Source organism: Mytilus trossulus, chromosome 6 (assembly GCF_036588685.1).
Source record: "Mytilus trossulus isolate FHL-02 chromosome 6, PNRI_Mtr1.1.1.hap1, whole genome shotgun sequence".
In the NCBI taxonomy this organism is placed as follows: Eukaryota; Metazoa; Mollusca; class Bivalvia; order Mytilida; family Mytilidae; genus Mytilus; species Mytilus trossulus.
This window is the reverse complement of record NC_086378.1, coordinates 51838373-51901851: the sequence shown is the minus strand read 5'-3', so window position 1 is coordinate 51901851 and position 63479 is coordinate 51838373. Positions and strand designations below refer to the sequence as shown.

The 63479-nt window shown below is 31.3% G+C and overlaps 1 protein-coding gene across 2 annotated transcripts; it reads right to left on the bottom strand.

Annotated features, from left to right (window-relative positions):
* Positions 1–8564: 8564 nt before the first annotated feature.
* LOC134721501 (lysine--tRNA ligase-like) lies at positions 8565–26738 on the bottom strand. Of its 2 annotated transcripts, XM_063584563.1 has the most exons (16): positions 26627–26732; positions 25187–25320; positions 23579–23711; positions 22410–22572; positions 21549–21642; positions 20951–21033; positions 20328–20431; positions 19681–19806; positions 18991–19110; positions 18152–18314; positions 17215–17388; positions 16133–16218; positions 13941–14026; positions 12358–12484; positions 10098–10241; positions 8565–9761 (listed from the first exon to the last, which is right to left on the bottom strand). In XM_063584563.1, exons 2-16 carry the CDS (start codon positions 25309–25311, stop codon positions 9681–9683), a joined length of 1809 nt encoding a protein of 602 aa, XP_063440633.1. In that variant the 5' UTR covers positions 25312–25320; positions 26627–26732; the 3' UTR covers positions 8565–9680. The 2 variants fall into 2 exon arrangements, with proteins under 2 accessions (XP_063440633.1, XP_063440634.1); XM_063584564.1 differs by lacking the exon at positions 25187–25320 and having other exon boundaries at positions 26627–26738.
* Between the last annotated feature and the right edge of the window lie 36741 nt (positions 26739–63479).

Genomic DNA, 63479 nt, shown 5'->3' with positions numbered 1-63479 from the left:
GCAATGAAAGTTGTGCTATGCGTGTTTCAGCTGGCCCCTAGACAAAAAAGTGTACTGGTTCAGTGATTATAGACGTAATACTAAACTCCGAAATATAACAATAAACTAAAATCAAAATCATACAAGACTTAGAAGGACAGAGGCTCCTGGATTGGGACAGGCGCACAAATGCAGCGGGGTTTAATATGTTTCGTGAGATCACAACCCTCCCCCTATACCTCTAGCCAATAAAGAATGAAAAACACACAGTAATACGAACAGTAAAACGCACTTTAATGTGTCAGAATAGGAAACAAAAGAAACTAATCAATATGACAATGATAATAAACTAACAAAGGACTTCTATATATAAGTCTAGCAGTTACTGTCATACGCCAGCTCGATACCTCAATTAAACTACTAGTAGATATGTTTTAACTTCACTTTGGTCAAAAACCTCTTTAATTGTTTCGTTCTTATTTTTCTTGAATTTCAAATTTCAGTTTCAGCGTTCCGTAGGTGAATTCTTTACTTAAAATTCAGCGTTTTACATTGGACTGGTTTTTCGAGAGCAACATTGGTGTACGGCCAAAAATGGAAAAAAAATCATCATGCAGCTGACAGTGCGGCTTCTCTTTGCACACTCCATTATGACTGGGTGTACATGTGAACTTTTAGTTTGCTCAAAGTCGATTGTCGTACGATAACTTAAACATACCCAAATAACAAAATTCAAATACGGGACAACAATATCCTTTAATACAAAAAAATCTATTGCTTTTGTTTACTATTATAAAACAGTGGTTGATTTAGAACCTATAATGGAGCTACGTGTGTGATAACCAGTCCAAACGTGGTCTTTAAGGGAGCAACCATTTAAATTTAAAAGTGGGGTGAGGTTGTTTTGTCGAAGCGCTAACTTTTTTTTAAGTTTTTCATCGCTATTAATCAACTTATCTGGTTCATATCTAACATTAAAGGCATGGAGAATTTTTCTTTTGTCCTCTGCTGGCACAGAATATTATATCATCAAATTGAGGATCATAATAATTTTAATGTACCATTATCGAAGCCCCTAGTGGTAGTATCAAGTAAAAAAATAGTGACTATCTAAATATTGGTTTCCCAGAAGATTACTATTTATCGCTGATATAAACTTTTGAAAACAATTTTCAACTTTCAAAATGCCAACACCTACAACTGGATAGATGGGTGCTTAATGTAGTACAGCGGCAAATATTACATAAACATGAATGAAAGTTGGGTGCTAAATGTAGTACAGCGGTAACTATTACATAAATATAAATGCTCGTGAAAATAATGTTTATGGTATACATTTATATATGATATGAAAGGTTTCAACTTTTACAAAACCAGAGCTATACGTTGGATTTAAAAGTTTACTTTATTTGGCCTTTTCAATTTCATTTGACTTTATTTGCCTTTTTAACTTAATTTGGTTCGAGTGTCAATGATAAGTCTTTTGTAGACGAAACGCGCGTTTGGCGCAAAAAGCGGCAAACTTTATAACCTGGTATCAATCTATGATGAGTTGTTGTAGATACCTTGTAACAATATCTTGGCTCCAATTTTGTGATATTGGATCTTAGTACCGTCTTAATTTCAGCGTAAATAAGATTATATTAAAAACCTCCCACGTTGTGGACTAGCACAACCTTAATTAGGACACCGTGCATTCAGTATCATGAAGCGCTTTTCTTGACCAACCTTCTTACGGAACGCTTAAAGCTGAATATTTAGGGCAAACAACTTACAAAGAATAGATAAAAACGTTTAAGATGATCGTTCATTCTGTACATGAAATGACATATTCTTTAGCCAACATGATTGCAGAAAGTAAGAAGTCGTAAAGCAAAACAGAAGAAAAAAATGAAATCAAAAGAAGTAATACATCGTGTATTGGGCATTTTTATTGCTTAAGAGTTTAGTAGAAAATGTATATATACATGCTCAACATAACCATACTATATGAACTACTGCGAGTTGTTCAGTTTTTACTGTTACTCCTGTTTCTCCAAAAATATGGGTGCTAGAAAAACCAGCAGGTAAAATGGTCACTATCAGAGCCGTACGTCTGGTATCTTCTTTGAAGAAATATTAATTTTGTCATTATTTTTTCACCGCTTACAACTGTCCGTTTTATTTCATACATAAACTTTTAAGTATCAGTATGTTTTTAATTCATATTGTTTCTTATCGTTCCGCTTTTATTTCCTTTCGCTTTTTACAGGTATCCCTCTTATTGCCCCTTTTCTATTTTGATATTTTAAGCAAACATTTGAAAAATCAAACTTTCAAAAAGTGAAATAATTAAAATTGCGCGTTAGATTTAGTATTTTAGAAGTTTGATCAAATTTCTAAACTATCAAATTTATAAACGATATTAAGAATTTTGATATTTTAATAATTTGGTTAAAATTTCAAAATTTCAAAACTTTAACACAATTTGAAATTTTGATATTTTAAAACTTGGATCAAAATTCCAAAAATCTAAAATTTCAAAACTTTTTAAAACTTTGATTTGATAAGTGTTACACGGACCGTTATACAATTGTCACATGCAAACCAGTTTAAGAACGCAGATTTCATTGGTTAAAACAATAAGACAAACGAATGTTTATTAACGCGTATATAATGATTTCATACGCGTATATTAACACAAATAACGCGTATATTAACGCGTATATTAACGCGTATATTTATGCAAATAACGCGTATATTAACGCGTATATGATAAATAAATTGGAATAAAGTATAAACGTGTTTATTTTAACAATATACGCGTATAAAACGATAATATACGCGTTGAAAACCACAATATACGCGTTGAAAACCACAATATACGCGTTGAAAACCACAATATACGCGTATATATACGCGTTGAAAATTATATACGCGTATATAATCGCGCAAATGACATGAACGGCCACTCATACGAGAGGAACGCGTACACATACACCTATATCATATTTAATGTACATAGCAATCAAGGCAATCGATCAGTAATGAAATCAGTTGGACATATGGGAATCCAAGTAATTATTTGAAACTTACTCTTTTCAAGTTACACAATTGGGTTACAAATAATCTAAAAGTAAAAGCCAGTTGCTTTCTTTAAAAAAAGCAATACGTGAACCTAAAACCGCTGACTGGTCACCAAAAGATTGTTGCTAAATTTGTGTTTGCTTTTGAATTGAAATAAATCTAGTTGACTGCGAATAGAAGAAGATAGTGATGAACTTCCTTTATTAAAATATATATTTTTGCACAAGTCAGTTGAAAGAAATGTTGGATAATTGTGAATAGAAAAGTGTATAAACAGCTACTATTTGAATATTCATTTAAAGCTCGACTATTTCATTTATTACTTGTGATTGTACATCAGTTTTTCATAAAACTATTGCACGAACTTGCAATAGTAATAATATTTCTACAAACCGAGTGTATAATGCAAATTGCACAAATCAACTATAGCAATATAGATTTACGCACTAATAATCCGGATGCATTTATTTTATCTGTCATATTTGTATATTTTGTTTCCTACATGGATGCCTTCGTATTCTCAACTCGTTAATGAAGTTGTCTGTACTCATGGAATATGTTTTAAAGATAAATTTAAAGTTCATTTTCCACTTGTGGCAGGCATCTTAAAAGAAGGTTTCATACATTTTTCGTAAGAGTAACACACCAGCTTCATTTGAACCTCTTATATAGAGACTTTAAGTTATTTTGGTACTTAAAACATCGCATTTTAAGTACCTGATTTTACTTAAATTAATCCAAATATTCTTCAGGGAAACTTTGTTTTGTAGAACATCTTATTTTCAGAAGTTTTTATGAATACCTGAACATACTCTCAAAAGAATCAATTTATATTAAAAGACATGTAGATATAAAAAGATACCAGGATTATTAACATGTTGAGCGCCAGACGCGAGTTAAGTCTACAAAGAATCATCAGCGACGCTCGAATAAACTTGAATAGTAAAAAAGGCCAAACAAAGTACGAACTTTATTAATCTTTTCCTTGGTTAGAAAAATCCATGGCATTTCGAAATTGTCAAAGTTTATAAAAGGACAGTGACTTAAAAAAGAAAACAAAAGAGAAACAGCTAGAGGTCAGATTATCGTAAGCAATGATGAAACTCACATGCCAAGCTCTTACTGCCGTGTCCAAAATTTCGCATTCGCGATTGAAATAAATGATTATGCATGAGCGTGGTATTTTTGCGCAAGGAATATCAAGGACGTATAACTATAAGTCCTATGAAGTTGTAAATAGAACGCATAGGCACTGATACTTTGGATAAGAATACGCATTTGTGTCACCACATATACTAAGTTAATAGTTGAATTCAGATGTCAAACTAGTACCTACCTGAAGTGATTTGACCCAGGATTAACTGACAATTTTCAAAAACGGAATTTTAGTGAACACAAACCGATAGTGTGCGTGTGATTTTCGATCATATACTAGCCATGCTAGTAGACAAGTATATGAGCAATAAGCTAAAAACTCCTATAGGAATTGTCTTATTTGTAGGTCTTTCTTTGCTTAACATTTTTGCTGTTCGAAGTTTTTATATCATAGTTTCTAAACAATACTTAAAAATGTTAGAAATAATCTTTCAAGGCAATAACTCCTATAGGTTATAAAGGATCAATTTACATTTTTTGTTCGCAGTAGAAATAACTTTACTGAACATTTTTGTTGTTTAAAATTTTTCTTTACATGAAAGTGTAAAGAATAACAACCAAAACCCGGCAAATTTCTTCTAAATTATTATTTCAAGGGCAATGACTCCAAATTAGGTTGTCAAATACGTCTAAATAACATGATCATCACTTATAGATCTTGATTTGCTAATAAATATTTGCCAGCCACTTATTCTCTGGATTGCTTTTCATTTTATAGGAAACACCAAAAACTGCATTTTAATCCTATGTTATATTTTAAGCCATGTTTGTATATTGATCAAAATGAAAAAAAAGTTTATAAACTAGACTTTATTCCTTGTTGCTTAAAAAGGGTCAAGTTTCAGAAAAGATCGTTGTAAAAGTTTACGACGACGACGGTAACCAAGTAAAGGTTATAGCTAACATGGCCCTACCTTAAGTTGAACTTAATACTAGTATAATGGACAAACTTAAAGACCTGTGCAAAGACGACAGATGCCAAGTGATGAGAAAAAAAAAATACACGTGCCATTTAGGCCAGGAAGGTAAAAAGAGGCTTTCAGGATTTTCGAGAACTTTGAAATGATGTTTTATAAAATTTCTTGTTTCCTTTATGAAGGTGGGGAGACAAAAGTGCTTCGTTTTGTTTTTAAATAGTGGCCATGCCATTTTGCTTGATTTTAAGTGTTTTCTTATAAAAGGGTGTTGGATGTAAAGCTAATCTGCTCATCCTTCAAAAGCATTAAGATCACTGCGGGTTTTTGTTGGGTTCGTGTTGCTAAGTCTTTAGTTTTCTATGTTGTTTTTCTTTTGGTAGTTTTTTGTTAGCAGTCGATTTATGAGTTGAATATCCCTCGGGTATGAATTGAAACCCCTCTTCTCGATATTCTCATAACCTGATTTCTCTATGGATATTACTTGCAAAGGTGGGTTCCAAATGCTAGATTTAAACAAGAGTGCACACGCTGAAATGTCTCGCCTTCTTTACTAATCATTGATATTATGTTGATAGTCAGACCTAAATATAAAGCTTTATTACACCTGTCACATAAACTCAACATTAACCAAGAAAACAGAACATTGATCAATGAACCATGAAAATAAGGTCAAGGTCAGATGCACCATACCAGGCAGACATGTACAGCTAGCAATTCTTCAATACAACAAATATAGTTGACTTATTGCTTATAAATTAAGAAAAACACACCAGAACCCAAACACTTAAAATACTTAGCAATGGACCGTGAAAAGGAGGTCAAGGTCAAATAAAACCTGCCTAACAGACATATGGATCATCAAATATTTCCATATACCAAATATATTTGACCTAATGCATAAAGTATTAGAAAAATAGATCAAAACACAAAAACTTAACTTAGACCACTGAACCATGAAAATGAGGCCAAGGTCAGATGAAACCTGTCAGCTAGACATGTACACCTTACAGTCCTTCCATACACCAACTATACTAGACCTATTGCTTATAGTATCTGAGATATGGACTTTACCACCAAAACTTAACCTTGTTCACTGATCCATGAAATGAGGTCGAGGTCAGGTGAAAACTGTCTGATGGGCACGAGGACCTTGCAAGGTACGCACATATCAAATATAGTTATACAATTACTTATAATAAGAGAGAATTTAACATTACAAAAAATCTTAACTTTTTTTCAAGTAGTCACTGAACCATGAAAATGAGGTCAAGGACATTGGACATGTGACTGACGGAAAGTTTGTAACGTGATGCATATATATATACAAAGTATGAAGCATCTAGGTCTTCTACCTTTTAAAATATAAAGCTTTTAAGAAGTTAGCTACTGCTGCTGCCGCCAGATCACTATCCCTATGTCGAGCTTTCTGCAACAAAAGTTGCAGGCTCTACAAAAATGATAATACATTTCTACCTTAAAACTAATGATACATGTACAAATCGGTACATTAGAGTAGCAGATTGCTTATTTTCAGTTTTAAAAGGAGGTCTTTTCCATAACAAAGATAAAAAAATATGCAGTTTTAGTGCCTCATACTTTCTCTTCAAATTAAAATGTTTCCCTTATAAGTTGAACAAATATCATAAATATGTCTTTGTACTTACAGTAATCATAAATTTTGTCATTTAATAACTGCAATACTATTAAATCTTTTATCAGTTATTTGATAAAAATTTCTATAAATAACTACATCAAGAGTGGACATCGTGAAATGTCTCAAATGTAAAAAATATTCTAGGTCTTTGTGATAAGGGTACCAAGGAGTGATATCACTATTGTTATTCTTCTTTTAGCACTGGATAAGTTTGATTTTTTTAAATGCACAGAATTGATGTGTTTACATAATGCAACAACACTGGAGTATCTAGATAGCCATGGACTCTTATCAGAAAAAAACGTATGATAACAAGTTATAATGAAATGTGTATGACTTACACAAGTATTTTTTTGTGAAAAGAGCCAGTGTTGCCATTCTGAATCTAATATATAAAAAAGAAGATGTGGTATGATTGCCAATGAGACAACTATCCACAAAAGACCAAAATGACACAGACATTAACAACTATAGGTCATCATACGGCCTTCAACAATGAGCAAAGCCCATACCGCGTAGTCAGCTATAAAAGGCCCCGATAAGACAATGTAAAGTATATTTCTACAACTATGGGTAAAGATAGAATTCTAAAATCTTTTTTTTTTATGTAGTTTATCTTGACATTGTTCCTAGTAGTTTTCTGCTTTAGTTTTGGTCAATACAAAAGGTAAGAATCATAATTTAAGGGCTGTAACTCTTATTTGAGTTGAAAACTTTAGCTTTGATTCTCTGTTTATCGGTTAAGTTTCTCTCTATCTCAAATGATTTTTATCCAAAACACGCAAACAATCTTTTAAATGCACTATTCTTACAAAGAGTACACAGACAATTTCATTTAAGTTGACCTATTTGTAACATTTTTCTATGTACCGTGGGCTGGAGGCCTGTTTTTGTACAATAAACTTGATTTGATTTGATTTGATTTGATAACATTTTTCTAAACATACAGAAATGTTAAGAAAAAAATAATAACTTGGCACTTGATTCCATGTTCAGTTTTTAAGCTGATGATTGTGTCCAAAACTGATTCCAACATTGCTGCAAGTTTTGTTAATATAAAATCGATTTTACATATATCCATTTGGTTAAGGTGGTACCTAACACTACAGGGAGATAACTCTGTAATATCAGCTAAACGTTTTAATTACGTTGCGTTGTGAAGGCAATATAAAGCTTCTCAATGACCAAAATAAGTGTTCGTCAAACTGCTATATAACCAGTGTAATTTTTCTGACAAAACGCTTGGTTCAAATTTTTTGAATTTTTTATATTTTTGTAAAAGGGTCAAAGTAAATACTTTGTCAAAATTTTATGAAAATTAAACGAGCCAAATTAATTTAAGTGAAAGTGTTGGGTACCACCTTAAATCAATTTTTCAAAAATTAAGTTAAGAAGGGGGGTGGGCGAAAAAAACTAGGTGAATTCAGTATTTTATCCTACATTGAACTTTTGATGTCATCCCTAAATGCATCATGAATACAATTAAAGTCTGCTTTATTAATATTTTGATTTGAGCGTCACTGATGAGTCTTATGTAGACTTATGGGCTTTGCTCTATATGTTGAAGTCTGTAAGATGACCTATTGTTATTTTTTTGTGTCATTTGTTGTCATGTGAAGAGTTATCTCATTGGCAATCATACCACACCTTTTATATTTTCTCCTGCTCCTAAATGCTTCTTGCTTTTAATCTTAGGGTTGATCAGGCCTACGATTGATCTACCTCAATGTTGATGGGTCCATTGTTGGTTTACAGTGAAGGTGAAGAATTGCATATAACATACAAACAATACATTCATTATATAAATATGTAGCACTTTTATTTTTCTCTCAAACAACCAATGTTTATAAAACAGACACAAATTCATAAATTTCAATCTAAATATACACACTGTTGTTAACATCCTTCACAGTAAACTGAGATTGATTAAGTACTCAACATTTTCTGTCTCTATGTTGTCATTGGACAAAATACAATTAAACTGATTTGTATGGCAAGGTCTCTTAATTTTTAATCTGACAGTAAACTACTGCATAATAAAAACTTGAATAACTAAATCTAGACTTTTGTTTCAGAAAGTTTAATAAAAATTTATTTCATATTTCAGCTGTTTTCATACAAGCTTGGTATTCTAGACTTTTTTTACTAATAAAATCTTTTTCAATATAAGCTTGATGTAGGAAATTTCAAGCAAAACTCCATATTCAATATAATTCTTGAATTTCAGAATATTTGATGTCTATAAACTAATCCGTATCTCAAGAAATCATGTGTATATAACTAAAGGTACACTGATGCAAATGATTAAACAAAAGCTCCCAAAACCTGTAATTCTTCAAAACACTATGTTCAAGTAAAAGGAATTGGTTAAAGATATGTGATTCAAATGCCATTTTTGTCCTACATGCAAAATGACAGAATATTTCATTATAAAGATAAAATTTAAGTAATTCTAGAAATGTCTTATTTGACGTCTTAGCTTCATGATTCAACAAATAAAATGTTCTCTTAATTAAGAACTGTACATATATTCATATCAACACTGCAAAAAAGTGTAAAATTTTTGTTTTGTGTAGCCCTCAATTGATCTAAGGTACCTAACACAAAGCCAATTTTAATTAATGAGTGGCATATCAGTTTTGTTTTTGTATAAAAATAATATTTCTGGTCTTTTCTTCGAAATCTTTATCTCAAAATCTTATTTATGGTAAGTTAAAGGTCTTACTGAATCTTCTTTTTTCAAATGATTTACTGTTAAAGTCATTTATAAAATCCTGCATGAAATACAGATTTTCATTAACAATAGGCCTAATGAAAATATCTTACCATTATTGTAAGAAAATTCTCATGCAATTAAGATTCTTAAAAATAATAAATAAATAACAAGATGTCATGAAATGTTTTTTTCGTTAGCTTTCATTTCCTTCTTCTCCTTCTTTGACTGGGGGTTTCTGGTCATCAGGTTTCATGGCGGGGAATAATAATACTTCCTGAAAAGACAAAATATCATCGTTTTGATTTCTGCTAACATGAAAGTAATCTATGCTACTGGTGATATAATTCATTTTATGGACTTTTTAATTTATTTGATTTGAAGCGTACAATACATATGCAATAAAACACTTTCTTCAATCATAAAATATGAACCATTGAATTTGTCAGGATAAACAGAGATTTATAGTTCAATTGAAAACATAAACAATTTTCAAGTATGTCTCTCATTAAAAGTAGAGGCCTGTAGATAAATAAATGAATCAAAACAGATTTTTAAAGGCATACTTATAAGTACACAAGAAAAGTTCAATTTATAAACATTAACATTTTACCTTTATATTGTTTGAATCTGTAAGAAACATAGCTAATCTGTCAACCCCTAGACCCCATCCAGCTGTTGGGGGCAGACCATATTCTAGAGACGTACAGAAATTCTCATCTACAAACATAGCTTCATCATCTCCAGCGGCTTTATCCTGAAATATATTTATTTATATATATAAACAAGTCTAAAATGAAAATTACGTTCAAACCTATGATTGCATTGGATAAAAACTGCAATTTTTATATGTGTCCATGTAAAACAAATTTCATTGTCGAAGGGTCTAAATACAGCACAAACAACCTTTTCCAAAAGACCAAAAAAGTGAAAAAGTATATTTAAAAAAAAATATATATATATATAGATTCTTACATTGATACCAGTGGATTATCGGATTTATCCAATCGAGATAGTTAAATTATCAATTTTAAAGTCCGAGCCGCCTCGGCGAGGACTTTAAAATTTATAATTTAACTATCTATTTTTTGTTTGGCCTTACACTAATATTGAAATGAAAGAAATTATTAAGTGTAGTTTAAAAGAATTTGAAAATTTAGTATCAGAAAAATTCTGGTACTTATCTCATACTAGTTGGCATTTGTGAATTAACAATGTGCATTCTAACTGTTTACTTATGTTTGTTCTTTCAATACACAATCTCGAATACAATTTTTAACTTAAAATATGTTACTTAATATACAATCTTGATCAATATTAAATGTTACTTAACAAGTTTGTTGGTTTTATTTTTTTTAACTGAAAGTACATTTTTACATACATGCACGTTTGTGTGTTGATTGCATATGCAGCTTACATATTTCTATGGATTTATTGAAATATTTTTATTATTTTTTTTTTTTAACTGAAAGTACATTTTTACATACATGCACTCTGTGGTGATTGCATATGTACATTGTAGCTTACATATTTCTATGGATTTATGTTAATTGTTTTATTTTTCTTCAACTGAAAGTACATTTTTACATACATATACTTTTCTGTAGTGGTTGCATAAATTGCTTACATATTTCTATGGATTTACAACACGAACTGATACAAAATAATGTGCAAGTGAGATTAAGCATAGAAGTACATCTGTCTGCAGGTTTTTAAAAGTTTCATAATTTTACTTGAGAATTTACTGTAACCAAGTGAAAAATTTATAAGAAGAATGTGTCCATAGTACACAGATGGCCCACTCGCACTACCATTTTCTATGTTTAGTGGACCGTGAAATTGGGGTCAATAACTCTTATTTGGCATTAAAATTAGAAAGATCATATCATAGGGCACATGTGTACTAAGTTTTAAGTTGATTGGACTTCAACTTCATCAAAAACTACCTTGACCCAAAACTTTAACCTAAAGTGGGAAGAATAGACAGAAGTACGGACAGACCAGAAAACATTATGCCCCTCTACTATCGTAGGTGGGCATAAAAATTGCCAAAATCCATAACTATCACTATAAGATTAATAAAATTCATGGAGATAATTTATTTGCAGATGACAATTTTTTAATATTTGTAAATAATGACATTAGATGTATGTTTCATTATGTAATTCGAAAAATGTAATTATAAGTATTGAATGCTTCTTTTTGTAACTTAATAACGTTGTTAGAGTGTTGACCGTGCACACATTTTTAGAAATGAAGCGCATCCACACTTCATACAAACTGTACTTTGGTCAATGCTTTTACACCCCAATGAAGTTACAAAAAAGCATTCAATTCTTACATAAAGCTAAAACAATAGTTTCAAAAGACCAAAATTAAAAGAAATAAATATCCTCGAGCTCTCTTTTCCTGGGAAGACTTTAAAATCCTGAATTATGGCAAATTTTTTAAAATTTGAAATTTGACCTTTTGGTGACCTTTATGCAATTCAAAGGAATATAGCATAATCATTTGTACCATATTGTTTCATAGTATTGATAAAATCATACTATAATGCCTACACAATATTCAGTGGATATCAAAGGCCTATTTCATCAATCATAGCATGTTTTTAACCTTTGATGTTGATGGAAATTCCATTTTTAGTAAAAAGCCCATCATAAGGTAAATCTTTGAACTTTTTTTCTTTTCTAATATCATTACATGACTAGACCTTCCTTGTAACAGAATATAAAGATGATCTTATAACCTTGGTTCTGGATGACTTTGTATGGATTGAGACAGACACTTAATTGTAAAATGACAAGTGTTTTTGAATGAAAAAAATCAAAATAATGATGAAAACAGTGAACTTGTACAAATTTAGAACTAACTTTAGCTTGTTGTGCAAATCTCTCTCTCTGGACTACAGGATCATTTAACTCTGTGTATGCATTTATTATCTCCTTTTTACAAACAAACATTTCTAGTCTTTCTGTTAAACCTGGTGTTGTTCTATGCCTTCAAAAAAAAATCTCAATTGTGAAATATTAAAATCAGGCAAAATACATCATGTAAAGTTTTGATATGTTACTTTTCCTATGTCTCATATGAGAAGAACAAACTTTTTAGCTTGTAAAGATGTACTGTGGATTTGGTTCTTTTTTCTGTATTCAAAATTGTATTTTTGGTAGATATTTGATTTTGTTGTTATACAAAAGTATGCAAACCACTGTTGCAAATTTAAATTTGTTGTTAAATTTTGAACTTGAATCCAAACTTGGTATCCATAAAATGATACATATCAATAGTTTGATCTAATGTAGCAGATTTTAAATCTAAGCATGCCATACACATAGCAAAATATCTTTAAATGATTTTTTTAATACTTTTAAAACTTATAACAATTATGAACATTGCACTCCTTCATATATAAAAAGTTTTTTTTAGCTGAAAGTTTAAATGAGGTCATAATCCATCAATATTTATAGATTATCGTTGATTATCTCAACGAGAATGATTTTCTCGCTTGAGCTGGAACAGCGAAAGTGAGAAAAGCAATCGAGTTGAGATGACCAATGATAATCTGTTTATCGCTATTTTACCTATGACGAAGTTGTCAATTTCAATGTCAATTTCGTTAACAACGCACGTGGCGTCCTTAGTTTCTAGCGATAATTTTTCCATCTCAAGCGAGTAGCATGATATGAAAATTATCACAAAAAAAGATCAAAGGAAAAATGCACAAAATAGCGATAAACTGTGATATAGTAAATCAAACTGGGACACCCATTAATTATCAACAAAAATTCTTATTAATCTAAACACCTACTGCAGTATTAAAGTGATACAGACATAATCTGCAGAACATTTTTGAAGCTAAATAATATTCTTACTGTTATATAAACTCATCATCCTCTTTATAACCTTTTTATTGTTTAACGAAAGCAGGAAAAATAGGTTCTTTTAAATATTGTCAGCACTTCACATTTTTCCATCTATGTAATTGATAATGTACTGTTTGATTTACCAACCCAAAAATCCAGAATTGAATATTGTTCCCCTCACACCTCTGCCAAATGCTATGATTTACAAGGTACCTACCGTATAGTGGGTTATTTTGGCAGGAGTAGAATTTCACATTTTTCATTGAATAAGGTATACAAAGTATTTTGGCGATATTATTTTGGTGGATTCAAAACTTTTATAAATACTTGTGCATGAACCGGTTTAAATTGGTGGAATTTATTTTAGCAATAAATTTCTATTCGCAAAAATAAGCGATAATTTGCACCCTGCAAAAAATAACCCTTATATAAATATGGTTATATTTACACTGACAGAATTGACTGTTCTCACCATCAGACCTCTGTGAAATGCTATGATTTAAAGGGTATTATTCACACTGACAGAATTGATAATTTCAGGAAATTTTAGATATTTCTTACATAAGAGATAGTAGAAACAAAATACCTACCATTTAGCTAATGGACTCATAATATGTGGATGTTCTGTAATAAAGGCTGGACTTATACATTGCTCTTCTATATATTCACCAACTAACTGGAAAAAATAACATGGAAACATTATGAATGGTTGCTAAAAATGGCTAAAGCATAAAATTTCTTCCTTGATCTAACATAAAATAAAGTTTTGAACACCTCACAAGATATTTGTTCTGTCAAAAAAAAAATTATATCTATGTATACATGACCACAAGTTTTGACTTAATAAAGCATGAAAAGTGTAATATTCCACCAAAATAATGAATTAAAACTTAAAGCCACCAACATTCTACCAAAATAAAACATTGTTTGTTGCTTTCCCATAATTCATCACCAAGGAGACAATCACATTTGCATTTTATATATAGTATATGCATGTAAATATCAACGTCTGAGGTTGTCACGAGCAGAGACAACGAAACTACATTTTTACATTAAACAACAATAAAAATTTGTAAGGGTTCCGCGGAACCCAGTGTCTCGCCTACTATTGCTGTAAATCACAGGCTCAACAAAAATGAGGAAAACAATCAATAAAAATATTCCTCATGATACTATCTTTTGATTGTAAGAAGCTTCTGTCCAAGTTGGGTAAAAATCTAGGATAGTTAATGAATCTAATAAATGTTTTGAAAACTTTAACTGCAGACTGTATGCAATGTTAACTGGAAGAAAATGTCCATAAATAAGCTACTGTCAAAGTTTGGTACAAACCCAGGATAGTTTAAGAAAGTAAACTTTAACCACAGAGTGAATGTAATGTTTCCCCACAGAAAAACTAAGTCCATTTAAAAGTAAATATGGAAAAAATGGATTTATTTTTTCACAAAATTTACTTCTGGATACTATCTCATGATCATAAGCAAGCTTCTGTCCAAGTTTTGTACAAACCCAGGATAGTTTAAGAAAGTTATTAAAATTCTAAAAACTTTCACCACAGAGTGAATGTTATGTTTCCCTGCAGAAAAAACTAAGTCCATTTATAAGTAAAATACAGAAAAAATGGAATTTTATTTTTACAAAATTTACTTCTGGATACTATCTTATGATCATAAACAAGCTTCTGTCCAAGTTTGGTACAAACCAAGGATAGTTTAAGAAAGTTATTAAAATTCTAAAAACTTTAACCACAGAGTGAATATAATGTTTCCCCGCAGAAAAAACTAAGTCCATTTATAAGTAAAATACGGAAAAAATGGAATTTTATTTTTTCAAAATTTACTTCTGGATACTATCTTATGATCATAAACAAGCTTCTGTCCAAGTTTGGTAGAAATCCAGTATAGTTTAAGAAAGTTATTAAAATTTCAAAAACTTTAACCACAGAGTGAATATTTGTGGACGCCGCCGACGGAAAGTAGGATCGCTTAGTCTCGCTTTTTCGACTAAAGTCGAAGGCTCGACAAAAAGAGAGGAAATAATTTCATTTTCCCAAATATTTTAAGAGTTATCCCCCTTTGAATAGTTCAAAAGAGGTTTAATTCTAACAACAGTTTATTTTACAAATTCCTTTTTTTTTTTATCAACAATGAATTTTTGGCATATTCTGTTGTGTCTGAGAATACGAAAGTTAATTTGAAAATGGCCTTACTTGACAGAATTTAAAGGATAATTTGCTGATGATATTCAAACAAATTAACATCTGGTACTAGTAACAGTATAACCAAATGAATACTATCCATAATGATTGTTTGCAAAAATTGTGAACTGTCATCTTGACAAAGAGTTATCTATAAATGGATGATTATTAAAAAAAAAAATCCATTGGCTATTTAGAATGTTCTATTTAAAACATACATGGTACCCAGTGAAAGCACTTTCATAATTGGGTTACTACATAGAGAAGCATATTTGGTCTGCAACTGGTTAACAGATGAAAAATCCTGTAGAATTTAAGGATCAGATAAGGGCTATTCCAGGAAAAAGTGTATGGGGGGGGTTGGGGTTGGAAGGCAGTTTTTGTCAGCACCCACCACCCAGACAATTTTAATTGAGAAATATAGTGCATTATAGTGTGAAAAATTGCTCTGATACCCATCACCCATGTATTATTAATACAATGTGCCTTCCAACCCCCATACATTTTTTTCTGGAATAGCCCAAAGATGATTCCCAGGTTTATATAACTCCCCGAGTTGAACAAGAAGATTATACATGTACATACTTTGTCTAATAACCTGGCTGTTGTTCTTGGTGATGTACATTCTACTCCATTCTTTTTACATAGGTCATCAAGAAATTTTCTACTTTCTGAAAATATTTAGAGGAATAATTCTTTTATGTCATGCTTTTGGCTTACTTCAACACAAGAGTTCGTGAAAACATTGTTTGAGCTGTCGGTCATGGGACAGACAAAGCAAGATTATTTGTCAGTCTTACAAAATTTTAGCCAGTCCTAAAAAATCTGTCAATTTGATTCTAAAATAAAAATAATAACATATTTTATCCAAAAATAACTTTATTATTATTATTTTCACAGTCACGGACAAATATAATAATGAAGGACCAGTTCTGATCTTCTGATTGTTCTTAATTAAAGTCATTTTCTCTATCTATTTCATCAACTGAATCATTTTCTCAGTATTTGTTATCTCAATCTAAGATTTCAATCGCCAATTGTTTGCCAAGAACAAATTTAGCAGGCCACGTGTAGATTGGCACTTTGGTTTCCATAGGTTTCAGTTTTTTTATAACAGGAAACCAGTACCGGAAATTAGCAGCAGGTACATCTGAAGACCAATGTAAACACATATTGGAATTAGTTGCGGTACAACTAATTACAGATAAAAAAGGCACTACAAAGGCCGTTTTTACATCGGTCATCGGGACCGGCACTAGCTTTCAAAATACTGGTCCAAGCCTCATTTTGACCGAAAGAACCGACCATTTTCACGAACTCTGTCAACAGGGCTAAAATAAGCTGACTTTGGCTCATTTAATATTTCATTTTGAAGAGATTTGTTTTAGATTGCAATAAGGTTTTCAAAATGGATTCATAAACTAACCTTATTTTATAATTAAGTTGAAATTCAAAACCATACTTTGCCAAAAGTGAAACTTGTCCTTCAAACACAATAGAATTGACATTGAATGCATTTATAATGAGGGTTGGGTTTGGTTCAGAAAACAAAATATGTAAATCGATGATTTCACAGAGAAAGATGTGAGATTTATAACTCAAGCTGATAATTGCAAAGGACAACACATAATGAGCCTACCTTGTCATTTTCACTAAACAAAACCTACCCTCTTTGCCAAATTCTGTAGGATTTGGAAATTTAACTCCTAATTTGGACTCTAATTCTGGAATCATTTTAATCCTTCTGAATGGTGGTGTAAAATCCACTTCCCACACTGGTCCATCTGGACCCTCAGGATGATAGGGTACTTTATAGCCACCAGTCAAGGTCTTTACCATACCTGGAATTAAAAAGTTAGAATGAATATAGACCCTCAAAATGATAGGGTACTTTATAGCCATCGGTCAAGGTCTTTACCATACCTGGAAATAAAAAGTTAGTATGAATGTAAATGATAGAGTTCACTCTCATCTTTTAAAAATAAAACAGGACAATATTATGCATATTTGTGTTACCTCTTCTATCTCTGTTTTGATACATTTTCACTGTTCTCAAGATCTAGATAAAGTTACAATCTTGTGGCATTAGTCCTGAATTATTCTGAAGACCCTTGGGTTTCATCAGTTTTAGGCCAATACCTTCCCTTTATGTCAGAGACGACCTTTCTAAGAGCTGTCATGAATGTTTGATAGATTTGACAGCTTAATGTGCAAGACCATTACCATAAAATGTTTATTTTGAGTACAGACTGAGCAGAAATAAATGAATGGTTTAAACGAAAATTCATTTTTGGATATGAACTTGCAAAGTTATATTAATTTGGTTTTTTGGGTTTTTTTTACATTCTCTTTAAATGTAACTACACTTCATGATATTGTGACAAAATACAGGTCTCATCTTGTAAATATTAGTGTTTGTAAATAATTTAATTTGAATCAATCTTTTTAAAATATCCTTACACAATATAAATTTATTGGAGGTCAAATGCAGTGTAATAAAAAATCCTTTTCAGCATCAAATTTTGTTGACAGGACTATTTTCAGGTTTCTGAATAGTATATGTAGCATTTCTAATCAAGTTGACCCAGTATTCATTGTACTCACCAGATACCAGTGACTCTGTTATTACCATTAGGTCGTGGTAGTCTGCGTAGGCCATATAAAATTCACATGTTGTAAACTCAGGGTTATGTGTTAAGTCAATGCCTTCATTTCTAAACTGTCTACCTATCTCATATACACGGTCCATACCTCCAACCACTAACATCTGGGAATTATAAATACATTTTTTTTTATTTTACAAGGGTATGTATGCCCAAATCAATACATTTTATTACGAAATTAATCTAGATTGGATATTTAAAGTGTTTCTCTTGATAATTTTCAGAAATTGTAATTTTTCAGGACAATGATCAGGTTAATTAATATAGCAATTTTTTTTACATTAAAAAGATAGAATTTTAAAAGTTAACCAATATATGCAATAATTATTTTAAATGATTCTTTTGATAAAAGATAATTCAAGTTTTAATTAAACCTATTCATAATCATGATTATAATTCATGGTCTTAATAGTAAATGTATTTGTTTTTAATGTAAGTAGCTCATTGGCAATCATTCCTCATTTTCTTATTTTTATATATGAGTATTAGGCTTGCAAAATTAACAATGCAACTATCAAAGTCTCTGGAAACGTTCATTCTTAATTTGACAACTTTACCTGTGAACTTCCACTTTGCAGAATTTTTTTTTCAAACTTTAGAATTCTTGATTTTATTTTCATTTCAAACAACTCCAACTAAAACTTTATATCATATTTATACTACTTTCTAATGAAAACGAAAACTTTACAAAAGAATCAAGCTAAAAGAAATAAATTATAGCTGCAAATAATAAATCTCTGGTTAAGGGGAAATAATCCTGTTATAATGATGGTTACTTACTTTGAGATAAAGTTCTGGTGCTACTCTCATATATAAGTCCATGTTAAGATCATTGTGATGTGTGATGAAAGGTTTGGCTGTAGCACCACCTGGGATCATATTCATTAGTGGAGTTTCTACCTGTAAATACAGACAAATGTAATGAAAGGTAATATATCCCAACCCCCAACTATATCTACTTTCCTAACTATTTCAATAGTATATGGTTACTTTCTCTTCTTTCTATTTGTATAACAAATATACTTGTATTTTATTCTGAAGTATTTAATTTGTCAAAACTTCAAAGCGAATATACATAAATCATGAAGAACAAAACACTGCTTTCATTCCAAATAATAGAGTTGTTAAATTAACGCTTTCTTTTGCTTTTCGAGAGAAAAAAAAATATTGCGAGAATTCTCTACCTGTAAAATACACACAAACGATTGGTCATTTTAACCTTTAGACTAATTTACCTCTTTATATAGTTAATAAATCTTGTAACAGATTTGTGTGTTGCAGTTTTGTTCAAATTTGGTTTAAAGAATTCATAATTCATAATGTATATTGAGAGCAATTCCATTTTAAGAATTACTAACCAGTACACTACTTTTGAATGGAATGGTTGTGGAAAATTATTACATCTGTCATTGTATGTTTTTTTTTCAATTTTCCAACATAAATAATTTCTATTTTTTTTTTATTATTCACCTCTAAGAAACCCTGTTGATCAAAGAATTTTCTAATGTAGTTTATAATTTTAGCTCTGGTTATAAATTTCTGTCTGACCGGTTCATTTATAATCATGTCTAAATATCTCTGTCTGTATCTCGTTTCCTGTAAAACAAATGAAAATGACAGTAAGAACAATCATATTATGACAGTTGAATTTTACACCATTCTATTATACAATTAGTTATAAGTGATAAATGTAGATTCCTTCAATACCATGCAAGCCTCTACTAATTGTAAAATAGGTTGTATTTTTACAGAGTTTACTGTCATTTCTCTGTTTTTGTATTATATATAGTATATGAAATCATGTATTAAATTTTAGGAACAATTATGTCAAATACAAGCATAGATGGTAATATCCTGCATTTTTCACAACTAGATATAGCTTCCAAACAAAACAAAATTGAGAAAATTCTATATTTTAACAAAATTTCTTGAAAACTTCCAACCACAGGTCAATCTTCTGCAAATTTTTGAAATGCACCTAAACTGTTTTTTTCTCTTCGAGTCAAAAAGGTTTTTTCTCTGTAAAAATATCAGTTTGCAGAGTCAACATATTTTTCATTGGTTGTTAACTAAAGAAATGTCCTTTGCTACAAGACCCTTATTTTCGATGTCCTTACCTGGTTTTTAAGACCATAATGTAAATGTGGCAGTTGATGAAGACATGGAGATAATAATGTTATTGTCTTTGGTATAATACTCAGCTCTCCTCTTTTTGTTTTACCTACAAAATAGTAAGCATTGATACAAATATATTCTATTCATAAATATTAAATTTTTCTTGCAAGCTTTCATACAAACTGCGTGGTGAACATCAAGTGCTTGTTAAAATATCAATTTTTTTGTTATCATTTCACTGACAGGTAAAAAAAGTTGTCAGAACATTAAGTATGAACAAAAAAAATTTGTGATACGCTGTTGTTACATTTATTAGCTAGTCAAATCATTATGTTTATGGTTGTACTATTATATTCATGAATAATGATAATTTAAAAGCCAGATATTTCAAGAGTGCCATGACCCATCCGGATAGCTAGTGGTGCAAAGCAACGAATAGGCTTCTGATCATGTTTTTTTTTCTTTTCTTTTCCATTTTAGACTTCGTTAGTTTTGCAGTATAATAAGTAGTAACCCTTTTAAAACTGCAGTTTCTATACATTTTTTTAGGACAAGCAAAATAAGGCATACTGTCAAACAAAAAAATAAATTTTGTGAATTCTGATAAACAAGTGAAATAATTTACCTGGTTTTCCTACAACACCAATAATGTCCCCTCGTTTTATATTGTCATTTATTTCATCAAAAGAATCTTCTGGTTCAAAAAATCTAAAAGGACAAAACATATCATAAACACGATAAATAAAAAACATGTTAGACAATGAATGGAAAAACATTTACCAGTGCACTCTCGTCGGACTTTCTTATTCATTCTTTCAATATGATTATTATTTTATAATTGAATACCAATGAATTAGCCAACACTCCCATTTCCACAATCTTCAAAATTCCAGCTTGTTCTTTGCTCAGTGAGTTATACTTCTACTGATACAATAAGAAAAAATATGTACAGAAATGCATTCATTGTATCCACATTTCATGTGCTTATCTTTTAACTTGGTTTACTTCAAAAATAAACTTGAGAGTTTGTAAATAAAATTTGAACATAAAATTATATGGATTTCCAATTATATTTTGGTCTACAAAGTCACATGACCCCAATATCATGTTGATATCTTTTTCGCAAACCCAATGGCGAAATGTTTATAACTATTATGTATTTTCAACACTATAAGGACTATCTCTCATTTTACTTTTACTATAAGACTTTAAAGGTTACTAACTTTGCATTTGACATGACCTGGATTTTGACTCCTTCAGCTCTCAAGTCATAAAATATCAGTTTGGAACTGGACATTCTTTTAGCATGAACTCTTCCTGTAAAATATTAATAACAATTATCTTAAACTACGTTTTTTTGTTCAAGTAAAATGATGGACAATTTTAACCTTTTCAAATAAGTCAAAGAGCAAATAACTCTTAATACATTTGGAAAACTCCAGTTTTCACTTCTGAAGAAGTTTAGATTTGCGGTAAATTCAGGGTTTCCCAATGGTCAATTATTTTTTTGGCACCTCTATCGCCAAAACAATATATTTTTTGCCAAGTAACACGAATATATTTTTTCGTTTAAAATTTTAATTTTTTTCTACATCCTTTGCAACCATTCAATAATCTCTTACATTATTTTCTCCTTTTTTGAAGAATTATGCCATACTGATCATAAATTTTCAGAAATTTGTTTTTTCATGTGTAATGCCTTCTATATTTTTTTTATCATGAAAGTAGGAGACAGAACACAATATTCTGTACCACAATACTGTAAAATATGCCAATATTGGTCATTCAAACGCTTGTCTTCATATTTTTGGGGTTTATATGAGCTAATAGGTGCAGATCTTTGTTAACTCAGTTCAAACATTATTTATCTGAGACATTGTCTATGCAGCTATCTTGGGGTATTTTAATGTTTTTGATGTCAATGTATGTTGTTAGATTTGGATCCCTTTGACATATACCCCATGTCTCTTTTTAAAGTTAAATATTGACAGTTTTGGCTTTTCTGTCGAAGCAGTTTTAGAGTTTTGATCTTATTGATCTGAGCTAGTTTTAGAAAAAAGAAAGCAACTCTACAATAGACAAACCTGCCACAGTGACTTCCTCTTCCCTAGTTTCTCCCATAGGTGTACTGTCATAATTGTCAATAAATGTGGACAGAGACATCTGTACATGAAATTTGTGTGGATAGGGGTTTTGTCCCTTTTCTTTAAGCTGTGCAATAGATTTTGACCTGAGCTTGAAGTATTCCTGTAACAAACAATGTTATCGTTATTTCCATTTTGAAAATACTAAAGGTCAACCACTATTCTTTACTCAGAATGTGGAATATGCCCAAGATGTTTATAATTTTTGGTATGAAATCACTTAAAGTTACTAATGAGTACATTTCTGTTTTAAGAAATGTAGAAATAAGAACTTGTATTTGAGAAAATATTCAGTGCATTTTGCTTGTAAAGTTGTGTCAGAACATGTGACGTATCTGGGTCATATAAAAAACCATGGCAAAGTCAGTCTTTTAATTGCTTAAAGTAAAACAATTAACCGGACAGCATGAAAACGTTTGTGTAGTTACAAATGTATCTTATATATTAGTATATCTCATAATATTAAGTATTGTAGATTTTGCATTTCAATATTATACATGTATGTACCATGTACATGTTCTACTTTTTCATCAATATTTCTTTGCCTAAGGCCAAAAAAATATATATGTCTGTTTACGGTTACCCACCTCCCCTATGTAGAGCGCAACCCTAAGCCATTTTATATCCGTCTTAAATGAAAAATAAACTGAACTCTTGTGAAAAGTGAAGATAGTGTTGCCCGATACATTCCAACATTCATGATCATGAATATGATAGCTGTTGACAGGAACTTCGCGACTTGTGTGGTGAAATAAACATTTTGCTGCCATTTTTTCCCAATCATTGACAAAGGGAAATAATCCAATCATTAAAGTTACGGGTTAAGTCGGCCCATGATGAACTTGGACCATGACCATGATGACAAGACAAACCAGCACACTCAAATCATGTCACAAAAATTAAAATAAACTGAAAATACTCACCTACCTACCCTTTTTTTTTTAAAGCATGTAACCGTAAACAGACAAATATTTTTTTTGGCCTAAATAATTTGCTATAAATATTGGGATATTGTCTCATCAACTCATGTTCTTCCAACACTGTATTTACAATTAAGATGTTTTTCTATTGTTAATATCAAGACACCACCTAAAGTAGTTAATACACACATTTGCATCAATTTCTTCATCATCTTTTGGTTTCACAGCTTTGTCTGATTCGTTAACTTGTGGTGTGTTCTGAGGCCCTTTTTCAGCTTTTTCTTTAGCTTTTTTTTCTGCTTTCATTCGTCTTTTAAGTTCACTGAAAGTACAAAAATATACATTAAACATTTTGTCCCTGCAAGATATTAGCATTTAAAAAGATCTAGATTGGCACAAGTCCTCTCTATGATTATAAACAAATTCTCTGAATCAAACAGAAATGAATGGGACGTAATTCAGATTTATTAATATATTTTCAAGTTCCAGCACTTAGCTAACATGAAATACATATTTAGATAAAAATGTGTTTATGACACTTACTTTATTTGTAGTAAGAACATGTTATCTCTATCAGTTTAACTTATTGAGAAAAACTCAATCTGACACATTCTAAAATTATTTAACTTAAAGATCATCAACGTGGTTGATGGGGTTTATTTAGTCCTAGTCAAAATTTACATGGTGTATACATTGTAATTTATTTTTCTGTAATTAGATGTCTTATCATGGACTTGAAAAAACAATTTCTGTCTGCTTACAGTCTGGAAACTCAATTATCATGAAGTCTAGAATTCAAGTAAAAGGGAAAATTTTGATTAAAATATATTAAATGTTATTCAGGTCTTAGACACAGTATATACCCTTTTTGAGACCTGAATTACACATATATTACGGATTACCCCTAACTTAACGTTATTTTCCAGTGCAGGTATTTGTTGACAAACACATATATATTAAAAAACCCAACCTGATATGTTTGGCATACATGAAGGATTTTCTAATTTGCTGTGAAAATAATTTTATCGTGTATGTAATAATTTATAATAACACTTTTAACATTAAATTTAAGTATTAAAAGTGTAAATTGCGTGATTATGTATCAAACATGTATTATTGACTGAAGCACGTCATTATTTTCCCTCTGAGAGCCTCTGACAGTCTGATAGCTTTTGACTACATGTCGTTTTTTAGGTCCCAATTGGGGATAAAAACGTCGTATATACCCCAGAAGTTTCCTGAATATATACTGACATCTCTGTGTTGTTATCCAATCACAAACCTCGACACATTTGTAATCCGTAATATATATATTATACATTAGATCCTGTGACCATTGCTTACAAGGATCTGGAAATTAAAGACCTTTCTGGATCCTCAAGTTTTGTCAATAGAATTGCAGGGTGAAATTTATTGGCTGATTTTAAGATTTAGAAGAAAAAAATCCTCTTTCACTCGCCAATTTTCTTCTTCTCATAAATGAGTTTAATGACAGCTGTGTTTCAACAAATATATATATGTACAGTAAACATACTTATTGTTCAGTTTTCAATATTGTTTAAGAGATAAAACTAATCTTCTTAAAACAGCAAGTATACATTTGTACTTAATTTAGAACCATTATCAAATGCAGTATTAACTTTAACTTGATAGACTGTGGTTTATTTATAAAAATGTACATGTGTCATCATCATGTATGTGTACAGATCCAAATGTCAGTGTAGCAGTGTCTGAGACAAAAAGTAATATTTTTTTATAAAATTAATAATATTTTAGTCACTTAGTTTTGTCAATTACCTGCATTGAGCATATGTTAGACGTGTGGTTCTTGTTGCTAATAGAAAACCAGATCTTTGTCCTCCTAGCCTTTTAGAACATTGGACAAGCCAAAAACAACTTTTTCTCAATGCAGAGCTAAACATTTTTAATTTCTTGGAAAAAAAATAACGACTTTCAAAAATGCAATTTTAGAAGTTTTACAAGAACAATACAAATATATAACTTCTGTCAAACTTTTTACTATTGATTTTGTAATAATAGTAGCTATAGGTTTAATAAGGGATATAAGTACAGTGAATTGTCTTCTATTGAAACTTAAAGTGAAATTTGTAACTTTAAAATCTGGTTCTTGTAAAGAAATGATTAAAATCAATGTCTATGGTGTTCAACTACTTTCAGTCTGACATGAATTTTATAACTTTAGAGTAATTTTCAGTACATGCATAAATGTACATGTAGCTGCACTGGAATATTTATTGATAGTTGTAAATAAATCAAATCATTGACTATATTTTTGTCCGATTTTTCATAACCTTTCTTATTCTCATTAAATTAACCAGGCAAATGTACTGAAGCAAACAATATTTACATGTTCATGATTTATTTTGAATCCATTGTATATTAATCCTATAAAACTTACTTTTTGGACAAAGTAATTGTATAAGAAGCCATTTACTTAATTTCACTGTGTGCTTATCAAAGCAATATACGGGGTCAATATTATCTTTAGTTTTATACATGAAGGTACACAGTTTTCTCTGCATTACATCATACAAAAAGAAGTGATGCAACACATTGCTAAAAAGTAGGATTCAGTTTTATTATAAATGTAGGTTACTGAAACAATATATTAGAAGTGTGTACAATGGTGTACCAGAAAGACAGCATTTGGAAATGTATTTTGTTATAAAATGTATCTTTTTAAATATATTAATTATATCCATCATTTGAGAATTATCTTTCAAGTTTTTTGAAGGATCTATTATTATTAACAATCAGGATAATTAAACAAAAAATTAAAAACATGTCAAAGTTGTTACAACTTTTCAAGGGTATACAGCTCGATCTAAAGAATAACTTCCACAGTATTGTACAGGGAAATTACAAACAAGACACATACTTCAATTGTGTATACTATATTAAAGCGACTTTCAGTTACTTGAATCTTAAAATTAGTCACAATATTCAACAATAGCAATCTGTATTCTTAAAATGTATAAAATTGGCGTTTTCGTGCAGTATAAATCAATTTCCACATTTTAATTCTCTTTAATATGGTATAAATCATGTTTATTTTGTTCTGAGTTATATTTATGTATGTACTTTTGATGACATGATGATGCAATCACCAGTTGCATGTAATGCTGTATTGTTTTGCTCTGCATAAGAAAAAGGTGCGAGGTTTTACAGAATAAAGATAAGCAATGAATGTGAAACACATTAGGGGCTTTATCATACTTTTTGCTTAAGTTTTCTTCACCCATTCTTCTAGAAATTAACAAAATAAGCTAATTTTACACGTGCGCCAAAACCGGCAATGAAATCGAGGTAACCGGAAGTAAAGTTGGGAGTAATCTGCTCTTGATTTGTAGATGACGCATATTTTGTTTAGACAAACATATACAACAACGTACGTTTTTACCATTTTACTGTGAACAGGTCGTTTTTTTTTATCTAACGCGTTCAATTTATATACAGTTTTAGATTATAAATAACTTATTTGTATGAGACATTGTATCAGTAATTGTCGAATACTAGAAGAAGTGTCAAAACCGTGATATTGTTCAGAATGGTAATTAGCCAATAGGGCTGTTTACGGTTAGGTCAGTCTAGCAGAGACATGTGTTTTTTTGTTTTTTGTTGTTGTTTAAATGTACTTTAATCATTCTAATCATTTTCTGTGCTTTATTTTGTAATTCATTCATTTGATTGTATAGCTAAAATTTTGGGCACCATGATTGGTTAATAAAAATTATCTAGGCTATCTATCTATAAGCACATGCAATCATGTCTTAAAAAAATCAATTTATTACAAAACTTCCCAACATCTTACCATCATTGATTCTTTAACAATGACCACGAATAACCTGAAAATTGGTTTATGGAATATCCAGGGCTTAAAACAAGACAAAATTATAAGGACCCTGCTTTTTTGAATATTATATCTAATATGCATGTATTTAGTTTAACTTTAATTGAAACATGGAGTGACAGTGGAACTACTTTGAATATACCAGATTATGCATTTATTTGCAACAGTAGTCGATCTAAACATAAAAAAGCAATGCGTAATTCTGGTGGAATTGCAATATATGCCAAACTTTCTTTGATCAAAGGTGTGACTAAGCTTCCTAATGAACATAGTGGTATCCTGTGGGTAAAGCTAAACCGTAAGTTTTTAAATCTTCCAAGAGATATACATCTTGCTTTTATCCGTTTTTCCCCAGAAAATTCTTCTGGGCAACCAAAAGATATTGAAGAAATGTATTCAAAACTACTCTGTAATATAGAACACTATAGTCAATATGGTGAAGTATTGATTCAAGGCGATTTTAATGCCTACACTAGCACAACACCAGACTTTGTATATTCTGATGAATCTATGTATCCTCATGCTGAGGATGATAACTATATATATGATATAGGTACACCAAGAAATAATCTTGATCATAAAAGGCCAAATAAGAGTGGCAAATTATTAATCGAGCTCTGTAAAGAAGCTGGGCTACGAATTTTGAATGGTAGAACTATTGGCAATCTACTTGGTAAATATACTTGTATAAAATATAATGGTTCTATAGTGTTGTTGACTATGCAGTTGCATCTGCAAATTTATTATATATTTATGCCATAGATAGTTTTACTGTGCATGACTTTACAACATTATCAGATCATTGTGCAATAAGCTGTAGCGTGTTAACTTCTTTTTATGACAATACTAAAACCCAACAAGCATATTTAAAACCACTCACAGGTAAATTTTTATGGGCTTCAGAAGCTATAAATCGTTACTTTACACGAATACAGGATACAAATTCTAGTACCAAACTATAAAATTTCTCAGTAGAAAATCCTTAAATTGTAATGAGGTTGTTAACAACTTAAACCAAAAAGAAAACCCTGGTTTTCAGTTTCATGTGATGACTTATATAAAACTGATAAGCACTATGCCTTTCTTATAAATAAATTTCCATTTAATGGAGCTTACAGAAAAGAATACTACTCTTATCGCTCAAAATTGAGGCGAAAATGTAAACAAGAAGAAAAAATATACAAGAATAAAATATGTTTTGATCTGTCCAATGATATCAAAAGTGACCCAAAATCCTTCTGGGACTTACTGAATAAATTGAAACGAGCATCAGAAAATAATACTACTGAAAAACTGGACGAGCAAACATTCTATAACTTCTTCAAAAATTTAAATTCTTGTGAAGCTCAACCAAAGGACAGTAAATTTCACAAAACTATCCTTAAAAAATTAGATCAGCTAATAAATGCACTAAAAACAATGCTATAATTATGTCCTATAAACAACCATTAACATCAGATGAAATAAAAGCCTCTTCAACCTTAAAAAATGGCAAATCCAGTGCAAATGACTTGATTTCAAATGAAATGATTAAATATGGTATACCTGTACTAGTTGACCCTTTAACTAAATTATTTAATCTAATCTTCAAAGAAGGAACATTTCCTAAGTTATGGAATGAAAGTTTCCATGCAGTATAATGGCGAGACAGAGCAGTCATTCAACTAACGCATGAATGGTCATCGAAGTGACTACACTTGCAAGCCCGACCTACCCGTAAGTCGTCATTTGAGATCACCTGGACACACACAAGCTGATCTCAAAAACCTTACCATCACAATCATAGACCACAACGAGGGTTGGTCGAAGGTCGACAGAGTCGCTCGGGAAAGATTTTGGATAAGAAAGTTCCGGACATTTCCCCCAGAGGGCATAAATGAAGAGGGCATAAATGAAAAAAACATAGAATGAGTCCCTCATTTTTCTGCCATCACCTGTTTCCAATAACTCCGGCTTTAGTACTGGCTTTACAGTTCGAAATTATTTTTTAAAATAACAGTTTAAATTACAGGGCTCCATTCATTCGGGATGGATGTATAAGTACGTAGTCACGTTCAAATATTTTACCTCATTGGATAAAACTTATTTTTCTAATCATTGTTGGTCTGCTGTTCGTTTGGGAGGCTTAAATATGTAGTTTCTGTTGCAATTGCTCTACGTTGTCAAATTTGAAATATTATATCAACTTGGATCGGTTAGGACATTTTTGATTATTTTGTTTGAGGACTGCCCTCAATGCAGTTATAACATCTAAACTGTCACAACCTTTGGAAATTTATAGTTGTGCCAGTTCACATCGAAAATAACTATTTTTATTTGGCATATCTTTGTAATCTCTGCGCCGTGTTTGGAAATTTTAAAATTGTATCAGCGTCTGGTGTTCGCTTAAATTGTATAAATTCAAGATTTAGAAAACGTTTCTCAGTTTGAATAGATTGACATGATTCATTTGACATCGTGCTATTATTGAAGAAGGATATCTGTTATCCGAAATATCTAATAGTTGTTAAATTCATAGTTATTTAATGGTGATGTTGTACCCTTTTTGACTTGATATATATACCCCCCCCCCCCAAAAAAAAAAAAAAAAAAAAAAAAAACACAAACAAACAAAACAACAACACGTTCTTTGATATAAACCGGGTTCATTTACTTTCTGCTCTGCCCTTGTGATGTTTTGTAGGATACGAATACTAAATGAATTTGGAAATGCATATCCCATCTGCTGGTAAGGTGGCGGAAATATATAATTTTAAAATTAAAATCGTCTCGTTTGTCAAAGATTCTGATACTGAGTTGAGCGCTTATGTCAAATGCGTAGACAGAACAGAAAGAATACCGAATTGTTATCAGATCCTTCTGAGCAAAGCTTGGACACATGATCTGTACTTTTATCAGATTGTTTCCATTTTTATAAATCTACTGTACTGTGGCACATATACACATAATTTACAATTGTTGTTCCGATATCATTCCAACATACTTTCAAATTTTTAGTTGTCTGATAAAAGTTAATGGACAGTTGTTCCAAAATGAAATTTTTAAGTAAAATGTAGATATATATTTCATTTCTTGAATATGCCATAATATTAAGTAAAATTAAGAATAGATATTATAAATATGTGAAAGAGACAACACGACGACCATATATCAGAAAATAGTCAAAGGCCACCAAAGGGTCTTCAACAAATCGAGAAAAGCCCGCACCCGGATGAGGGGTACACATACCCCCTAAACAAAATGTGTTCTAGTTCAGTGAAAATGTACTGCAAAACATTTAAATGAGAAAAAAAACCAAACATACAAGACTAACAAAGAATAGAGGCTCATGATTTGGGACATGCACAAACATACGGCGGGATAAGTTCATTTATTTTGCATATTTCAACATAATTTCATTTTGTTCACTAAAGACTTTCTTATAAAATAATCGTTATTATAAAAAGAGTATTTCTTAAACAGTCGAAAGGCGTTTCTTGATTGAATACAGGACTGCAGAAAAAAATAACGAAATATTATCAGAAGGGTTATAAAAAAAATCATAAATGTGTTATGATCAATTTTCATCAGAGTTTTGTATGATACTTTTAAAAATTCTAATAGAATATGTAATAAATGTTATATGATATAGATAATATCAGCAACAAAACAATGACAACTGAACTAGATGTTAAAATATAGTTAACCCATAGCGATATTTACCAACTGCAACTATAAAAGCATTTAGAAAAATTGTGTGTCGAACAAATGCTTTTCTAAATATTCATACATCCGGAACGACTTAACCCATGTCCTTTAAAGCCAGATACCAATTACAAGTAATAGCGATGCTTCTAGTTAACAATGGAAACAATAAGTTGCAAATGTCAAACGTCCGACGTTCTTGTCTTGATTTGCCACTTAAAGCCAAATATTTAAAAAAAACCAAGTATGTTTACATTTGTAAGAAGCGAAATAGTCGAATAGTTATATTGACAACTATCTGCACTTCAGTTTTTCTGTGGTTTCGTTGTTTTCCTCTTATAGTTGATGTGTTTCCCCGAGTTTTAGTTTTTAACCCGGATTTGTTTTTTTCAATGTTTTTCAATGACTTTCGACCAGCAGTATACTATGGTTGCCTTTATTTACATATAAATATAAAAAAGAAGATGTGGTATGATTGCCTATGGAACAATTGTCCACAAGAGACTAAAATGACACATACATTAATAACTATAGGTCACCGTACGGCCCTCAACAATGAGAAAAGCCATAAAGTCCATCTGAGGTAATTGGTCTTTTCGCTTTTAAGTATATAAAAGATACAAAACGACAAAGACCATGCTGACAGTTTGTCTTGCTAACCATATATACTGATAGAATGATAGCTAGAAACATCACAGTTCCAATTTTACAAATTGTAGGCCTTGTTGTGATCTGCTGTTTCGTATGATCACATTATTAACAGGTTGCAAGTACTTTATCCGAAGCCTTTAAAATATATCTACTTTCAACACTTATTCAAAACACAATAACAGTTTTTTTAGAAAACCAATGGACACATCTTAGAACATCCAGTAGAACCGGGACAAAAATAATCACACATGATACGATTATTCCTATGTAACCAATAGAAACAGAACTAGTTCGGTCATCTGCTGCCGAACTTTTAGAACGTATAAACCGGTTAGTGTTTGTCTTTTGTACCCGGATTTTCATTTGAAGCGCCTCTAATTCCGGTTTCATGAGATCCTTGATTTCAAGCGTGCTGAGGTTAGCATTTTGTAAATACACCCATTTATTATGTCCAACATCCGCGCATGGGCATTGACACGAAATAATTGATAAGCCAGTATTTGAACTTGTCGAACCAGGTAACGTTGTGGTATCTGTATTTGCAGTGGACGTGATGTCTGCTAACACTACAAGGAAAACAAAATATGTAAGTGTAGTACCATAAACTATTAAATGAAAATATAAACTAGAAGTGCATGAACATTCTAATTATATAAACTTCATTTTCAGAAATGTGCCTTACTCAAAAACTGCGCAAACAGAGTAACATAGAAGAATGACTTTGATTGACCGACACGATATGTTTATGTCTCGACTCACTACGGACTGAATTTCGAAGTCTTTTAAATATATCATAACATAATTTTAACTATTGTGTCTTATTCCAGATTGTCACATTTGAGTGTGGATTCGAATGGCGGATTATTCATATATATAAGGAGAATCCTACCCTTTTGATGTATACGGTTTCTAACCTTGTTGTATTCATATGATTACATTATAAGTTGTTTTGTAAGAATTTAACCCTATTATCTGCTGTTTTTGTCGCATAAATAGCTAACTTACATGAATTTGCTAAATGCAGTATTTTTAATAGTAGTTATCAAAGATACCAGGATTACAATTTAGTACGCCAGACGCGCGTTTCGTCTACATAAGACTCATCAGTGACGCTCAAATCAAAATATTTATAAAGCCAAACAAGTACAAAGATGAATAGCATTGATGATCCAAAATTCCTAAAAGTTGTGCCATATACGGCTAAGGTAATCTATGCTTGGGATAAGAAAATACTAAGTTTTGTAAACAGGAAATTTTTAAAAATTACCTCGTTATTGACATCATGTCAACATCGAAGTGTTGACTACTGGGCTGGTGATACCACGCTAAACTAATACAAATGTTTTTTTCTTGGTACTGAATAAACGCCTTTTGATTTATTTCAAATAGTGTCTTTATGGTACAATAACTAGAATTATCCAGTTGCTACATTTACTCTTTCAATCGGGGAAGTACAAAACAGACACATATACCTACTCCTCCTATAGACAGAATTTCTCCAATAACCTCCGCAAGTCTGACTTATATTTCCAATACACGCATAATTACACTCATTTTCTGGTCGTCGTGGGTAAATAGTTGGATCTCCAATTGAGTTTCCACAGAAACACTGACGTGTTGCCTAAAATGTGCGTTGAAAAACATGATCAAAGAGGTCTTTTTATTTTTTAAGTTCTTATTCAGTAAGGATAAAAAGTCTTTTAAACCTGGAGATGCTTACAGAAATGTATCTATTTTTTTTTACATTTTATTGAAAATTTAGTCATTTTCTATAACGGTTTATATATGAACTATACCTATTTCATGAGCACGTCTACTTTTACTTTTTGTGAACAATCGCACTGCACATTAATTTAATTGTGCATCATATCTTTTTTGTATATATAAAAAAAAGAAGATGTGGTATGATTGCCAATGAGACAACTATCCACAAGAGACAAAAATGACACGGACATTAACAACTATAGGTCACCGTGCGACCTCGAACAATGGGCAAAGCTCATACCGCATCGTCATTTATAAGAGGCCTCGATATGAACATGTAAAACAATTCAAATGAGAAAAGTAACGGCCTTATTTATATAAAATCTATGTTTTGATGTTATGCTATTGTTTCAGAAAAAGGGGTAGAAGGATTGGTACCATTTAAACGTTTAATCTCGCTGCAAATGTTTGCACCTGTCCTAAGTCAGGAATCAGATGTGCAGAAGTTGACGTTTGTTTATGTAATAAATTTATACGTGTTTCTCGTTTTCTCGTTTCTCGTTTTTTATATAGATTATACCATTGGTTTTCATATTTGAATGGTTTTACACTAGTAATTTTGGGGCCCTTTATATCTTGTTGTTCTGTGTGAGCCAAGGCTCCGTGTTGAACGCTGCACATTGACCTATAATGGTTTGCTTTTAGTCTTCAATTGTTATTTGGATGGAGAGTTGTCTCATTGGCACTTACACCACATCTTCCTATATCTATTTGTCTGTTTGCTCTTTTGTGTGTCTTTCTTGCATATGACGTTGGTCTGTACATTCCGTCATCGTGTTATTGTGTCATGGTTATTTTTTGATTATATATCTGTTTGTTTTTATAGTGATTAAAATGATAACAGAACGATGACTGCTGTATCCATATTTGTTGAAATTTTAACCTATTGTGTCTGTTTGTTGACAATAGAATGGATTTTTTAACGTCTGACATACATGTGAGGGGTTTAATTAGCTGTAAAACAAGGTTTAATCCACCATTTATTTTTACATAAAATACCTGTATTAAGTCAGGAATATTACAATTGTTGTCTATTCTTTTGATCCGTTTTGAATTTCCTTGGATTTTTTTTTATTGCAATTCTAAATGATCGTGTATTGCTTCAAACTTTTTAAAATTGGTAGTTTTAACGGAGGACAGTTATCATTGTTAAGTCATATAGGTCTTGTTTCGTAATAAAACCAAAAAAAAATTTGGAATAAACTTTGATACTTAAATACTAGAATGAACTAAATGCAAACCAGCTTATCATAAACTATGGATCGTGGAAGAAAACCACAATAGGAAATAAAAGGACACGATGTAATCTAAAAAAAACCTCACTAGCAGTGGCGGAGCCAGAAATTTTTATTAATATGGGTCCACTGACTGCCTAAGAAGTAGCCCGCGCCGGATATGCTTCAGTGATTCCCTAAATAAACAAAAAAAATCCCAGAAAAAGGGGGACGGGCCCCTGCTTCCATTAATCCTCCACGGACTAGCTCTTTACAACTAAACGACGCCAGTTAAATAAACACAAACCGGGTCACATATTGAGCTATCTAAATAACAAAGAAGAACCAGGATTTTTGTTTTACCAAAGGCGTATTTCGTTAGATCTAGTCATTTTATATTGTAAGGATTTAGTTATAGAAGACGACAGTATCAATCTGAAATGAAAATAAAAAAATAAGCTGTGGGTGCTAGTGAGTTAAATTCACCTCTGTAACACAAAGAACCATCAACGTTTATCACGTTTAGCTTGACACAAATGTTTCTTTCAACTGACTTTATAGTTTGTTCGTATGTTTTGTTTAAGTACATGTTAAATTTCGATAAATCATGAATGTGTCTGTCTCAAGTCATAACCCTGTTACTTAGTTGGTTGCACGTGCTGTTGTATATCATTCGTTTATTTTTCGTTCATTGCTTTTATATTTTAATCAAACCATTCGTATTTTTGTTTGTTTGAATCGTTTTACATTGTTTATTAGAGGCCGTACATTTGACTTATGGTTGTTAACTATTTCATTGGTCTCTAGAGGAGATTTTGCTCATTGGCAATCATGTCTCTTTTTCTTAGCAAATGCTAAAGACTGGTTTGGACATTCTTTGAACAATAGATAGTGACATTCTGTATTAGCAGATACTTTATGACGATTTTCAATGATTAAAATACTTCAGACCAGTTTGGTCATTCTTCTAAAGAGTCGTTTGTGTTTTCTCTTATTTTTGAGATATTGAGATAAGATGTGGCACGGTACTTGTCTATCCCAAATTCATGTATTTGGTTTTCATGTTATATTTGTTATTCTCGTGGTGTTTTGTCTGATGCTTGGTCCGTTTCTGTGTGTGTTACGTTTCGGTGTTATGTCGTTGTTCTCTTATATTTAATGCGTTTCCCTCGGTTTTAGTTTGATACCCCGATTTTGTTTTTTGCCCATGGATTTATGAGTTTTGAACAGCGGTATACTACTGTTGCCTTTATTTAGGAACAGTCTACTGTTAAAATTTAATTCAAGTTGATTTTTCTCAGACAGAGTCTTACCTGAAGTCCAAAGTGAGAATATTTTGCACATTTATCGTAGCATAGCTCAAAAGTCATACGGCTATCGTCAATCATGTCATCTAGCATTCGCTGTTGGTCATCTTTATAGCAACCCATGTATTCATAACCTGTTGTTTTACAAAATAATCAATATAAAATGTTAACTTTGAATCAGTCAGCTTTTGGCACTTAACGGACACAAACATGCAAAAGTAATGACATCTTTTATCAGAAAGCTAAATAACTGAATGTGATATGTCTATTAATTTGCATGAATTATTATTATTTTAATTTTTTTTTAATGTACCTTTGTATTATAAATTATGTTTATTATTGTAAACTTACCTCATGTTACACATAGATGTGTCCAAGCGTTGCTTTACAATAAAATATTGAAATCTTAATCTTGTTACCGATCAAGATGGTTTTGTCTGAATGTTTTATTCCTGTAAATTGTATTATAAAAAAGAAGATGAGGTATGATTGCCAATGAGACAACTATCCACAAAAGACCAAAATGACTTAGTTTTTTTGCAAAAATGGAACCACTGTATTTGTCTTTTCACCATTTGTTTTTTTTGTGGTGAGATAAGTATTCGTTACATTTCGTTATGTAAATCGTTTGTTTAATTCTTTACATTTGTTTTTGTACAAGTTATACAACAATTTTGATTTGATAAAGTACAGTTAAGAACATCTTTGTACGATTTGACAATGTTTTGAACGATTTCTATTTTTATAACACCTTTGAAAGATTTCGAATTTGTCCAATCTTTACAACGATTTTAAATTGTTTCTAGGATAACAGAACTCTTTGTACATTAAGAACAAAAACATGATCGATGAATAAATTGATTTTGAACAAATGATTCTGAACATGTTCGATTTATATAATCGTTTAAAAAAACGTTGACACAGCTATCTTGTTTAAGGCCGTGTTCACATTGACCTAAACTCTGTGTTGTGTTAGTGTAACTCAAACATTAACTAAACATAATTACGTTCCTATTGATAAAACTCAATGTTTGCATGTAGTTTAAATCATGTTTTGTCTACATGCAGTCGATAGTCGATGAAGGCCTTTTGTAGGTTGTGTTCACAAAACAAGGCATTCAGAACTTTAATTTTCCCATGTATATTTAAAAAAAATATTCAATATTTAACGCTATAATGTATGGGGAAACTTTGGATTTCGAATAATTGTTCATTCTAATCATCTGTATGACCTGATATTTTATAAATCAAATTATGGAAAAATCCTTCCCCCTTTTTTTAAAAGTCAAATGGTCGTTCTCTTACTTAATAGAAAAGTTGTTCGAAAATTTGAATTCGGTTCTACGTCAATCTAATTAAAATATTGATCTCTGATTTCGTAACAGTACATATATAACGTAATCAGATATCTATATTTTAATTAGTTTGGTTCTACGTAATGGACATTTAAATGACATATAGTTTATAAGCGTGAACAAATCTTATGTACATGTAACTAAACAAGGTTTTATAGATGTGAACAAATTTAATGTGAAACTAGTGTGCATTACATTAAACCAAATGTAAACATGTTTACTGTACACGGGGTTTGGTGTGAACACGGCCTTAGTAACGCATACTTTGTAAAATAAACTCATTCCAAATTAAAAGATAAACAATCGTACGACTCCTTCATCTTCTGTCCGGCGAATGAACAACCATTCAAAAATAAAACACACCCGATATGTACAGATCATATGAGTATTCTGGGTTCATAGACACAATATCGAGATTACACGATGCTAATTATCAAAAGACAATGAAACATCGTATTGATTTATCAATTGGTGACGTTGACCGCAGTATTAATATAGTGTCGATGTCATTTGTTCTATCTTGTAGCACGTTTTGTTTTATTTGACCAAGTTTGTATCAGAAGCACATTTTTATGATGCAAATATGTATGGGCTTAATGTATCTATTATGATATACAAACTTTGGATGATTGATCTGAAGGTTTATTTTGCTACTGAGAAATTATAATTTGACAGTTTTGATTATCACGTTTGTCGTATATTCTAGTTTAAAATCATCAAGTCTGTGTCAATATCGAGGAAAGGATCAAGATATGAAGGATAAAGTTCACTGAGATACATGAGATGTAAGCAATAAATAAAATGTAATTGGGTGCCAGGACATCATTTACAACATCTGAATTAGAAATTAAAGAACTTTGCTAGATATTTTCTTCAATGGTTTTGTATGACTTTTGTCTAGATATTAGTATAATCGTCTGATCTGTTATTTTACATATTGTAAACCAGTTTCAGATTGTGAAACTTCGTCTGAGTGTGCATACACGTGACAGAATACGCCTACCCTATCGACATATATATGCTTGGTCTTATCTCAATCGATTAACGAAATATGAACATCGGTAAAATTCTTTCGCCTTGATCTGTTGTGCATCAAATTGATTGTTATTAATCATTTCTGAGCCAAACAGTTTGTTTACAGCATTCACGTTAGGATATTTGTAAATTACATTGTTGTTTGACTAAGCGAAAAATCAAGTTTGTAGAAGACGTTTTACCTGAAAGAATTTCGAAACTTTAATTAAATAGACCCAAACCAAGACAATCCGTTGACCTTTAAGAATCATTATAAGCCAAGAGTCGAGCACAGCAGATAGCATATTGAAAAATCGAAAAACAATTATAATTTCCATAATATGTGTAGATAATTGGAATTTATTTTTTATCATACTTTCCAAAGTAGAGTCATTTTATACTTGTTTTTTTTCATTGCAATAATTCTAGTATTACGTATATATATGTGTGAAAGACTTTTCTCGTAGTACATACTAGTACAAAGTGACAAGAATGGTGTCCATAGTACATGGATGCGCCTTTCGCACTATCATTTCCTATGTGCAAAGGATCATTAAATTGAATTTAAAATCTAATTGGCATTAAAATGAGAAAGATCATATCATTAGGAACATGTTTACTATATAATAAGTTGATTCGACTTAAACTGCATCCGTAAATACCTTGACCAAAGACTTTGCCCTGAAGCGGGATACGTAAAAAAAACCCGAATGTACAGCCCGAAAAACAGAATGTCTATGAGTGGGGCATACAAAAGCAAATAAACTGAACTCCAAGGATAATTGTTAACGAAACTTCCTTTGTCAAATGTTAAAATCTGACACTCACAAACACATCGAATGAAAAACTATTGTCATATCACATAAAATTGAGAATGGAAATGGGAAATGTGTCAAGAGACAACAACCCGACCATAGAAAAAAAACAACAGCAGAAGGTCACCAACAGGTCTTGCCTTGATGCCGACATTGTCCTGAGTAGACAATTGTCATTTAGTCTCAATATGTCCAAAAGTTCTGCACAAAAAAAGTAGTCTTTGAACTTATAAAAAACTTGATAAGCACTATACTTTTCAAGGACATTCCTTAAGAACGCAAGATAATTTCGTGTGTTTTTTTTATCCATATCATTACAGTGGGTCTTGTTTGAGTGTCAGTTACACATTGTTGAAGACGCAACATAAGCTTTATAAATATCAGAGTTCTATTTTTCTTAAAAGTTTATGTGGTTTAAAGAAGATGCAGGAAATAGTTTTTTGTTAGTGTGTTCACCTTTTAACCCACTAGCAATATGGATAACATTATAGCAAACGTTTGTTTCTGTTAGATTGATATTGTGGACTAGGAAGATATTGAATCAAACGCTAATGTTTTAGAAACTTAACAGAATGATAAAAAACATATACAGTTACTAAAAAGAGATACATGTAATATTTCTGGCATATTCAAGTGTATTTCAATATTGCTGAGAACCTAATAAAAATTAACTGTATAAATGTATGATAATTAACATTGCTAAATGAGTTTTAATGTTTTTTTGTCATACAAAATGTTTTGTATGGTAAATGTGAAAGAAATACATACTGAGATCACTTGATGAATAACTTATTTGTTGCCAATATATCCACAAATAAATAATCCTGATTGTCATTTTCACTATGAAATGAATTAATAGAGATTCGACGTAAAATTGTTACATTTTCTCACTATTTGAAAAGTACAATAATAATGTTTCACTGTGCCTAGTTAGAACTTTTCCCTATATACTCAAATAATGATAGTATACACATTTTAAATTGCTGCTGATATTTGATTTGAGATTTTTTTGTAAATCATTTAAATAATAGGTGATGCATATATTTTTGCTATCTGTTTTCAAGTATATCTCTGAAATTTACTAATCAGAATCACGCCCACATTTTAATCAGATGTATATTATTCAGTAGGCCAAACACAAATTGACATCAATCTACATTTAAACAATACGCCTATTTTATGACATCTTTTTATATCTGATTAACCCCATCAAACAAAAACTTCACAGCATAGTTACAGCATAGCGTGAACAGAAATGTCTTTATTGACTGGACGAATATTAACAAGTTGAAAACCAGAAGAAATGCCAAAAACAGCACTCAATTGAAAACAATTAAAAACTGACAAAATAGCCTTTCAGGAGATCATGTTTTTATTGAAATTGTAATTAATGCATTGATTTTGACAAAATCTATACACACTCTTACATTCGTTGAACAATTTAGAAATAATCAGGAAAAAAAGAATCTCATTCGCTCAAGCAATGTCTACACTAGAATGGACAATATGTATACGTCACTGCTTGTGCAAGTACTGAAATAAGTGTACATCATCAGATATGATAGAGGTAAATCAAGAAAAAGGATTTTTGAATGAAATTATTTTTTAATGAAATTATAAGATTTTACCATTGGTAAACGAATATACAGTAATCGTAGAAATTTCTTTGTAGTTCAGGGACTTTAAACACAAAATGTCGTTATATCTGACCAGTCATTGTTATATTGGTATTTATTGGATGTGTATGCTATAAAGAATGGTATTTGAGTAAAATATACTAACTATCAATTTTCCATGTCCTGTCTTATATTTAACTCCGGGACCACTTGGTATCTTATTCTAAAATCCTGAACCACTTTGTGTCTTATAACTGTTCCTTAAATTTTTACTTTACAGATCATTTCGATGTGTCTATATCAAAACAGTCCTGCTATGACAACATGATGACATTCGAAATTGTTGACACGGAATAATAATATGTGTAATGTATTTTTTTGGTTTGCCTTCTGAGCGCCAACTAAAGTTATTCAAAATGTAGGTTTAAAATTTGATCAATTATAAGACCTTTTAAAAGTTTTAATCCTACCGTTGACATGGCGTGAAATACGAGATCAATCTTTTTTCCGAATGTTAGAACAACAACCTACAAAAGGACAATAAAATTCAACAAGTTTGAAAAAACAGCAACAAATATCATGTCAAAATTTGAAAATCGATGAAAAAAACAAATAATAAACAACAAAAAACAATATAAAAACCCGAAAGATGGAAAAGATATTAGCAGGACATAATTTTTATTATAGCAATACCATGTATATAGAGCTATTCGTGCTTTCAAACAAGATTCCTTGTTTGATGTTTATAGATAACATGCTACATTGCTATCACGTTAACAAAAAAAACCTAATAATTGAGTAAATGAGGCAGCAACAGCACTTGTTCCAGAAAGACATAACAGTTTTTTTTATCAATTGCTAAGTGTATAAACAATTGAAACAAACTCAAAATAGATACTAGTATGACAGGCTTTTTACGGCCAATTTGTCAGAAACGTGAAAAGAATTCTATGTTAAATTCATATTTCTTCACACCCCATATAAAAATACCATAATGTTTTGAATGTATGAGGTACATTTCTACCCGGTTTGAGACAAACTTACGTGGATTGGCTATATTGAGTTCATTATATATTTTAAACATTTTCCTTTTAATCCGGTTTAATCAATATACTATAAAGGGTTTTTCCATCATAGGTATATCCATTAAAGTATTTCCTGTTTTCTATTTGCATGAATTTCCTTTTAAATTACCAATCAGAATCCCATCCACACTTTTAATATTTAGTTTTAATTAGATTATATGGTTCACAACCTATGTCAATTTAAACAATATGCTGTTTAAAGTTTCATTAACCTCCTCGATACTCTAGCTAAATATTTAACATCTGTTTTTTAGATATTGTAAGATCACGATCGCAACTTTTTGTTCATTATAACTGAAAGTAAATGAGTTAGTAGATATCTAGAAGACAATGTAACAACCAAATGATTTTGAGTATATTAAATACAAAAGCACACATCAAGATCAATGAAAACTTTAGCAATAACAAAGACAATATTTTACTTGCAGTTCAATCAGCAGTTTACAGTGTAATTTAGACAATAGCATAACACAGGTAAAATATAAAGCAAAAATCAAAACCTTCATCAAATAATTTCATAGATATTTCTTTTCATAAAGGAGTATAATACTTTATGGAATAGCAAATAATCGTCGAGTGATTGTGTAAGTTTAAATAACTCAGAAGAATTTATTATAAATCATAAAATACGAAATTGCAAGCGTTAAAACTATTCAAAACTGTTCTGCTGTACGATGCTTTCAATGACAAAGTGTTTGTAAATATTTCATTCTATAACTAATGTCAGGCATTTTGTAAAATGACATCTAAATTTTCTAGGTAGATTGTAAAAATCCTAAAAAAATAAGTAAATATATAAAACGCCCGAATCTTCCACTCGTTTTAGAAAGTGCCTAAAGTTTTTAGACAAAATGCTTAAATTTCTAAAATGGCTGTAAAAACCCTGAAAAACTAATACAAAAAATTGTAAAAACCTATGAAACATGTAAAGACAAGTGAACAACGGCGACTTGTATATAACTCGAATTGAATTTTCATATTAGTCTTATATCTGCGTATTCCTACATGTATATTCATTTTTATTCTTATCTCATGTGTTTACAAAACAGTTTCAATATTTCGGTGTAACATAGATAAAGACTTATTCTTTTTCAAGAATGAAGTTCAAGGAAATCTATTAATTTCTCAAAGCTAGAAAAATCATATTAGATCATGTTAAGGGGTTCGCGGGTCTAAATCGATTTTTTTGTTATTTAATATAGGATTTCGATATATTTTTCTATAAATGAACTTTATCTTATACTTAATAGAAAAATGAAATAAAAAATGGGGTCACCGTGTTTACGCTCACAATCTGCCTCCGAAAGAAGCATGCATTTTTGTGAATGTCCTTTTTCAGTTGAACTAATAGGAGAAATATTTGTAATATCGAAATTAAAAAAGAACTAAATTACAGAAATCGCTAAAATTTTACAATTATTTAGTTTATATACAGCTTATTCAAAAACAACAATTAAATATATAGGTCACCGATGAGTTAAAAAAGTTATTTCAATTTTAATGCCAAAAACATGGCAGTTTTGCACCAAAGGGAGATAATTTGGAGCTTTTTCAATGATATCTGCATTTTCAAAGTCAGTTGGGGCTAACACGAATTGATTTTTTGGACTGATTTTTGTGCAATATGATAAAGTTACAACTAGTTAATGTAATTGATAAAATTTGTAATGAAAAAATAAATGTTTATTTTTTTCTGAAAATCTTATAACTTAACTATATTTATTGTGTATCTTATGATGCAAATACATCCTGTACATATTGGTTAAGCTCTGCTTCAATTTCAGTAACAATTTCTTTAACTGTGATATCGGTTTCTGGCATACTTATTTGTATTTCAGAAAGACTTTCGGCCGAGGAAGCAGTGATTAAATCTAACCACCGAAGTAATTCAGTCAAGCACTTGCGTGAAATTTTCAAGTAACACGATGAAATGTTCTTCACTACGACCACCATTTGAAACAATTCGCACACGTCAACGCACATGTTATCAGTCTTCAAGAAAGAGTGGGGAAGTTTCATTGTGTTTGTTGATAGTTCCGAGGACCAACTATAAAGCGATTGCATTTTAATTACGAATTTTTTATGAAAAACAGAAAAACTTTTGAATGATTCCTGTACTTTGGAGAGTTTTGACATCCAAATATCGTCGCAAATAAACTGTTCAATCTCAAGAAGAATTTCTGTCGAAATAGCGCTGTTTTCTGTTGCAAATATCTGTATTTCCGGTGTCATTGCGCATATACCTTTTATAGCTTCTTGTAATTCTTTCAGAATGACATCTAAATGTTCAGTCATTACTTTACACATTAAGCGTTCTATTTTCTTTAAAAGGTGTGACGTTTCTTGGTTAATTCTGTACATGTTTATTTCCAGCGTTTTGAAATGGTCGCTGTATTTTTTGCAAGCATCACTTAGAAAATAGCTTTTCCCGTCTTTAATAAAGCTTATTGAAGGAAGGTTTTTATCTTCATGTAGTTTCCATTCCTTTGAAATGAGCGCAAGTAGTCTAATTCCTCTTAGACATTGAGTTAGGGACTCCAGAACATTTTCATCTTGGAACATTTCCAATGTTTCATTTATGACGACTTTCTTTTGTTCGAATTGATTTCCAGTTGCAAATCCTAAAAAAGAGCAAACGCAATACTTCTATATAAGTATATAATTTTTTTATGACAAAACATTAGCCAAGACTTTCACAGAAAGATATAGTGTCAAGCTGTTTTATTCGGGTTATTTTTCGAGTGTTTTTAAATTTTCTTTAATTGTTTTGTGATCACGTTGTTTGGTACGCGTTAATATGACAGAAAAAAGTGAATAAACATACTTCATATCAAGTCAGAAACATTTGAAAATCTTTGCGTCAAATGTGTTTTTTTCAATGGACGTTTAGACAATACACGTATAAGCAAAACTGTCCATCCCTGAACTTCAATAATGTAATATGTTAAGTCAGTTTTTAATCCTCAAAATACATTCCTTTCTTGTTTTTTTTTTTATTAAACAAACCAAGCCAAGATTTGAAAAATTCGAGATTTTCAGCTGCTGTGTTCTTTATGACCATTTCTGTGTTAAAAGTTAAATGTGAAATAGAAGGAATTGATAAGTCGTTTATGCATTGGATTGCAATGCATTGAAATGAGTTTAAAGATTGTCTGCATATCGTTAATATAAAAGCTCGGAAATACATATAACCCCGCCCCATCATAAATGTGCATGTCTCAAGTCATGCAGTGATTAATAAGTGGTTTTGCTGCTGTCTGTCATATTTGATTTGGTTATTGTTGTTGTATAAAACCGGCATAGTTAATTCGCTTTCATAATTTCATATTTTTATTTTTGGTCATTTGATAGCCTACATGTAGTATTTCGTGTTAATTTTGCTAGATATCAAGACTGTACGATGATCTACGCTTACTTATATTCACGCCCTAGGGTATCTGGTGTTTAAATATTCCCAAAGCCAACGGTTATTTTAATTTCTTTTAGGACAATCATTTTACTGATGTAACAAAACTGTTACATGTTACTGATTGTCTACTCTCACGATTATGTCGATATTACAGAGTGTGACTTCACATGGCAAGTGATGCGTACATAAAAAAAAAGAAGCTTACCCTGTTGATATATACGATATTGCTCTTTGTGGAGTTTCATTAGTTTTTGTTTGTTACCTCAATTTGTCTCGTGTCAGTTGATGTACTATATTTCAATATTGATATAACTATTGCCGCCTTAATTACGAGTACATTTGCATTGAACTTAGAACGTGTTCCTTCAGTAACTAGAATATGTATTAACCATTGCCACACTATGTTATAAGATATATAGTTGATACATTTTCGTTGAATATATATTAAACACAAAAAGAAAAACATACAATACTTGCAATCACGTTTAATCATTTTCGGTTTACCTCTAGTTTTCATAAAATCTAAAGTATCTACATTTTTAGACAATTTTTCAAGCTCTTGTATGCGGTTCTTGAGGTCCTCATTTTTCTTTTTCATCTCAAGAAGTTCTGCTCTTTTTTCTGTACTGGTTGAGGAGAAATCTACAACAAACCATATTGATAAAAAAAAATTTAAGCTTCTACAATATTTTTACAACTCTATCCCGATAGGAATATATGGCTGTGTAACTGGTGGGGAATTTAAGAACTACGAAGATCAATAGTCTCCAAAAAAACTATTAAGCAAACTAAAGTTTATTTAGACGAACCATAGAAAATAGAGTTATATGCATAATGTCTTGCAAAAGAGGCAGTTTTGTTCTCACTCGTGGTCCTCATTGAGCTGTATTTTGACAATACTGGTCGTCCTTATTAATAAATATATACAAATTGTTGAATTTCCTTGATTTAAAGTCCAACTTATACTAATAGCAAAGAGTTATGAACGCAAGATGAACCTTGTTTGTTTTTATTTCATATTTTTGTCGTTTCTTTGACTTAATTATTTTATCGCTATCTAGCTAAATGTTTTATTTGAATATAACTATGAACTCAAGTGGGCTGATTCTATCGTACACATTTAACACACCTTCTTTGTCTAAATTAGTTTTCGTTAATAAGAGTTCCATGTCGGCTTTCAAGAGATGCATGTCTTCATGATGTTGAGTTTTCATCTGTTCTATTGTCGCAATGTTTTTTTCGGAACTTTGCGCAATATCATCTAACGTTCGCACCACACCAGAAATCTCAGCTATGGATTGTTGTTTTGATGTACTTTGTAATTTCTCCGTTAGTTCAGCTGTAGACCTTTCAGACTGTGAAGTCAATAGCTGTTTTATAACTCCAACAGCCTCTAAAATGTTTCCATTTAAATTGTAGCAATCTGTAACTTTCTCTTCAATTGTGCTTTGCTTCTCATCTAACAGTTTAGATGAAGCATCAACATTTAAAGAAATCTTGCTTACTTCCGCACAAACATCATTAGCTTGGTTTATAGAAGAATTTCTAAGACTCTCGCATATTGTTGCTGTAGACTTTGACGCCACATCATTATAATCTTCCTTCAAAGCGTGTACTGCACCAAAAAGTGTTTTTTCAAAGTTATTCTGACGCTCCCCAATTTTCTCTTTATTTGTCATTAAACTCTCTAAATTCTGAACCGCCGTTTCTAATTTCTTATTTAAAATTGTGATTTTATCTGTTTTATCCTCAACGCTTTTGATTGTGGAACAGGCACTCTGTATTTCTCCAGAAATAGTTTCGGTAGAATTTTTAGATAGATGTGTATGAAATTCTTTTGTATCGTGGACAGCTTTTAAAATCTTTTTTGTAATGTTCTTGCTTTCTTCAAACTTTTCATTGAATCCTTGTTGCGTATTCTCTTCTGATGTTTTATCTAAATGATGATCCAATGCAGACTTAACATTTGAAAGCTTATCATCAATAAAACATAAAGTTTTGCTTTGCTTCTCCATTTCTTCCATGTTCTTTAATAAAATATTTTTAAGACCTGTATTATCAATTTTTTCATCTCCACATATTATATTCTGTAAACGTGTGGTTGAACTCTGCAACAAAATTGCTATAGTAAATTGTTCATTAAGGTAAAGTAAAAGGGTTTCCAACATTATTTGCGCTGAAAACATACTAGAATTATTTTAAAAACTTTTTTGATAATTTTCTATGGCATAAGTAAAGCAAATGCATTAAATGGGCATCAGGTTGATAGACGTTAATAATGTTTGAAAAGCAAGTTTCGTTCAATTACTTTTGAATATCTAAATAAAATAAAATTTCATAAAATTGAAAATGCACTGCAAAAAAAATATAACGAATACGTCTATAATAATTTAACTGATTTGTGATGTAGTCTTGATTTTTTTTATTAATTTTATGAATTTATTGACAGCCATACTGAATACTCACGGATCCCAATTGAAACTGCATACACTCAATTTCAGTTTGTGTACATTGAGTTTGTTTTCCAGTCTGTTTGGTTGTAAGTACAGTATTTACGTTGGGATCTATACTTATATTTTTACTAAATTCTGCAATATATCCCATTTCTTCTTTTGGAATCAAACTTTGATCGAGTTGTTCCTTCATATCCTCCATCATATCGGTTTGTTTCGATTGTTTCTTGTGAGTTTCTGTTGTTTTTTCCATAACTTCTCCTGATATATGTTGAATTGTATGAATCGAATCGCTTTGGTCCGTTTGAATTTCAATTATAACCTCTGTATTTTCTTGTATACTTTGTAACTGCTGGCTCTCGTCTTCATGAATCATCTCCACTTTTGTTGTAAGAGTGTTAGCTTTTTCGTGACTTTCACACAAGAGTTCCTCTTTTAGAGAAATCATTTTCCCATCAACTAGTGTAGCTTGCTCAGCGAAACTACATGTCATAGCAGATTTTACTTCTTCGGCATTCTTATTTTGAGAATATAGTATTTCTTGTTGCAAATTTGTAGTGTGGGATTTCAAACTCTCGGTGTCTTTACAAATTTTATCTATAATCTCTTGTGAGTGCTGCAAACAAACATGACAGAAAACAATATTTGTGTGGGTAAGCTGGTGCTTGGTATTCTTTTTTTTATTATAAAAAAAAAGGTTTGCAAGACAAAAAGATAAATTGTGCGTTTAATGTTAACTATAGCCATGGATGACATGATCGACAATCCGACAAAAGGAACAGTCGTCGTGTGCATGAACAGATTAACATAGATAGTTTCATTATTATTGTGAAGTAAGCGTACCCGAAAGTTCTAAATTATTATTAACGAAAGGCTAATATTTATTTTGAATTTATTGAACCATAAATTTTTAAACTAATTTTTGACTCTTCACATTGATTAATCCGGAAATATGTAAAATGTGAAGAGTCAAAATTAGTTTTATGGTTCAATAAAATCAAAAAAGATAAAGTATTGCAATTCATTATAAATAAATTTCTATAAAAAAAAGGCGCAAAGAACTTTTTATATAATTTACATTAGCCACATCAACGCACACACATGTTGGCGTATGAATACTCAACGTCAGAGTGGGCGTGTTGCCATCAAAATTGACAACATTGAAAATAAAACTTATAATTTTGACCAATCAGTAAACAGTAAAGACACCAAATTTATTTATTGTACAATAAATGATATTTTCAAATACAAGCGGAAGATATGACAAATATATTCAAATTCACAATTGGAAGAAAAACTTACAATGTTAACAACAAAAAGCGCCCTCAACACAAACAACAATATACAATTTTCTAACCTAATATTCGTTTGTCCAATTAATAGAGTTTTTATTTTTTTTAAATTTCATTGTATGTCTAGATTCCAAAAGAAATATTTTTTGTCTTTCTAAATGTTTACTATTTTTGGTGGGGTTCGTGTTGCTTGCTCTGAAGTTTACTATGTTGAGTCTTGTGTAGTATTATTTGTCTGTTTGCCGTTTTCTCCGTTTTTAGTCATGGCGCTGTCAGTTCATTTTCGATTTATAGATTTGAATGTCCCTCTTGTATGTCTCGCTGCTCTTCTACAATTAATCTACCTCTATAAGGCGATAGTAATTGTGACATTGTTTGTTTTAAGTCATTTTATAAAATTTGCACTTTAATATTTATCTATTGTTCTTGTGTGCACAGAGTTTCAATGTTTGTCTACATGAAGGATGAGAAATGACGGCAAATTTGTCAAACTATCAACAATGTTATTTAAGTCATATGTCACCTCATGAAATTCTCCTCTTACAACTGAAAAACCTCAGCATGTACCTTTTTAAAGCCGATATACAGCTACACAATATGGTTTTCGCATTGTTGAAGGTCGCACGGTTACTTGCCCTTAATTGCTTACATTCACTTCATTTGCACTTTGGTGGATAGTTATCTCAATGGCAAACTAATCACCTTCTTATTTTAAAATTTAAAAATAAATGTCTTTCATAAAGAAAGGTGTACTTGGAAAACAAACATATATTTAAGGTGACAATTAACAATTGAAACTAAGCACTAAAAATCTTGTTGACGAGTTTTTTTTACTGCTGCTTGTTTGTATTTAGAATTCTACAAGGAAAACTGCACATGAAAATGACGTGTCATATAAACACAATTATTAGAATAATTAGAAGAACGAATTAACGTGTCGTCTGAAGAAGTAGTGTCAACTTCGAACGATTAACCTGTCGATTTTTAATATTGAATATAACGGGTTTTATTTGATGAGTGATGTAATTTATTATCTGATAGTATTTTCAAAATCACATTTTGGTTTCTCGCGGATTGGGTTATACAAGGGATTGCTTCATTTGTAATCTTTTTTGATAATTTAATCCTTTTATCGCAAAAAGAACTTGTGTTTATGGCAGACCTTTGATTGTCATATTTTGTCTTGATTCTTCGTCATGCAAGGCTTAAAATTGTAAGACATTGAAGACATTGAAGACCGTAAGTTAGTTAAACTCAATAGTTTTCTTTGCTGTTTTGTTTTTTGGTAACTGTCTCATTGACGTATACTTCATATTTTAATGATTCAAACTATTAATAATTTCACATATCTCACCACATCAATATGTGTTTCCATCTTTTGTAGACTTTCAGCTACATCTACACGATTAAACGTTCCCAGCTTGATGAATTTGATTTGTTCCATTACACCTTTTTTGAACATGTCATTAGGTGAATTCACCATGCCTGCTAAGTTTAATGTGGCATCTTCAATGTCTTTTATCTGTGTGTCAATTTCTGACTCAGGATAAGCATTCAAACTACCAACATGGCATACAAAGTTTCGAATATCTTTCAAAGTTGTTATCCATTGTTGTACTTGAGAAGGAAAATAAGACTTGCAGCAATTTCGGTATATTATCCACAGAGATGGTAAGTCTAACATAATAAGCGTTGGATTTGCATTAAATCTGCACAGACAATATTGAGAAATGTATGTCTTACCATGCGATGGTTCCTTTATAATTTCATGTGGATAATCCCCGGTGTCGGCTTTATAGAGTAACATGAACTGATCTGGACGTATTTGATTATCTCTGAATAAATGCGGGGTTCCCTTTCCACATTCACAGCAAGGTGTAGTATTATATCGAAGATGGAATAAGTCGTGTTTATGTGGCTTATGATTCAAAAAATTTTGTAAACTGCCTGCATACGATTGCATTAATATGCAAGAATTTAAATGTTGTCGTACTACATTTGGAGAAACATCTAATGATAGAATAATCAATTGTAGCATCTTTCTTTCTCTTTCAATATCCATAGTATTTTCTGTAATAGTATATGTGACTTTTTAATATTCAGTTGTTTTATTCTTTTGTATATTTTGTTATCAGTTCTTTTGAATTTATTTACAAGTGCTGTAAAAAATCGTGACGAAATAGAACTTTATGTATTGTGTCTATGCATATATCGTTCAAAAATACAATATTGTTCTATTGATTTCATCAGGCTGGTTTTGTCATTTGATTGCTGTCTGATTGAACTATTTAACCATCATTGTAAAGGTTTTAGTTGCGTTCATGTAATAATCAATCAGTTTATGCCAAATCATAACTGATAGGGATATATTGAGTTTTATAGACAAATTGCCTCTCTTTTCCTCAAAGATATGCTAAGATAAAAATAATGTAGAAGTTACCTAACTAATTTAGAAATTCACAGAGCAAAGTATATAGGAAAAAACGTCTCACTTCTCAATCTTTACGACTTATCCCTTCTTTCCTCACTAACAGTCTCTCTATTGTATTATTTTATAAAAAATGTCGCATGATAAACGAAGTCTGCATGATTGATCAGCATTTTTTTGTCTCCTTTCCTGACAGATACTAAAATATGAAACTTTGGAAATTCGATTGCAAAATAATCATTATGATATCATTTAACACTTCTTTTTTAACAAAAACGTTTTCTAATGAGTAATATAATATGAATAATTATATGTTTGACGCATGCAAACCAGCTACTGTTTTCATTCGCGTTATTTTCAATTTTGTCCATATGAATTATGCATTTTACCTCTTATATATAAACTTTTACTTAATATTGTTTCTCAAACATCATATATATTTACCCTGCTTTATGTTTTTAAACTTATGATAATAACAATATAAGAAATCAATGTACATATTATACGGGAAGGAAAAGGCAACAGCGGAACATTTCTAAGGTTAATCCGTACCCTTTGGCTTATATAAATACTGTGTTTGTCCTATAAGAATCGGAACCAATCGTAAAAGGGCTGTATAGCCAGTCATGACCGTTAAAAACTTCAATCATAGAATCTACGCAAATCTTAGCATGGGTAGGCTAACGTTCAGAGTAAAATATCGACAAATATAAAGCCTACCCGCGTTAAATGAGAAAAGAGAACTACATGAAGGAATTGTTTCTCAATTTGGAAGGAATAATGATAATATTTATTCCTTTGAAGAATAAATCCGGTTATCGGAGGAAAGTGGGCTTTATTTCGAGAGTTATCCTGCTTTGTACACGTTATGGAATTAATGTATTATTGTTTATTTTAGTCTTGATAACTGTGACGTCATTCTGTCATTCTTTCCCACGCCCCAGCAGAGAGTAGACGTAGAAAATGAGGTTCCGTATAAATTAACAAATTTTGTTTCAAAAGATATCCACCCACCCACCACTAAAATGTAAGATATAACCCTTAACTGTAATTAATATGTATATATGTTATATCATGTTGTTCGATGTTCTGCTGTTTTTGTTCTGTTTTTCAGGTTGAAATAGTTTATTTCTATTGTAATCCCAGTCCTTCGGCACGGCTTCAGACGACGACTTCCAGATCTCCACCAATGGGCGAAAATATATATCGATACAACATCTACAAATATATTATGCTTCTAATAATGGAATTAAGTATCCGCTGAGCTTCTGTTTCGCAGGGCCAGCATCCGATATAATGTTGATAAGGAAAAATATATAAGAAAATGACATTAGAAGGAATAACAATAAGGTGGAAATAAGAAATAAGGAATGGACCATAATGTGGAATTAAGGAATAAGGAATAGACAATAAGGTTTAAGTATATTATACACATGTACTAGGGACTTGCCAATTATGTTTTTCTGCAGTCCAATTCTTTGTCAAGCTGTGGCCGTACAATTTTATACTATTGCCAAAAATATATATTTCTTACTTTATATTTGTATGTCATTTTGCCCAACATTGTCTCATATAATGAAAAATTCGTAATACATTCCATTTAGGAAACTTTATGAGGATATTCTAAAATACATATCTTTTCGACATTACTATCCTGTTTGACTTTGAAACACGGATTTAACACATGTCATGAAATGTTACCAGTTTACGGAATGACACACGCTTTCTACTCATATTATAAACGACGAAATTTGTATGAATTTTTTAATTGATCAACTTTCAAGTCAGTGTGTAGGGGATTTAGAAAGGGGGACTTTGATTGAAAAATATGCTATGGTATACTTGGCGGCGTTTCTTCTATTTGTTAAAACGTACCCACTTTAACAAATCATTGATGTAGTTAAGCACACCTTAGCAGTGATTTATCAAAATTAATGCATAGTTCGATCAAAGACACGATACCTATTTCCAGTGTAACCTAAACTTTGTTCACTCGGTCAATGATATTGTAGAATATTGTGTTCCCTTATTACAAAGAATGAATGGAAATCAATTCTCGATCAGGGAGTTCAAACCAAAAAGTTTCTATGGAAGAATTATAATGACCGCAAGCATATTTATAAGCTTGAAATGGTATTTGGCAAAACTTTTAAGAATTTTGGGTCATTAATGCTTTTCAACAATTTTGATTTGAGCCTCATTGATGAGTATTATATAGACGAAACACGCGTCTAACGTATTAAATTATAAGTGTACCTTTGATAACTATTCAAACCACTTGGTCGATGCCACTTCTGGTGGACGTTTCGTCCCCGAAAGTTTCACCAGCCCAGTAGTAAGCACCTCGATGTTGACATTAAAATCAATTATATGGTCATTTTAATTTTTAATTTCCTGTTTTCAAAACTTTGAATTATTCTAAATACTTAGGATTTTCTTTTTCCAGGAATTGATTACCTTAGCCGTATTTGGACAACTTTTATGACTTATGGGTCATCAATGCTCTTCAATTGGTACTTGTTTGGCTTTATTACTATTTTGATCTGATCGTCATTGATTATGGAAAATGACATGTAACAACTTCAAAACTACTAACAAAATGAACAGCATCAAAGCATTGCAAACATACAGTAAAAAAATAATAGTTAGTCATTACCTTCATCACATGTTTAGCAATATACAACGCTTACCAATACTTAGGATCTTGGATCTGCTGTAAATAAGAACTTATAGTAATTTCAATTTGGGGGTTTGGTCAAGATAATGCAGGGATTTCATTCAATTCTTAATATTTATGACAGGTATATTTTCTAAGCATTCAGTTAAGCCAATAACGTAGGAGGAACTGTGTATGGTAAGAGCCGAACTACAATATTGGATGTGAAATAATATGTAGTAGTTATTCAATGATTTTCATTTATACCCATCATTATGACACACTTCCTATCACTGCATTGTACTAGCGTGAAACACAATACCAAAAACACAATTTATCATATTTTTCAAAGATAAGAGGAGGCTATTACAAACAAACAAGAAATAACAAATAAATGAAATGTCTTAAATGCAATGCTCTTTGCAGGATTAAAACAATTTTCAACAAATAACTGTTGGATCCGTTTGTGTCCAGTTACAAAGAAAAATATCACCACTATAATGATTTGCCTTATTTTCTTTTGAACGTTCAAATATTCCGAAGCTTTAACCTGATAGACAAACATTGGACTAAATGCACTTCTGGCGTATACATTTTTTAAACTTGTTGCCTTTTGTTTGCTATTATTCGTGAGTTTCTTTGTCAATGATGTACTTCTATTTATTAATATTGTAGTCCTGTGATGCTGTGTTGTCATTTTAATGTTATAATTCACATAGCCATAAAAGAGGGAGGTCTGGCATGCCACAAAACCAGGTTCAACCACCATTCTTTCCTTAAAAAATGTCCTGTACCAAGTCAGGAATATGTTTTTTTATAAATCATAGTTCGTTTTTGTTTGTGTTACATTTTAACGATGTGATTTCGTTGTGTCGTTTGTTTTCTCTTATTTTTGAGTGTGAATTCACATAACTATAATTATCTATCCCAAATTCATGTATTTGATTTTAATGTTACATTTGTTATTCTCATAGAATGTTGTCTAATACTTAGTCTGTTTCTGTGTGTGTTACACTTCAATGTTGTGTCGTTATTCTCCTCTTGTATTTAATGCGTTTACCTCAGTTTTAGTTTGTTACCCTGATTTTGTTTTTTTGTCCATGGATTTATGAGTTTTGAACAGCGGTATACTACTGTTGCCTTTATATACAGCTTGAAGAACCTAGCTTTTTGTCAAACATTTCGTCCTGAATGGCATTAAATTTTTGCCACATGTCGTTTAATAATCAACGAGCAATTATTGCACAGTAGAATTTATATGCACTGTTTAATTCAAACACTACTCAGGATTAAACATATTGCTGTACTTACGTGTTTTGATAGTCTTCAAAGATGAAAGTGCTGCTTTTCTACAATATTTAGTAATTGATTTTCAGCCATTTTGAAGAAATTATTAACATGCATTGAATCAATTTTACCTCAGAAGATAACCTTAGCATACATAATTAGCTTCAAGAATTTCTCCAATAATTGTATAAATTGTAAAATATGGTCATATGTGTATTTTTTTTTATATTTGACAGTTAATTAGAAATGTGTCAAATTAATTACGTTTCTTTGAACATGCTTTTACCCTTTGTATTTAAGAACAAAAACATAAACAAGACTTAAAATAGTTTTATCTTGAACCTATTGTGAATATCAATTAAAACAATTTATTTGATTTCTTGCCAATATAGTTTTCTTCTACAATTGAGCCAATAGAAAGATACTATATCATTGTTTTTAAAAATCAATAACATTTCACTTAACTGTCTTTTTTATTTAATATTCTATCGGGACTTTTGAGTGTATACACAGTTTTGAACTTACGTGTATTTATTAACAGAATTAAAAAAAAAACCTTCATAAATGATTTTTTTTAATTGTAGGATAACCAAAGATATTGGAAAGCATAAAACACTGGCTAGATATCAAATTGTATCGAGAAACAAGCATGTGTCCATAGTACACGGATGCCCCACTCCCAATTTCATTTTCTATGTTCAGTAGACCGTGAAATTGGGGTCAAAACTTTAATTTGGAATTATAACTAGAAAGATCAAATCATAGGGAATATGTGTACTAAGTTTCAAGTTGATGCAACTTTAACTTCAACAAAAACTACCTTGACCAAAAACTTTAACTTGAACTTTGCACTATCATTTTCTATGTTCAGTGGATCATGAAATTGGGGTCAAAACTATAATTTGGCATTAAAATCAGAGAGATCATATCATGGGGAACATGTGTACTAAGTTTCAAGTTGATTGGACTTAAACATATCTTTTTAAACTACCTTGACCAAAAACTTTAACCTGAAGCGAACGGACGCACAGACGGACGGACGAACGAACGAAGGGAGGCACAGACCAGAAAACATAATGCCCCTCTACTATCGTAGGTGGGACATAACAACGGTACAGCCACCAAGACGGCGGCGCCTAACTAGTTTTACAAGCGCATTATATTACGATTATTGACAACAGTATGATGACTCTAGAACATTTTGGTTTCTTGTGATAATAGTTGGCTGTCTTATTGGTGTATACCTCTTGTTTTCTTTGAAAAAATCAGTAAGTATCTAACAGAAAAGTGGTGTCCTTTTAATATGGTTCTGATTGGAGATGCTGTACCAGATTAATAAAAAAACATCTACTGCTTTGAAACTAAATGAAATGTTAATTTCCATCTCGGACTTCTATCAATGTTTTTGTTTGTAATGAATTTGTCTCAATCTTGTCAACATAAAATTGAGAAAGAAAATGGTCAAAACGACAATAACCAGTCAAAAGAGCAGACAGATATAACAATAATAAAATTGAGAAAGGAAATGGTGAATATGTCAAAGCGACAACCACCCGACCATAGCGCAGACAACAGCCGATGGCAACCAATGGGTCTTCAATGTAGCGAGAATTCCCGCACCCGTAGGTGTCCTTCAGCTGGCCCCTAAAAATATGCATAATAGTACAGTGATAATGAACGTCATACTAAACTCCGAATAATACATAAAAAACTAAAATTTAAAATCATACAAGACTAACAAAGGCCAGAGGCTCCTGACTTGGGACAGGCACAAGATTGCGGCGGGTTAAACATGTTTATGAGATCTCCCCCTCCCCTATACCTCTAGCCAATGTAGAAAAGTAAAAGCATAACAATACGCACATTAACATTCAGTTCAAGAGAAGTCCGTTTCCGATGTCAAAAGATGTAACAAAAGAAAATATTAAAATGACAATAATACATAAATAACAACAGACCACTAGCAGTTAACTGACATGTTTACATGTAGCTTTGAACTTTAATGGGGCAATGTCACAAATGTATCAAAGAATATAATGTTTGATCGTCAATAAAAACAAAAAGTGAAATTAGTTCTGACCGCTTGTCTTCTTGATATAATTAACAAATCTTATCGTTTGTACTCATTAATTGCATGAAATGTAAGCCTTTTGAAACGAATCCGTCAAAAAGAATATAAATGACGCTGTAAGTGTAAGTAACTGTTCGAATTTAAACCAATCGGTCTCAGTTGAGTGGATTTAAATGACATTTCAATTTATGCGTTTAGTACATTAAAAAACAAATCATAATTTTGAATATATCTTCAATGTGCATTATACATTGACCACATGTTGTTAGCAACTAGCAACTTTTACACAGAAAAATTTATAAGGACTGTTTAATTCAAACACAATTGTGGAATTAACATATTGCTGAACTTGAAAACATGCAAATGCTGCCATTTGTGCAATAATAATAAATTGATTTTCAGCCATTTGGATGAAATAATTAATATGCATGGAAACAATTCTACCTTAGAAATATCATGGGAATACATTTATAGCTTTAAGAATTACCCCATTAATTGTGTTTTTGTAAAATATGGTCATATTGTGTTCCTTTTTTTTTTAATTTGATAGTCGATTACATATGTATATAATTAATTAAAATGACGTTTCTGTGGGCCTACTTATATTATTTAAAAACAAATACATTACACGGAACTCTAAATACTAAAAGAGTTTAATCTTTAACTTATTGTGCATATCAATTAAAACAATATCTATGTATCTAATTCCTTGCCAATATTGTTTTCTTCTCCAGTTGAGCCAATACAGAGATACTATGTCACCGTTGTTTCAAAATCAATAATATTAAATATATTAAGTATATAATATATACCTAGTTTAGAGCTAAGGTGCATTTATCAACACAATAAAATGAATCATTAATACAAATGGAATTTTTAAATAACAGGATAGCCACTAATATTACAAAATAAAAACGGATTATCAAAGATAAACAGCAACGAACAACACATGGTTTATAAATTTTGACTTGGTATAGCCACAAAAATGGCAGCACTTTATCGGGCTAATAAGAGCATTATACTACAATTACTGTTGACTCTAAACCTTTTTGGTTTCTTGTTATGATATTTGGTTGTCTTCTTGCTGTATACTCCTTGTTTTCTTTGATATCAATGAATAGCTAACGGCAAAGTTGCGTCAATAAAAAACACATGCATCAAAGACTATATACTAGTAATCAATCAATACACATCCAACATCCAATGGAGTTAGTGAATAGACAGCAAATACATTCCGATAAAAACATGACCATAATAGCGAAGCGTTACCAATTATGTACCTAATCGTTCGTTGATGTAACAAAACTATTGATAGTTTTCAAAACGTTGATAACTCTACATGAATACGTCCGTCACATTGTTCTTTGCAAATAACACGTAAACATTTCAATAATTCATCAGCGTGAATTATAGGACCTAAGATGACCCTGCATCTAGGTCCCTGTTCTTTATCGGGATATTCATGATCTTTTAATGAAATGTATATCTCAAGGCAAAACACCAAATTTTTATGACAACATTAATATATAAGAAGTGATAACGATTTCCAATTTGCACTCGATAACGTAAACATATTTGCAATTATACGCAGTAATGTGTGTTTAACCCATTTAAACTGTCATTGTATTCCTTTTGGTTCAAACGTATTACTAAAATCAATTGATAATTTTTAAAATGTTATAATAAAACTAGCATTATGTATCTGTTTAATGAATCAGACAAAATCATTGGAAAATATCGTACCTGCCCAAAACGTTTTCTGCTTATTCTAAATTAAACGAATCATAAAACGAAAAGCAACAGTAGTATTCGATTGTTCAAACTCAAAAATCCATGGACATAAAAACAAAATCGGGGTAAAAAACTTAAACTGAGGGAAACGCATTCAGACTTCCTTTTAAATCAAAGACAAAAAAATATGATCACCATTTCTTGTTCAATCTAACTTAAACTGCTATCAAAGTTTAGTATAAGGGGTTATAAAATATCTTCCGTCTTACAAATCCTGTCTACCAATTGTTAAAATTGTATTAACAGAATCGAATTATGTGCATCGAACACAAAAACTAGAGGCTCTCAAGAGCCTGTATCGCTCACCTGACTCTATTTGGTTTTTTGAATTCATATAAAAAAAGATAAAATTTGGCTACAAAGTAACAACACTTAGTCAGCACCAGATAAGAAACATTCATGCTATGTTTGGTTTCATTCCATTCAGTGATTTTCTATAAGAAGACATTTGTATGTATTTCCCATAGGGTCCTTTGTTAAACTAAGTCCCCCGCTGGCGGCCATCTTGGATGATGGATCGGCTACAAGGTAACAAAACTTGGTCAGCACCTCATAAGGAACATTCATGCCATGTTTGGTTTTATTCCATTCAGTGGTTCTCTAAAAGAAGTCATTTGTTTGCATTTCCCATAGGGTCCTATGTTAAACTAAGTCCCCCGCTGGCGGCCATCTTGGATAATGGATCGGCTACAAAGTAACAGCACTTGGTCAGCACCGCATAAGGAACGATCATGCTATGTTTGGTTTCATTCCATTCAGTGGTTCTCTAAAAGAAGTCATTTGTATGCACTTCCCATAGGGTCCTTAGTTAAACTAAGTCCCCCGCTGGCGGCCATCTTGGATGATGGATAGGCTACAAGGTAACAAAACTTGGTCAGCACCTCATAAGGAACATTCATGCCATGTTTGGTTTTATTCCATTCAGTGGTTCTCTAAAAGAAGTTATTTGTTTGCATTTCCCATAGGGTCCTATGTTAAAAAAAGTCCACCGCTGGCGGCCATCTTGGATAATGGATCGGCTACAAAGTAACAACACTTGGTCAGCACCTTATAAGAACATTCATGCCATGTTTGATTTCATTCCTTTCAGTGGTTCTCTAAAAGAAGTCATTTGTATGCATTTCCCATAGGGTCCTATGTTAAACTAATTCTCTTGCTGGCGGCCATCTTGGATGATGGATCGGCTACAAAGTAACAATACTTGGTCAGCAACACATTAGGAACATTCATGCCATGTTTGATTTCATTCCATTCAGTGGTTCTCTAAAAGAAGTCATTTGTATGCATTTCCCTGAGGGTCCTATGTTAAACTAAGTCCCCCGCTGGCGGCCATCTTGGATAATGGATCGACTACAAAGTAACAACACTTTGTCAGCACCTCATAAGGAACCTTCATGCCATTTTTGGTTTTATTCCATTATGTGGTTCTCTAAAAGAAGTCATGTGTATGCATTTCCCATAGGGTCCTAAGTTAAACTTAGTCCCCCGCTGGCGGCCATCTTTGATGTTGGATCGGCTACAAAGTAACAACACTTTGTCAGCACCTCATAAGGAACATTCATGCCATGTTTGGTTTCATTCCATTCAGTGGTTCTCTAACAAAGTCATTTGTATGCATTTCCCGTAGGGTCCTATGTTAAACTAAGTCCCCTGCTGGCGGTCACCTTGGATGATGGATCAACTAAAAAGTAATAACACTTGGTCAGCACCTCATAAGGAACATTCAGGCCATGTTTGGTTTTATTCCATTCAGTGGTTCTCTAAAAGAAGTCATTTGTATGCATTTTCTGTAGGGTCCTATGTTAAAATAAATCCCCCGCTGGTGGCCATCTTGGATGATGGATCGGCTACAAAGTAACAACACTTGGTCAGCACCTTATAAGAATATTCATGTCATGTTTGGTTTTATTCCATTCAGTGGTTCTCTAAAAGAAGTTATTTGTATGCATTTCCCATAGGGTCCTATGTTAAACCGAGTCCCCCGCTGGCGGCCATCTTGGATGTTGGATCGGCTACAAAGTAACAACACTTGGTCAGCACCACATTAGGAACATTCATGCCATGTTTGATTTCATTCCATTCAGTGGTTCTCTAAAAGAAGTCATTTGTATGCATTTCCCATATGGTCCTATGTTAAACTAAGTCCCCTGCTGGCGGCCATCTTTGATGATGGATTGGCTACAAAGTAACAACACTTGGTCAACACCTCATAAGGAACATTCATGCCATGTTTGGTTTTATTCCATTTAGTGGTTCTCTAAAAGAAGTCATTAGTATGCATTTCCCATAGGGTCCTATGTTAAACCGAGTCCCCCGCTGGCGGCCATCTTGGATGTTGGATCGGCTACAAAGTAACAACAGTTGGTCAGCACCTCATAAGGAACATTCATGCCATGTTTGGTTTCATTCCATTCAGTGGTTCTTTAAAAGAAGTCATTTGTATGCATTTCCCATAGGGTCCTATGTTAAACTAAGTCCCCTGCTGGCGGCCATCTTGGATGATGGATCAGCTACAAAGTAAAAACACTTGGACAGCACCTCATAATGAACATTCATGCCATGTTTGTTTTCTATCCATTTAGGGGTTCTCTAGAAGAAGTTCAGAATGTAAAATGTTTACGACGACGACGACGACGGACGACGACATACGACGGACGCCAAGTGGTGAGAGAAGCTCACTTGGCCCTTTGGGCCAGGTGAGCTAAAAAGGGTTTGGATCTTTACTTTCCTTAACAAGTCAGGTATTCAATACTTGATAAAAAAAATAGAAAAATATTATAATTGAGTTTTCTGTTAAGTTGGTATGATGATTGTTAACAAAACATATTCAGTTTTTTATCTTCGTCATAAAACTTCAAATCTAAAGTATATTTTTTCATAGAGTTAAATGATTTTAATGAACAGAGCAACAATTATTTCGAAGATTTAAAACAACCCCATATGCTAAACTTTGAGTAAGTTGTTCGCGTAATTTATCTTTTTTCTAAAACATACTTACAATTTTTATCCCGTGATAAGTGTTTATACCCTCTTTTCGTTATATATACACAAGTTGTACAATTACATAAAAAACACAAACAACGCCATTGGTAACTATAATCAATATACCATCTCGGTTACAGTTGACTTGATTAAAGTGACATTTAAGTTTTTGCATAACAGTTAAAAAACATCGATAACATCAATTCTTTTCAATCAATAATTTAACTTTTGAAATTTCAATATTATTCAAACACGATTATGTTTAATATTTGAAAATGATCCTTTATACTAAAAATCTTCCCTTAGTGTATCAACATAATATACTAGTCAACAAAAGAAACGATACACGACTTTGAAATAAAATTTATCAAAAAGTATTAAATATAAAACGAAACGAGATATACTATTTTGAAAAACTTTCATTTGCAATGTATGCACATGTGATAATGAAAATTAAAACTTGTCGGAAAGTATCTAAATTCCATGTAAACGATCAAAGGGTGCAAATTAGTTTTGTGGAAAGCTGAATAAAAAATCGGCACCTAATTTTTCTAAGAACTAAATATAATTTCTAATTTGTTTAAAAATATTCAATATGCTAATAAAGTTATGTTCATGTTGTAAATAAAGGGTTGAAATATTGTTTTTTTTTTCTTCAAATTTTTTGTAAAAGAAGTTTTTTTTGAAATCTCAAAAATTGCAAATGTTTTGTTTCTTCTCCAATCAATGCTTTAGATATGAAAACAACACACAGTAAATTTGGAACCTTTCAGATTAGTTTTAAGATGGTTACCGCTTTTTGAATACCACTTACACATGGTAAATCAGTTGATAATGTAGACATTTTAACGATTTCTCGTGGGACCGAACTTTGCTAAACAAATAAACGAAGAAACTGTTTGATTTTAAAATAAAATTGTAAATTTGTGGAAAAAAATCGCTGAAAAACGTCACGAAAGCAATAACATATTTTTTAGAATGGAATTATATTTCGATGATTAAGTATTACTACCTTCAATATTTGTCCAAAAACGGAAAACTTTATCTTTGATTTTACAAAAAGTCTTGTAGTGTTTCTTTTATTGACTAGTATACATTTTCAAGCAAAATACTATATGATGAATTCTACAATATATATTTCACACTATAGCCTGAATTATATTCTCAATGCTATAAAACTCAAAGTCATTGCTTGCTGCTTGTCTTTAATTTTTGCTATGTGCTTTGACTATATGCCTTTTTATGTTTCTTTGTTACATATATGACGTGGCTCTGTACTCTAACATCCCTTCATTGTGATATTGTACAATGGTAAATCTGTTTATTCCTGTCTTTAGTGTTTTCT

Coding starts and splice junctions, on each gene's coding strand:
- LOC134721501 (XM_063584563.1), bottom strand. CDS start 25,311: ATGTTTAGCTCTGCATTGAGAAAAAGTTGTTTTTGGCTTGTCCAATGT. Junction 20,432..20,950: donor TGGTGTTGTAGGAAAACCAG/GTAAATTATTTC, acceptor ACTATTTTGTAG/GTAAAACAAAAAGAGGAGAG. Junction 18,315..18,990: donor CACCAGAACTTTATCTCAAA/GTAAGTAACCAT, acceptor TATAATTCCCAG/ATGTTAGTGGTTGGAGGTAT.